General features: G+C 35.7%; 7 protein-coding genes and 1 non-coding gene across 14 annotated transcripts; 3 read left to right on the top strand and 5 right to left on the bottom strand.

Moving 5' to 3' along the window:
* Positions 1 to 3224: 3224 nt before the first annotated feature.
* On the top strand, positions 3225 to 4779 carry LOC145042571 (large ribosomal subunit protein uL22y-like). Its single transcript, XM_078991021.1, has 7 exons — positions 3225 to 3355; positions 3483 to 3519; positions 3673 to 3713; positions 3871 to 4101; positions 4200 to 4302; positions 4425 to 4492; positions 4594 to 4779. The coding sequence occupies exons 1-7, from the start codon at positions 3353 to 3355 to the stop codon at positions 4636 to 4638; spliced, it is 528 nt and encodes a 175-aa protein (XP_078847147.1). The 5' UTR covers positions 3225 to 3352; the 3' UTR covers positions 4639 to 4779.
* A 5516-nt stretch (positions 4780 to 10295) lies between these two features.
* Positions 10296 to 12130, bottom strand: LOC145042570 (UPF0235 protein At5g63440). 3 transcript variants are annotated; one of them, XM_078991018.1, is made up of 7 exons: positions 11912 to 12130; positions 11449 to 11563; positions 11212 to 11365; positions 10976 to 11072; positions 10791 to 10879; positions 10610 to 10678; positions 10296 to 10481 (listed from the first exon to the last, which is right to left on the bottom strand). In XM_078991018.1, the coding sequence occupies exons 1-7, from the start codon at positions 12024 to 12026 to the stop codon at positions 10422 to 10424; spliced, it is 699 nt and encodes a 232-aa protein (XP_078847144.1). In that variant the 5' UTR covers positions 12027 to 12130; the 3' UTR covers positions 10296 to 10421. The 3 variants fall into 3 exon arrangements, with proteins under 3 accessions (XP_078847144.1, XP_078847145.1, XP_078847146.1); XM_078991019.1 differs by having other exon boundaries at positions 11449 to 11549; XM_078991020.1 differs by having other exon boundaries at positions 11449 to 11643; positions 11912 to 12024.
* Positions 12131 to 15512: 3382 nt separating this feature from the next.
* Positions 15513 to 17546, bottom strand: LOC145042569 (elongation factor 1-delta-like). Its single transcript, XM_078991016.1, has 8 exons — positions 17408 to 17546; positions 16800 to 16906; positions 16600 to 16716; positions 16430 to 16523; positions 16227 to 16347; positions 16016 to 16129; positions 15760 to 15921; positions 15513 to 15666 (listed from the first exon to the last, which is right to left on the bottom strand). Coding segments are annotated over exons 2-8 (693 nt in total). The 5' UTR covers positions 16883 to 16906; positions 17408 to 17546; the 3' UTR covers positions 15513 to 15664.
* A 2449-nt stretch (positions 17547 to 19995) lies between these two features.
* On the bottom strand, positions 19996 to 23009 carry LOC145042567 (Cysteine proteinases superfamily protein). 5 transcript variants are annotated; one of them, XM_078991015.1, is made up of 7 exons: positions 22657 to 22890; positions 22236 to 22415; positions 21846 to 22013; positions 21612 to 21746; positions 21376 to 21457; positions 21175 to 21288; positions 19996 to 20134 (listed from the first exon to the last, which is right to left on the bottom strand). In XM_078991015.1, the coding sequence occupies exons 2-7, from the start codon at positions 22400 to 22402 to the stop codon at positions 20063 to 20065; spliced, it is 738 nt and encodes a 245-aa protein (XP_078847141.1). In that variant the 5' UTR covers positions 22403 to 22415; positions 22657 to 22890; the 3' UTR covers positions 19996 to 20062. The 5 variants fall into 5 exon arrangements, with proteins under 5 accessions (XP_078847141.1, XP_078847138.1, XP_078847139.1 ...); XM_078991012.1 differs by lacking the exon at positions 19996 to 20134 and adding an exon at positions 22902 to 22978 and having other exon boundaries at positions 21020 to 21288; positions 22657 to 22691; XM_078991013.1 differs by lacking the exons at positions 19996 to 20134; positions 22657 to 22890 and adding an exon at positions 22902 to 23009 and having other exon boundaries at positions 21020 to 21288.
* A 13973-nt stretch (positions 23010 to 36982) lies between these two features.
* LOC145040007 (uncharacterized) lies at positions 36983 to 37579 on the bottom strand. Its single transcript, XM_078988001.1, has one exon. The coding sequence runs from the start codon at positions 37577 to 37579 to the stop codon at positions 36983 to 36985; it is 597 nt and encodes a 198-aa protein (XP_078844127.1).
* Positions 37580 to 38516: 937 nt separating this feature from the next.
* LOC145044502 (small nucleolar RNA R71) lies at positions 38517 to 38623 on the top strand. Its single transcript, XR_013681450.1, has one exon. It is a non-coding gene; the product is annotated as a small nucleolar RNA R71 (small nucleolar RNA).
* A 7290-nt stretch (positions 38624 to 45913) lies between these two features.
* Positions 45914 to 49635, top strand: LOC145042566 (oligomeric golgi complex subunit-like protein). The gene is made up of 11 exons (XM_078991010.1): positions 45914 to 46515; positions 46727 to 46933; positions 47033 to 47369; positions 47467 to 47628; positions 47715 to 47814; positions 48011 to 48238; positions 48333 to 48429; positions 48520 to 48720; positions 48786 to 48890; positions 48960 to 49220; positions 49342 to 49635. Exons 1-11 carry the CDS (start codon positions 46027 to 46029, stop codon positions 49453 to 49455), a joined length of 2301 nt encoding a protein of 766 aa, XP_078847136.1. The 5' UTR covers positions 45914 to 46026; the 3' UTR covers positions 49456 to 49635.
* Positions 49636 to 49972: 337 nt separating this feature from the next.
* CPI1 (cyclopropyl isomerase) lies at positions 49973 to 52307 on the bottom strand. The gene is made up of 8 exons (XM_078991009.1): positions 52163 to 52307; positions 51905 to 52056; positions 51352 to 51435; positions 51164 to 51205; positions 50965 to 51075; positions 50646 to 50837; positions 50484 to 50581; positions 49973 to 50372 (listed from the first exon to the last, which is right to left on the bottom strand). Exons 1-8 carry the CDS (start codon positions 52206 to 52208, stop codon positions 50183 to 50185), a joined length of 915 nt encoding a protein of 304 aa, XP_078847135.1. The 5' UTR covers positions 52209 to 52307; the 3' UTR covers positions 49973 to 50182.
* Between the last annotated feature and the right edge of the window lie 18269 nt (positions 52308 to 70576).

The following is a 70576-nucleotide window of genomic DNA, read 5'->3' as shown; positions in this document are numbered from 1 at the left end:
CATTGTTGCGATACGGATTTTTCTTTAAAATAGCATGAAACTTGTCGAGCACCGTCCCCCAATAAGCTCATTTTTTCATTCCATTTCCGCGAAGATCGTTTTTTAAAGTAGTACATCAAGCCGCCGTCAAAGTGTATTCCTCCTCCGGTATCCACCATTGTGAAAAGTCTGCATTTTCTTTTTCTACCGCTATCGATTTCCCTTTCGATTTTACTTTCCCTTTCCCTCTCCTACCACCTCTCGCTTCCACTTCAACCGATTGTTGTGTCGTAGGTGATGGTTGGTTGCTTGTTTGTTGCATCGAAGCAAAAGTAGGGAAAAGATTTTGCTGTAAATTTGGGTTTTGACCAAGTTGATTTTGTTGAAGGTAAGGTGAGTTAGAAAACTGTAGTGGCGGTGCAGCGAGATTGAAAGCGGCGCCTTGGTATGGGATTTGCGATGAGCCTTGAGACGATAAAAGGTTGAAATAACCTTCATAATCCGCAAATCTGAGAGGCGAGATTGTGTTTGGGTTTGATGACGGGGGGAGGGGGTTTGCTCCATTTTTTGAGTAAGAAAGTTTATAAAAATATAGAGAGAATGTTAAAAAATGAGTATGTGTGTGTGTGTGTGTGTATATATAGGTAAAAAGGTAATTTTTTTTGTTTGAATGCAGAACGTTTGCAAATGGTCATAATTCACAACGGTAAGTTTTTATGCGTTTCATTTCGTTTCGGTGGCCACGAGAACCAAAGGACGAGATGCAACGAGTTGGGGGGAGGGGCGGTATTCCCTCCGTTGTAACACCGTAAAAATTTGAACAATTTTTCACTTTTGAAAAACCATGAAATATAGTTTGCATTCATAAATAAAAACATTGTATCAATACAAAACCCCAAGATCAAAATATTTAAACTCCAGTGTGCGTGTGTACGAGTCATGTTGGCGCCTTCCCGCGATCATCGCTAGTACCTGAAACACATAACACATAACACTATAAGCATAAATGCTTAGTGAGTTCCCCAAAATACCACATATATCACATACGCCTTTCTAGGCCATAGGACCTTCCGATCCAAGTGTCTCAGGGGATTTCCATCCCAAACTCAGTTGACCTTCCGGTCCGTATCATTTTGACCTTCCGGCCCACATCATGCTTACATCACATAACATATCACATATAACTTACATTGCATATACATCATACACATAAGACCCTTCGGTCACATACAATTACCCCATCGGGTAAGGCATAGTGAGAATACTCACCTCAGACGTCTCGTAAATCTCTAACTCGGTGGAAGTATTGCCTAGCCTCCGTCTAGTCATACAAAGTAAATACCCTCATAAACATAACACTCGAGGCTAGACTCGACTCTCTATTGTCATCCTCAGAAGGGTAAAAGACTATTTTACCCCCCTCTTGACTCAAGGACCTTATTGTTGACCAAACCCTAATAGTCAACAAAAGTCAATGGTCAACTTTGACCCAACTCGCCGAGTGCACTCCGATGACTCGGTGAGTACACACATGTCCACTAACTCTCTGTCCCGCTTGGTACGTCGAGTCCTATCCTATGCTCGGTGAGTCACACCTGTCATGAATCGCGGGGCTACCCCGACTCAACTCACCGAGTCTCAAGAACAGCTCGGCGAGTACCGCCTTGAACTCTAGTCTTTTAACCCCCTTCTGACTCACTGAGTTATCCCTAACTCGGCAAGTCTATTCACTGAGTGATCTGCGTGGACCTTAACCCTACTCGTCGAGTCCCAAGAACAACTCGGCGAGTTCATGCCATGCACAAACTCTATTAATCTCCTGTGGTTAGATCTGTGCCCCTAATCCATAGATCTGGCCTTCCCAAGCATAAATGTCACGTAAAGTCTGAATCTTGATGCTTATAACTCAACCAATAAGCATCAACTGATGATTTTGTCCCAAATACCTTAACCCAAGGTCATGACTTCCATTGTTCTGCATAAAGCTTGAAGAATAAGGCTCTTTGGACCTCTATGGGTCCAGGTACAAATCCTCATCTCCAGAAGGGACTATTTGGACCCCAAATCAACTTAGTCAAGGGTACAAGAAACCCTAAAACCACATATCCTTCCCAAAACAGAAGAAGAGTCGAAATAATACCTCAAATGAATGATCTTAGCTTTTAGTCCTTAGAATATCAACCTCCTTTGCTTTCCCTTGGCTAGAACCTCCTTCTTCTTGCTAAATGACACCACAAAGATCAACAATGGTCACTCCTTGCTTCTCAAACGATCTGAGACTCTCTCTATGGGGGTAGTAGCCACAATGGATGGCCATAAGGGCCTTTAAATAGGTCCCAAGCCCTGGAAATTAGGGCTTCACTAAACAGCGTGGACTCACCGAGTCCACGAATGGACTCGCCGAGTCCGGTCATGAAATAGAATGAATATTCGCGTCCCTACTCGGCGAGTCTTGGCTCCAACTCGCCGAGTTCCTCCACAAACTCCAAAAATTAAATGAATAATAATATATCTGGGAATCCGGATGTTACAATTCTCTCCCACTAGAATCAGATTTCGCCCTCAAAGTCTCACTCTGAAAACAACTCCGGATGCTGCTCATGCATCTCACGCTCCGGTTCCCAAGTAAGCTCCGACCCTTTCCAAGTAAGCTCCGACCCTTGATCTTTAATTAGTTTTTAATTAGTTTGTGAATTGGTTTTCTATGTTTTTAATGTTTTTGTTAATTAATTTTGAATAATTTTAATCAGTGTGTATTTATTTTAAAATTAAAAATTGAGTGAGTTTAATGGGTTGGAAGAATGAGTTTCCATATGTTTTGTGTTTTAGGTTAGGAAATATGAAAGAGAGATAAAGAGAAAAAAAATTGATATGGCATTGATGTGCCTAAGGGAAGGACTCCCTTCACCCTAAGCCTTGGTGGTGCGTTGTGGTCTCCTCTTACATGCTTTTTCATCACCCCATCCACATATAAAATATGTATAATCTCTTGATACTTGGAACCTAATATCATCTCGAGATACTCAGGTGTAATATACTTGTACGCTGCTCGTATTTTCGAGATATTCAAATGAGATAACTCCTTATTAATAAAACATTAACTTTACATTATAAATTAATAGCTTTAGTTACAATAAGTTTAGCCATAAATTCTAAATGTTACAATTTTTATCACCAAAAAATAGTGCTATGTGAATGGTTAAAAAGTCGAATAGAAAAACTAATTGGGCCAGGATGTATACAGCCCAACCCAAATCAGGAGGACATAGAACGCGTTATAGTTAGAAACCCTAGACCCTCCATTAGATTCTTTCTCGGGGTGGCCTTCGCAGAACACACTAAATTTTTATCGGCGACGCCAGCAGCCGCAGCAATGGTAAGTTTTCGCCGCCTGTTTTACTGAAACCATGCGTTCACAGGCACCGGCGCACCTATACACATCTCTTACGATCGAGTTTTTCTATATCGATGTGCTAATTTCTTATTGTCGGCTATGATCTCAGGTGAAGTACTCGAAGGAACCAGAAAACCCCACCAAATGTAAGTCTTTGAGTTATGTTTTGATTCTGGAAAATAAAACCTATCCACTACTTTAGATTCGTAGTTTCAATAGATTTTAAGAACTCAAATTTTGATTTTAGGTGTCTATACATACACTAATTAGATTGTGGTTTTGTTGATTATATTCATCAGCTTGCAAGGCCAGGGGATCTGATCTCAGGTGCCATTTCAAGGTAACATTTCCTTCATTTCCTCAACACAACGTGATTTGATCAACTTTAACCAATGAAATTTTACTGTAATCGTATACTTATTAGGATTGTTAACCTAATTAGCTTTTTTTTTCATCATCTTATTCACTGATACACATGTTGTAATGTAATGTTTCAGAACACTCGTGAAACAGCACATGCTATCCGAAAGCTGCCTTTGTTGAAGGCGAAGAGATACTTGGAGGATGTTTTGGTCCATAAACAAGCGATTCCATTCACTCGTTTTTGCCGTGGAGTTGGACGAACTGCACAAGCCAAGAATCGTCATTCCAATGGACAAGGACGTTGGCCTGCTAAATCTGCAAAGTTCATTCTCGATCTTCTAAAGAACGCCGAGAGTAATGCAGAGGTAAACAATCTCTAACAGTTCATCAACATCCATCTTTACATAATCTTTTCTTAAATTCTAACCTATAAACTTTTATTCTGTTTACAAACTGGTTTTAGGTGAAAGGATTGGATGTCGATGCTCTTCACATCTCCCATATCCAGGTCAACCAAGCCCAAAAACAGAGGCGTCGGACATACCGTGCTCATGGAAGAATCAACCGTAAGTCACCCACCTTCGCCTTCGCCTTCACCTTTTTTCTTTTTTTTGCGTTTATTAGAGTATTTTGGGGTTATATATATTGCGTGAATGAATGATAATGGAAACGTGTGTTTCCTTTTCAGCTTACATGTCTTCTCCTTGCCATATTGAATTGACCTTGTCTGAGAAAGAGGAGCCTGTTAAAAAGGAGGTGGGCTGTCTGGTCTTTTTACTCACTATTTTTGATGTGGATGGTTTTTTCTTGTTCGGTTTTTCTTTTGGCTAATTATGAATAATTTGTGGATGTTGCAGCCTGAGACTCAGTTGGCACCTAGAACCAAGAAGAACCAAGCTTAAGTGAAGTTGAGTAGAAAGGATTCAGTTTTTGTTTTGGTTATTATCTGAAAACTCTGTTTCTGTTTTTAAAGATTTTGTCTTGTGTTCTATTATTATGAGGTGATATGATGATGCTTTATGAAATTAAAACCTTTTGGTTGAGTGCTTTTGATCTTTTTGTGGCTTTTTTGTACACAATGTTGCAAACCCCCTCAAGAATCTTCCATTTACTAAACAGTATATTATTGCTGAATATGACATTTCCCAAAACCTTACTGCAGCTTTGTAATGTAAGAATAACTATTGTCATGTGCCTTTTTTCTGTTTTGTGAAGAAGTTGGAAAGAAGTGCAAAAACATCCAGTCGTTGAACTAGTGAATTTTATATGAATTTAGACAAATTTCATCACGCTATAGTATATCAGTTCTCTAAATCAAGTGTATTATTTAGGAGTACCTTTGTGTACATAAATACACTGAACGCCACCTTGGTTGTATTGTTTTCAAACAAATCCAATGTTGGGCCAAGCGTATGCATTCACCGGTGAAATCATCAATAGAAAAAGAATAGCAAAAACATCTAGTCGTTTGATTTCTTTTTGTATATGATATCAGAGCAAAAACATCTAGTCGTTGGATTTCTTTTTGTATATGGTATCAGAGTGTAATTGAGTACTCATCCTTGAGTACTCATCCTCCACCGACTCAATGGCCAACAATAGTTCACTCCTTGGTCTTGCTACCAGCTCAACGCCCCTCAATTTCCAGATTCCCTCAATAAGTATCAAGCTTGATCGACAAAACTATCCTCTATGGCGATCGACCATAATCTCTACCCTAGAAACCTTCGACCTAGATGAGTTTGTGCTTTCCCCGAATCCACCAGTCGAAGTCATCTCAAAAACAGATGATAAAGGTGTTGTCACCACCACCCCAAACCCAGAATTTCAATTGTGGAAAAAGCGTGATCGCTTTGTCCTTCTATGGTTACGATCAATGCTCTTTGAAATATCTCTTGCAATTGTAGCCCGAACCTCCTCTTCTCAACAGACCTTGTCTGCTATTGACAACATTCCACGCCCAAACTAAGGCTTGACGTATGTTAATGAAGACTGATCTCCAAACGATTGTCAAAGGGTCCATGACCATGCTTGAGTATGTGGAGAAGAAAAGGGCAATTGTTGGCTCCCTTGTTGAGAACTCGTATCTTGTCTCCAATGAAGACCTAATAGGCCTTATTCTTCGTGATCTTGATGTCTCATATGGCCCATTCACCACTGTTGACATGATTCGTTATGAACAAGACTCAGTCGATGATCTTGTAGGACTGCTACTACAGGAAGAATAATCTCGCTTGGAGCAAGAACTCCTCCGTCAAGCCGCTCAAAACCCAACTCGGCCTCCCACTACGAACACCACCCTGGCTCTCAATCTCAATCGTTCCTCACCACGATCCAACTCCAATCTTGGGTCTTTATCAGGATCTTGCTCTAATGACGATCGTCATCGGCCTCGTCCCCAACGTTAGATATGCCAAAAGCCCGGTTATAAGGCCATCGACTGCTGGCAGCGCAGTAATCAAACGGACTATCCGTCCAAAAAGCCCAACCCAAGAGCATCTCAACCTCAGGCTCATTTAGTCCACCTTCACAGTCCATCTACTGTGGATCCCTCGTGGTAATTTGACACTAGAGCTACAGACCATGTTACACTAGACCTTCATAAACTGCATCTCACTGATGAATACAATGGTACGGACAAACTACAAGTCGGGAATGGTAACCATCTTCCTATTATTCATATTGGTTCTTCATCCTTGCATTCACTAAAATTGCTTTAATGTGTATATGGAATTTTGGCCCACTCATTGTAATGTTAAGTCTTTGTAGGGAAAAACTCTACTCAACGAGGACTGCTAAAACCATGGCTCTCACTGGGGTCACAACCACTCTACATGGCTGGCACCAAAGGCCCGCTCATCCACACGCTCTTCTCCTTCGGCGCCTCCTCTCGCACTTCAAGCCTCTTGACTTCTTCAAACATATTTCCCACTGTCTATGAATCATGCCAATTAGGCAAAAGTCACCGCCTCCCTTTTACTCACACTCATGTTTCATCTTCAAAGCCTTTTGACTTGATTTATTCAGATGTGTGGGGTCTTGCACCCTCTTTTTCTATGAATAGAAAATAAATACTTTGTGTTGTTTGTGGATGATTGCACTAAATATGTTTGGATATACTTTCTATCTCACAAATCTCAGGTTTTTGGTATCTTTGTTCAATTTCGCAATATGATTCACACTCAATTCAATTGTACTATTAGAATCCTTTAAAATGACTGGGGTAGGGAATACCGTAATGTTTCGACATATCTACATAATCATGGTATCTCCCATCAAATATCGTAATGTTTCGACATATCTACATAATCATAATCATAGGCTATAGTCCCACACACAAAGGTTATCTATGCTACCATATACCTTCAAGACAGATTTATATACCTCGTCATGTCATCTTTAATGAAGACGTCTTCCCTTTCTCTCAATCATTTCCTCTAGTGTCTACAAATCTACCTTCAGCCCAATCTGATCAGGTGGACACCAACCCAACTCTCTCGGCCCATGTTGCTACAAACCCTTCTGTCTCGCTGCCTCCTACACATGAGTCCACCTCTTCCCCTCTTCCCGAAACTTTCACTGTTCCTACTCCACCAACTTCCCCTCTGCCTTCCATCCCTCATTATCGCAACTCTACTATCATATCTAGAGCCTGTCACTCTCCCACAATCCCTTCTCACTTTCTTAAGGCTGATAGAAGCCATCACTCCATGGTCACTCGTGCTCAAACTAACTCCTTAAAACCCAAAGCATTCTCCTTTATGTTAGTCAATGAGCCTCGTCATCTCACTCAAGCACTTAAACATAAGTGTTGGCAAGATGTTATGCAAGATGAATACGATGCCCTTATGAAAAATAAGACGTGGTCCCTTGTCCCTTGTCCTCCTAATACTAATCTGGTAGGTTGTAAGTGGCTTTACAGGATCAAAAGACAATTGGATGGTACTATTCATCGATACAAAGCACGCATAGTCGCACAAGGGTTCAGTTAGGAGGAAGGTGTGGACTATTTTGACACAGTTAGTCCAAGCATCAAACCTACGACCATCCGCTTGGTCCTCTCACTTTCAATGTCAAACGGTTGGTGCATTCGCCAACTAGACATCAATAACGCCTTTCTAAATGGTGATCTACACTAACACGTTTACATGCGGCAACCTTGTGGTTTTCAAGATGCTACATATCCAACACATGTTTTTTTGACTCCACAATGCTATCTATGGCCTAAAACAAGCTCCAAGAGCTTCGTTTACCAAGCTCAAATCATATCTAGTCACACAAGGCTTTCGTGCATGTCACTCTGATACATCTCTGTTTGGTTACATGTCCAATTTAGAGGTTATTTATGTTCTGGTATATGTGGATGATCCCATCATTACAGGCACAAATGAGTCCCACATCCAAAGGTTTATTTAACAATTGGACCACGTGTTTGCACTCAAAGATTTGGGATCTCTACACTATTTTCTGAGTATCAACATCACACGTTCTCCAACTGCTCTCATTCTCAATCAAGAAAATTACATCAGAGACATCCTTCATAGCACACATATGAGCTCTACCACCACCATCTCTACTCCTGTTGATGCTACATCTCGTCTCACGCTTCATGGAGAACCATTCTGTGATCCCAAGCTCTATAGACAATTAGTTGGCTCATTACAATATGCAACAATTACCCGTCCTGACATCTCATTTGTTGTCAAGCGTGTATGTCAATACATGCATGCTCCCACCACTCTTCATTGGCAAGTTGTCAAACGCATCTTACGATATCTACATGGCACTATCACCCATGTGTTGGGTTTTAGTTCAAAAATAATTTCATAAACTTGAAAAATATGGCAACAGAAGACTTTAATTTTTGAAATAACATAAATCTTCTTGCAAGTTATAGAAAGATTAAAACATCACCACAAAAGAGGTGAAGAAATAACAACATTTGTAATTCTTTGGGTCCTCTTGGGAGGCTTGGAAGTTAATGAAGAATATGGAACCTTTGAGACACCAACAATGACTCAACTTGATGTAGATGCCAGTCCAAAACTCTTAAACCCTTAAGCTTTAAGTTCATAATCAATATGAACTTAAAGACGGCTTGAAGATGCAAGTGTTCTTAAAGAAAAGAAGAACAAAAGGAAGAGAGTAACTTGCACCATGCAAGTTACGGTTTTGAGATGGAGAAAAATGGTGCAAGCCTCTTATTTATATGCATAAAGCGAATGTATTAACCATTAGGTCTTAACACTTTAAGCACATATGTTTCCATATGTCATAAACATGTCTCCCATGTTTGATTTCTTTTCCTTTTAATAATAAAAAACACATCACTAGCATGCAAGTAAGCTGCTCATTGTAAAAGACAACAAGTCATTTTGGTCCAAAATGTTATACATGACTTAATAAATCATATCATATGATATATTATGTTACTTGCTAATTAAAATTATCATCTCCATGAAATAAATAATTTCCAATTTAATTATAAGTGTTTTATTGAATATTTATTAAAATTAATTTCTAATAAATAATCAATTATATCAAGTTGTTGTTAGTGTAACCCTTATGATCATTTGTTAATTAGCAATATCACTTTAATATGATTCTTGACCATACTAGATCCTTCACCATGCTGTACACTTCTCCCCAACTAAAAAACTTCTCTTATTGCCTACTCGGATGCAAGATGCGTTTCAGATAGAGATGACAGTCGCTTTCAATATGGTTTTGCCATTTATCATGGTCCCAACCTCATTTGTTGGACATCTAGAAAACAAAAAGTTGTAACTCGCTCAAGTACAGAATTTGAATACTGAGTCTTAGCTTTCGCTCCAAAGATATTGCTTTAGACTTTCACTTTGTTATAGAACAAGTTAAATCCAAAGCGCTTCACATCAGCTATGTCTCATCTGTTGATCAAACACCGAACATCTTTACAAAACCCTTACATAAAGATGGCTTTCGTCAGATATGTCATAAGCTTCAAGTTCCTCCCGCACATGTGCTTGCCGGGGGGAGAATAACGATTCTCTAAATCAAGTGTATTATTCAGCATGTGCCAATAGACAAAGTCTGATCAAATAGAGAAGTAGTGAAACCTTGTATATAGGAGTACCATTGTATCTTATGTATATATACCTTGTACATTCACCGGTGAAATCATCAATAGAAAAAGAAGTGGAAAAACATTCAGTCGTTAGATTTCGTTTTGTATAATAGGAGAGCTCACCATTATAAGACTGAATTGTAGCATTTTTGTATGATGGAACTAAATCACATATAAAATGATCAAAACAACGAAATAAAATACCTAAATGAGTTGTTATATTTTATTTTCTTGTTTGGTTTATTCAACAAAGTAGAATAAAACTATCTCAAGATCAAGACAGATGTCAAAATCTAAAGAAAATATTAAGAAAGTGAACTAATTGATTATATTTATTTATAAAAATATTATTTTGATGTCTCCTTAAAAAGTTACTCTAAACATATTTTATGTCCCTTTAGGAAGTTACTCTGTTTTTATCACTTTCCCATTCTATGAAATGAAGCACACCCATGAAAAAGCATCGAAATTGATACCAATAAGTAATCAAAGTACAAAATGTGTATAATTGTAAATCAACAAGTCTTTTGGGAAAAAAAATGTCTCACACATTTGACATGAAGCAATTACACATAAAGATCAAGGCTGCACAGCTTCAAGCAGTTTCTCATATACCTGTCTTCCTGTCAAATCTTCCACCTGTTCCACAATATATCCATCAAATTCCGATTCTTATATCCATCTTTTTTATACTACAAAATACTACAACATAAAATTCATAATAAACAAACAGAATTTACAAAAAAAAAAAGTTTGTTTCAACTCACCACAAGAAGCTTAGACTTGCTATTCCACCCTCTCTGAAGTGTCATCTGACTTAGTCTCAAACCCAACACCTAATCCAACACAACAAAATCACATCACATATATCATATTCTTCACCTAACACAGCTCAAAAAACTCAAATATTAAACAATAAAATACAAAAATATAAAAAAGGAAACAAACCTTCCCCATAAATTCTAAAAGCTCATTGTTAGCTTCCCCACGTGCTGCAGGTGCAGCCACAGTAACTCTAACATCATCAGCATTCACTCCTACCAAAAAATTAAAAACAAAAATATGCTCAAAAAAAAACATGTATTATTATAAATTTATAACACAAACCAATTTTGTTAAAAATATAGATTTACTTGTGATTGCTGAGCGTTGTGCTCTGTCCTCCACTTCAATTGCCACCTGGACAAGTCCTCCTTCTAACTGAGAAATGCAAGGTGGCACAGGTGCATCCTGTAACATAAAACAATATAAAAACCCTAAATTGAACATTTAAACAAGATTTCCAATAAGGTCCAATTTCCTAAACCTTATCATTTATACTCTTCTGAGTTGTATTGCAAGAGCCATGGAAATTACAATTACAGTTTACCTGGGGATTAGTTTCTGCAGCAACTGTACTAAGTGCACCATCAACAACGTAAATGAAAGAGGCAGATTCCAAGTCTTCTTCAGAGCGATAGCAAACAAAGAGTCCACAACCTATACAGTTCATACGAAATTGCTTTTCTAATTTCCCTTCACCTCTATAAGAAATTCAGTATTAGTTGTTAATAAATTAAGATATGTTTACGTTTTCACAGGTGCCAAAGGAGTGTAAAAAGCTTACCTCTTTAGGAGAATTTTTCCGGCTTCATTTATGTTCAATCTTGTAAGATGCTTTTTCTTGTCCAAAGCATATGCTTTGTCGGTTTTTCGTTTGGGCATCTTCTGCAATTGCGTATCTACAATCTTACTTTAGTATATGGGAAAATTGTAGAGCCAAATGGTGAAGTAATGCGGAAGATCATATTCAGAACTAGGTCTAAAACAGAGAAAAAAAAGGAGTTGGAATGTAATTTGAAGTAAGCTAAGAGAAGAAAGCCTATGATTTTCGAATTTTCCAGTATAACTTTCGCCGAAAAGCAACAGTTTTTGGTTCGTTTCAAGTTAATTAGGGTTTCCTTTTCGAATTGTGTTGTTTCGATCAAATTGACAATATACACAAAGGAATTTGCATAGAACAATATACTAAAAATAGAATTACGAACTAAGATACATAAATTTTACATAAGAGAAAGAGAGAGGTTCACCAGTAATGAGGACGTGAGAACTACAATGCTTGCAGTAATAGACGAAGAGATCGGAATCTGGTCCATCTGGCGCTGCATCCTCGCTCGAGTATGTGTGAGTCGTCCTCTTCGGCATATTGTTGCTTCCTTGTCGATCTCACACAACGGCTCCGGTGAAGTTCAGAAATCTAGCCGGAGAAAGCAGATATCACCAGGAGAGTGGAGACGTACTCAAGAGAAGGATTCAGCAGCAACTTATAAAAACAATCCTCATTTTATTCTATATAATTACATTTTTCACCCCTCAAGTAACATTATTTTGCAACTTTGATCACTTAAATTATTTAGCATCGTTTCATGTACATAATCATATTTGTAGGGCATCTTTGGATTAGAGGCTTATATTTGTGGTTTCATTTAGTTCGGCTTCATGGTTCGATTTGCAGGATTCAGGATCGAAAGATTGGACTTGAGGAAAAATGGATAAAAAGCTTGGATTATTGAAAAAATAAATAAAAAGGAAGATGCTTTAAAGAAGATAAAAAGACATGAGAAAGAAACTCAACATGCATGGTCATGCACAATACAAAGTGTCATCTATTTTGGATTGTATAACCATGCAAAAATTTGCACCGAGTATGCAGGGTCATACAGAGTTTTGAAAATTTGAAGTCATTTAAATACTTTTAATCGGGAAATTAGGTTTTAATCGATTCCTAAGTCCTAACTTATCTTGTGAGAACTCTCTCTTGGACGAATTTTGGGCTAGAAGACATCATATTTGATATTTTTGAGTAAATTGTGCTACGATTTACTCACTTTTACATTATTGTATAGGAGTAAATTATACGAATGGTCCTTATGATTTGGGGTAATTTTCATGTTTGGTTCTTAATTTATTTTTTTTATTCGGAAGGTCCATATTGTTTGTTTTTGTTACACATTTGGTTTCTATCTTATCTAAAAAGACTATTTTGCCATTGATTTTTTAATTTATTTAAATAAACAAACTCTCAACCCCACTTTCATCTCACTTTAACTTACCTTACCTACACCACGTTATTTAAATAAATTAAAAAATCAAGGGAAAACTAGTATTTTTAAGTAAGATAGGGACCAAACGTACAATAAAAAGAAACTGTAGAGATCTTTCGAGTTAAAAAATAAGTTAGGGATTAAACATGTAAATTAACCCAAACCATAAGGACCATTCATGTAATTTACTCTTGTAGTAGTGATTCACCCGGCCAAATCTCAAAATACTTACTTACTTAGTGATCATTAATCTTTGTTGTTTTGAATTTCTATATTTTTGTGTATATATTATTTTGGAAATTAAATAAGCTAACTATTATTATAAATGAGTTTTTTTTATTTAAATATCTTTTTTTTTTCAGTTTTTTAAAAATAATCATTTTCTCTGGAATGTTTTCATTCCGATCATAGTATTGTTTATATTCCCAAAAAAAATTTCAAAGAAATATTTTTATACTTTTTGGGATTTCGAATGCTACATTTCAAAGTGTTTAATGTCATCATTTTTCAATAAAGTGTTTAATGTCATCATTTTTCGATTGCTACATTTCGAAGTGTTTAATGTCATCATTTTCCAAAATTTTAGTCTGAAATCTGAAAGATTGGTTCGGAATTCAGTCTGAATTACATTTTTTTTGTCATAAAAAATATTTTTTCTTGGTCTAAAATGGATGGTGGTTGTTTTCTTCAAATACATATTTGAATGTGGTTAGATTACTTATATTCTCTATTATTTTTCCATAGAAATCCTGTTGTATAATCTCTAGATTCATGATCATATTGTTAAGGTTTCAATTAAAATGGCCATTTATTTGGATATTTTAGTTAGAAAAAAATTCGTGTATATCCTTGTTAAACAACAAAATATCGTATTTGTCTAACTTAAAACATAAATATTATATTTGTCCTTCTTAACCTTTAAAATATCATATTTATCCAAAATCTTATTTTTAAATATTTTTTAATCAAATGGACGTTTGAAGCCTGCGTAAATTTCTTAAGCACGTCAATCGAGTGGATCAATTTCTTGATCATTTACTTTCATAGATGTAATTTTAAGCCCTAGTTTGGCAAATTTCGTTTTGGTTTGTAATAAGTTATGTGCTTCTTCATCTTGTCTGCATATGATGTTTGGGTTCCTTTTCAGTTCTTATCATGCTTGGTTATGGTTCATATGGTAGTATGGTACCTAATTCTAGAAATAATTATGTTTTTGGTTCAAGATGCAAGTATAATCTAGTAGGTGAACTAATTAACTTATTTCAAGAACAAATGATTGTAGTAATTTGTCTGGAAATTAAGAAGATGGATCATTGTAGCCAAATGATTGGATCAATTATCAAAACTGACAATATCAGTCAATGTTTCACGTTCAATTACTTGATCCAGCTTTAATTCCCTTCCCGCTTCTTTGCTGTACAAATGCTGTTGAAGGCGACGTTGAATGAAGCTTTTTTTTTCCAGCATGTGTCGTGTGTAATTGAAAGGGCAAGTTGGTCAATTAGCCTTTCATTTTAAGTTAAATTGATTATAAATACTAAAAGCGATTAAAAAAATAAATTTAAACAAACATGATATTTTAAAAATACAAATACAATTTTTTGTTCCCATTCAAACCTAGTATTCGTAATTTTTTAAATGTTTATACGGTACAAGTAATTGATATGCATTTTTGTAGAAAAAAAAAGATCTTTTTAATATTAAGAGTAAATTACACGAATGGTCCCTATGCTTTGGGGTAATTTGCACGCTTGGTCCTTAATTTATTTTTTTAACTCGTAAGATCCCTATTGTTTGTTTTTGTTACACGTTTGGTCCCTATCTTACATAAAAATATTATTATTTAAATAAGAAAAATGATAGGGTATCTAAGGTAAGGTGAAGGGTGAGGTTAGGGTGTGTTTATTTAAATAAATTTTAAAAAATCAATGGAAAAATAATCTTTTTAGGTAAGACAGAGACCAAACGCGTAACAAAAACAAACATTAAGGACCTTCCGAGTTAAAAAAATAAATTAAGGACCAAATACGCAAATTACCCTAATCCATAGGGACCATTCGTGTAATTTACTCTAATATTAATGTAACTCAGTCTTGGTTTATTTATGACAGAACTAAAAGTCTGAGTTTTGAGTTAGAATCAATTTCATAACTTTAAAAAATAATCTCGTAACATTTGAAAATCTAATCAACATTGCCTCTGTTTAACTAACAACCAGCCACGATATCAAATCTCATTTATAACTATTTCTATGGATTCAAGAAAACTTCTTGAATAAATTTATAGTTTTCACAAACCTAACATCATACAACATTGGCTTAAATCGGTGCTATTATTCACACCTTTGATTGGATAAAAAAAAAAAAAAAAATCAAATCAAGAGATACACAATAAGAAATTAGAGGGTGCATGTTTAGTAAAATAAATATTAAAAAAAATTAAAATGGAGTTGGAACATTTAGTAGTGGGTTGTAATTGTATCAATAGAATCATCCATTTAAATATGTTCACAATACCTTTTTGAGATTTGATAAAACTTAGATTTTCTTATCGCATTAGCATCAAATATAATTCAACCATAAAGACAAATCCAACAAAAACTTCATTTCTTTCTCAGAATCAACGAGTCTTCCAACAAAAAACCATAGTCACTAAACAAAATCAAAATTGGAAAGATAAAACCGATAGATGGTTTTCCATTTGATAGATCAAAGAAAATCATAAACCATGACCTCACATCTCTGCAATCACAAAAACCAGTCACATTAGCAAATTAATCAATCATCATATAACTTCAAACAATATTTGATATCTAATTAAAACAATAAACTTACAGATCTTGTTGAAGGCAACAATATCACAGCTCTGAACATACTCATTAATGGGCTCCTCACAAAGCCTTTCTTCAATAAGTGTATCAACAGACACCAAATCATCAACAATAGTCATCATGATCTGAAGCTTCTTGATTCCATACCCAACTGGAACAAGCTTTGCTGCAATCATAACAAAAAATATTCCCAAAATCATATCATTAATCATCTATCATTTTCCCATTTTACTAAAAAAAAGAAAAGATGAATAACATACATGCACCCCAAAGCAAGCCATCCAAATGAACACTTCTCACAGCCTCTTCAAGCTTCTTCATGTCAGTTTCATCATCCCATGGTTTCACATCCATCAAAACTGAAGACTTTCCAGCTGATAATCATATAATATAAACAGAAACAAAGTCAGTCAAACTATTAAATGGTAAAATTAAAGATTAAAATGAGAGCACAAAGTATCTTGAACTCACATTCTTTCTTCTTTCCAGATGCTTTTGCTTTTGCTGCACGTTCTTCAGCAGCTTTCTTTTCCTCTTCGGTTTCCTCACCAAAAAGATCCACATCACTGTCATCATCTTCATCAACTGCAGCCTAATAAATGTAATACAAAAGATGAATAAATCAACAAAACCAAATGTATAATCATTAAGCAATTTATGTGAAACTTACTTACCTTTGTTCCATTAACAGGAGGGGTTGCAATGGCTTCTTCAGGGAAAGAAGCAGATCCCTCAACAGTAACGCCACTTCCTTCAGCAGAAACACCACTGGAAAGAAGTGTGATGTGTAAAGATTCTGAATGAAGTGTGAAAGAAAATGAGGATTAAGATGTTAGGAACTTACGAGATTCTTAGAAGTGCATCAATGTGGTTGAACCAACGAGATACATTGACATATTGGGATGATGGTTGTTTTGTGAAAGCAGCATGAACAGTGAGATCATCCTTTGAAGCTAGGTACCTGTGATAACAATGGTGAGAAGTAATCTTCATTGAGAAATGAAGAATCAATCAGATGTTTTTCAGATGGTAATTTTGACTCACCCAGTGATGTAACTACGGGTTAAAAGGTACTCATCGAGCTTCTTGAGACCAGCTTCTGAACCAACATAGAATGTAGGTGCCATTTCTGGATGATTGAGTATTCTCTTCTGCAAGTAATAATTCGTATGGTAAATATATGCAATCTAATAAAAAATGTGAACAAAATTTCATATCGATGTATTTGTATCAAATCCTAGTTCATATTTGCAATTGGATGCCAACAATCATGTCTCTAAACAAGTTTCTCTAATGTTTTAATATATTGACGACATTATCAGCCCTGTTAAATTCGTAACCTAAATGAACTCGGATCTTAACAATAAGATCAAAAATCAAAACTGTCGAATCATGACACAAGAGCAACACAAAATTACTTGGTGAATTGCAACTTCCATTCAATTACGCAACTACTTTTCGAAACCCTAATCACCGTTAGAACTCAATATGACTATACACACTATCTAGAATTAAAAATCATGACGAGCGTACAGATCCGTCAAGTATGTAAACAGTTTGCGCTGGTTTTGAAAGTCTACAGATGCTGATTTCATATGATTAGAAATCAATTAAACAGAAGGAATTACAGAACACTAATTCATCAGTCATACCTTCTTCTGAGAGATCCGATGGCAGCCTCGTTCGTAAGTTCGGCAGTCGGCTGAGACGAAGACTTGAAGTGAAACCCTACTCTAATTTATAGCAAAGATAAATAGGAGCAAAAATGTCGAGGCCTTGGAAAACGAAAATTACAACAAACCCCTACTGTTTGGGGAGTTTAAACTTTTATGACTATCTTCATAATTAATTAATAACAAATCTTCAAAAACGATTCCTATGGTTTTTCAAACAATCAACTTGAGTTTCTTTTTTTTTTCTTTTTTGTCTTATGGAGGGTAAACATTGTTTATAAACCCAAATTAGATTGAGTGTTCAATGACTTGGGTGCTTGATGAAGTTAGCTTGAATAAGTCAACAAGACAGACAAACCTTCTTTCGATCTTTGTTCTTGATTATATTAAATGCGTATTGTTTTGATTGATTTTACCATCAAATAATTGTAAGTTTGGTGAAGATTTGGTGATTTAGGTTTATATATGTTATGTGCCTATTGTTTTCACTATTATGTGCATCCGATACTTTTTAATCACAATGTTTTTCTTGCAAAGTTTCAGTTCGCACTTGTTCAAAACAAATTTATGCTAATTTTGGTTCAAAATGGCAAGAACAAAGCTTCAAGACTATCATTTTTTTTTATCTTTGTTGCTCAAAGCCTCGAACCAAGAGTTTTTAAGTAAATACGTTATTGATTCCGTCTCTTGTGATGGTTAGGATAATTTTCTTAGTTTCTGGTCATGATGTTCATCAATTCGAGCCACCGATAGAAACTAGACCCCAAGAATCGAAGGTATGATCTGGTGCTTTTATTTAGTGTGATTTTTAGACCTTGGTGGGGCTTGGGGGTTTGATTCATTAAAGATCCATCCTTTTCTTGTGCTTCTGGATCTTTGGAGGTCATAAAGTTCTTTGTTTTATTCAAATACATGCTTAGGTCTAGACTTTGGTTTTGTATCGGCCACGTTTGGTCCTTTTTATACTTGATGTTTTTTTTTTAGTTTGAGCAACTCCAGAATCGTGGAATGGATATAAGTTATTTTGAGGTCATTTGAGAATAGGAAAGTGTCTACAAATGGATTCCACTTGAGCCATGTACACTTTTAAGTTAGGGTTATATATTAGGATTATTTGAGCCATTTATATGGATAAAGTTCGAAACTTTATCCATTAAGACACTTAATTACTCATGATACTATGTAGGATACTAGGTTTCATGGTATGCTATATTATCTTTATGAATTTGCATGAAAGATTATGGCGGTACCATATAATTGTATGAAAAACTATGGTTGTACCATAACAGTTGCATGAGCAGGAAAGACTGTGGTGGTAATGTAGCAACAGAAGCAGCGTACGACTATGATGACATCATAACATTCACATGAGTACGTGGTATTTTGGAGAGCCCATTAAGCTTTATGTTTACTTGTTAAAGTTTAAATGTTACAAGTTGCTCTAGTAGCAATGGGTAGTACGTGGTTTGATTGCATAACATCTTTGGATATTTTTTGAGAAATCTATACATTTAATTTCACTATATTTTATTACTCTGATTTTGATTATGGTTGTCAAACTGGAACAAATGATTATTTGTTTATCTTTTGGGAATGGAACTAGGATGAATGCTTTTAATTAAAAATAAAATTTTTGGTTTGAAATTTAGGATGTTACACTTTATTGGATTTACTGTTTCAAAACTATACACATTGTATGTGATTCAAACACACAAGAATATTGTGTATGAAAGTGTAGATAATGGAAATATGAGGATGTTGTTCTCATAAGAAAATAGTTGCAAGATCAGTAGTTACAACCTTTTGGAATCTGCTCGATCAAAACATACATTTTTCAGGCAATTTTGTTGAATCGTCTTATTGTTGCAAAATGTTATTATACCATGTGATGGTGGTGTTTATGTGCAATGTTTATGTGTGGTGATCTTTAGACGCTACAACAACGACTGTCATGGAAACACATGAAATTGTTGGATGATCCAATCATATGTCGTTATAAAATCAGAGGTCAAAATTAATTGTAGACAAATCTTCATAAATGATCCATTTGGTTTGTCAAAAATGATTTTGCCCTCACATGTCTAACATGTGTTGTGAGTTAACAAATCAAAACTAAACGAGCTAGCCAAAATGACTATCTATAAAAAGTTTTTAAACCACATAGACAATTCATTAGACCAAAAAAATTAAGGACTTAACATGATATTCTAGAAAACCACATGGACTATTTATGAAGATTTGTCTTAATTAATTAGTGTTTTGTTTCTAATTTTTTATGTATTTTTAGAGAAAAAAAATGGCAAGTCAACTTTAATCTTTGATCTTGCATGTCGATATGGTTACATTATAAAATTATTTTACCTTGTTTTATGTCAAAACCACTGCATTTTTGTATGTTAAACATCAAATACTGAGGTTACTTGTTAAATCAATACTTTTTGCATATTAGGGGTTTAGTTTTTCATTTTCAAACACTGAAATTTCCTTCAATCAAGGGAAATCAAATACTGAATTTGTTCTTCATTCCTTCACCAATGAAGACAAACATGCTCAATTTTGATATAGGCTTTGCTGGTTCATCTCTTTTTTTCATAGAAAAGTAAAAAAAAAAATGTCTATACAGAACTAGTCCAACTATTTGTGAGAAGAATCAAGAGTTTTGCAAAACTCATCAAAACCTTCGAAACTAAACCAGTCTTTCTTCATCTACAAACACATAAACATACAAAACGAAACAAAATCTAAAATCAAAATCAAACACTCAAAAGATTATTAGTTGGTTCATTCAAATGTATATTAGAACTTTTGTTTTTTACAACTTAGTTTTTTTTTAATAAATTCGGTCGTACAGAAATTGTTTTTTTTTTTTTATAAAAATACTTTTTACAACTTTTTGCCTTAATTTTTTCTACAACTTCAGTTTTTTTACAAATATATAAAAACAAAACGATTTTTTACAGCCTTACATATATGAAAATGGATATGCAAGAAAGTTAGAAAATGAATTTGTAAAAAATTAAAAATTAAAAAAAAAAAAACTAATTTATTGAAAAAGAAAAAATCATACAAAACATGCATAAAAACGAATATGTAAAAAAGAAACTTTTACATGTTTTTCACAACCTTACATGCAGAAAAACAAATATGTAAAACAAAAGTTGTAATACAAGTCCTTTTGTGAAAACTAATTTGTAAAAAAGAAAGTTATAAAAGAGGTTGTATAAATAGTTATTTTGTAAAAAGAACTTAGTTTTAAAAACATGTAAAAACAAACTTGTAGAAAAAGTTAGCAAATTTGTAAAAAAAAAAATGTTTGGACCAAAAATTCATAACAAAATTTAAAAACTCGAGTCAAAATTGTAGAAAAGAAAATTTTATAACCTATAAAATTTCTTGATATAATTAAGTGTGTAAAACGGTGTTTTAGAGACATTTGGAATATGGTGTAAAAGTTATTTTTTAGTTTTTATTATTTTTATAGCTTATTTGGGGTTGAATAACCTTCCATTACATTTTTTTGTAAATAAAATATTCTTAACTACAATTAAAACAACGTAGAAAATAAAGTTAAAAATTACACATTGTATTGTCTATAGAAATTTCATTCCGTTCTACAAGCCAACCAAACATGATCATAGAATGGAATGTCTCATTCCATTCCTTTGTGATTCCATTCCATCATATATACCAAACATACCCTTATGTATTTTCAAGCAAAAAAAAAAAAAGTGGCAAAAGGAACTTACAAAATAAGGGTACCCATTGGATATGCAAAAACTTTCAGGAGCATTCTCAACAAAAAGCTTTATATAATAAAGAGCAAAAAAACCACATTCCTGATTATCTCTCTGTTGTGGAACCTGATAATTCAAAACTCTTTTTTTTTTTTAATATTATCATTCAATAAATCAAATTTTTTAAAAAATCAAGAAATTCTATCAAGTCACCTTAGGAACTAAAAATGGCATTTTAAGCAACAATTTTTTATCCTCTGTCCTCTCTAAATTCCTGTAGATATCAGAAACAAATCTGACATGGCCAAAGTCAGCAATCTGTCATGAGTTTTGTTGGTAGGAATGGAATGGAATCTCGAATTCCAATTCCACCATAACTAATGAACCAAACAAACCCTAGAAACATTAAAAAAAAAAGATGAGTATAAAATTACAAAATCAAACATTACTTTCTTATTACAGGTTCCAGTTGCTTGGAATGATCAGCTTTTGCTAGTGAATCCAGCAATAAAATGCATGGAGTTTTGAATTTTGAGCCTAAGCTTTCACCAAAGTGACAAAATATCAACACACTCCAATGACCCCTGACAAAATCACATTCTGTTTATATCATCCACTTTCCAATAAAAAACATAAGAGAATATGCTAAAATTGATGTGTTTTAATTTTGAAGGATTACTCACCACTGAACAATGGGAAAAACCACATATTTTCTAGAAAATATGTCTTTTTTCTTGATCCAATTCAACACCTTTTCTTTGTTGGAGTCACTAGAGTACAAAGTATACCACAATGGATCAAGATGTGTGAATGAACTCTTTTTATCCTCTGGAATGCTGAGCCATAAATTCCTACATGATATACAAAAACACGTAAAATTAAGGATTTGTTTAGTATGATGGAATGGAATCATAAAGGAATGGAATGGACCATTATCATGTTTGGTTGTCTTGAGGGAATGGAATGAGCCATTCTAATGATTGTTGTTTGTTATGATTAATTAAAAAAGTTAATGGAAGTAAATACTATTGGTTATTGAAAAATACATAAATAAAAATAAGAGTTTAGCTTACTCTAGGTAACTATGAACTTTATCAGAGTTCAACTTCTTAGCTTGATTTACCATATTGCCACGGTTCCCTCTTCTTTGACGAGTAATGGTGGTTGGATGATGGTCATCCTGAGAGTCGCTAAGCTCTTCAATTGCTCTTTTTTTACTTGTTTCTGGAGATGGATGCATCAAGTAATCGATTCTGCGAGTAATTTGTAAGGTAAATATATGCAATCTACCCCTTACCCCATTCTCATGGGTGACGTTACATTGATTTTGCAAAAGGAATTTTCTCAGAAATAGTCGAAATTCGTTGGAATGATCATAAAGTAATTTCGCAAAACTAAAGGGATTTTTGCAAAATGTGTGGTTATTTATGAAATTGGTGGTTATTGTTCCCTCTGTATCAAATCAGGATAGAATCGGAAATTGCACAGCATTACCTGAATCTGAACGTTTACCGATTATGCAACTATTTCTGGAAAGAAGAAAGCACGCATAAAATTAATGACGAGATCAACTACGTTTTGGAAATAACCATATCAGAATTCAGAAGTAGTGATTAGAGAATTGCCCTCGTTATGAAAAGTATAGAAACATATGTTTGACGTGAATTATAGATTCATCGACCGAATGACTTATAAACTGAAATGAAGAACCCTAATTTTGCGATTTAAGAATGGCATACCTGAATGAATCTCGTCTCACTTGTGCGCAACGTGGAGCGATCGGATGGGTCGAAGCAAAAAAATAGAAAGAAAAAAGTATACTGATTTATGTAACAAAAACCATGAACACTCTATTAATATAATTATATAATAATAATAATCAAATCAAATCAAATATTTTAACTCATTTATGGATTTATGGATATTAAATGCGTAAGTTTATGGTTAAAAAGTTTAACTCAAGCTTTTCTTATTTTAATATCTAATTTTTTTATGAATTCTTTAGATAGACTCAAAACCAAATAATAATAATAATAATAATAATAATAATAATAATAATAATAATAATAATCAAATCAAATATTTTAACCCATTTATGGATTTATGAATATTAAATACGTAAGTTTATGGTTAAAAAGTTTAACTCAAGCTTTTATTTTTTTAAATATCTAATCTTTTTGTGAATTCTTTAGATATTCTTAGAAGACACTAAAACGAAATAATAATAATAATAATCAAATCAAATCAAATATTTTAACCCATTATAAATATTAAATGCTTAAGTTTATGGTTAAAAAGTTTAACTCAAGTTTTTATTTTTTTGAATATCTAATCTTTTTGTGAATTCTTTGGATAGTCCTAAAAGACTCAAAACCAAATAATAATAATAATAATAATAATAATAATAATAATAATAATAATAATAATCAAATCAAATATATTTTTTTTCCAAAAAAAAATGCATAAGTTTACGGTTAAAAAGTTTAACTCAAGTTTCTTTTTTTTTTTTTTTTTTTTTAATATCTAATCTTTTTGTGAATTCTTTAGATAGTCTTAGAAGATTCAAAACCAAAACTATATGTAAATAAATAAATAAAATTATGGGTTTAGTTATTTTATAATAGGAAATTGTTAGAAAAATCTCAATGTTTTCAGAAAAATTACACTTTCATTTCAAGATTTTTTTAACATAAAAATCTCCGATTATTTGTACAAACACGATAATATGTCATTTCATGCTAAAAGAAAAAGTGATTTTTTTTTTATAAATTTGAACTAAAATGAAATAATCAGGACTTTTATGTTTAAAAAAATATTGGGACTAACTGTAACTTTCCTGAAAATATTGAAACTTTCTAATAATTTCTCTTTACAATTCGGAAACAGGTTACTCATCTAGGTTAATATTTTATTTTTTGTTTTCTCACAAACTATACAGTCTCTCGACACTACCTACTCCCCATGAACTCGCCCTTCTTCCTCCTTAACTTCTACTATTTCAATTTTGTCCTCTAATCTTTACAATGAATGTGGTAATTTGTCTCCTAACTATTATTTTTCCAATTTTTACATTTTCCTTTTGGTCTATACATTCCTACTATGTTTAGTGTTTCAACATCATATGACAACACAATTTTCAAGGTCCATCCAAACCTAAAACCCGACAATACTCGACGGTAAAATAAAATTGGTGACATGACATGACATAACACGATAATTAAAGGGGTCAGGTCAGAGTCAAGTTCTCAACCCGTTTATTGTTTCGACACGACACATATTTTAAGTTTAATACAAGGTGTTTAATATTTGCCAAAACTAGCGAAAAATTAAGCAAGAATGCAATGATTCTTTCCACACGTTGTAAAATCCCAAAATATGGTCCCAATTTCTTTTTTTCTAATAATAGATAAAATAGTATTTTCAAAATCATCCAAACATTTCAAATAAAAACCAATGTATCAATTGTCATAAAATCAGAGTAAAACATCATAAGCGGAATCCCAATCATGTGTACGATGTAGTCAACCCGAGCTCTTCCCCTTGCAACCGGAAGTACCTGAAACATAACTGAAAACTAGGGGTGAGCAACCAAGAAACTGAGAAACCGACTAAAACCGATGAAACCGAAACCGAAGCAAAACCAACGGTTAGGGTTTGAATTTTTAAAAAACCGAAAAATCGGGTTTGGTTTCGGTTTTTACCCAGAAATCGACCCATCCAACCCGATAAACCAACCTATTCTTAAAACTGACAAACTGCCCCAAGAAACCGAGCCATCCAACCTGAGAAACCGTCCCATTATTGATTGTTTTTTGGTTGTAATAAACTATTTCGGGTTTTGGTTGTAACCTGTAATAGACTATTTGTTGTAAGACTCATGCTTTTTGAAGTATTTAACTTAAATTTTGTGTTTTTTGAAGTATTTAACTTGTTGCTTCATTTATGGAAAATGGGTTAAAACCCAGAACCCATGAATGTATGGGTTGAACCCAAGAAACCGAAAAACCACCCAAACCGACCTCAAAACCCAAGAAACCGAACCGACCAGAAACCGATCCTATTGGGTTCGGAAAATTAGAAACCGACCATTTATGGGTTGGGCTGGGTTTGGGTCCAAAACCGACCCAAACCTACCCATGCACAACCCTACTAAAAACAGCAAGCACAAAGCTTAGTGAGTTCCCAAGCTACCCCATACCATACATAGATAATCACATATTGGGCCTCCTCCCGACCTCGGACCTCGCCTGACATCGAGTCTCACTCGATATACAGATCTGTTATTCTAATGGCTCGTCTATCATTGGCCCTCACCCACTATACACATACAATCAATATCATATAATCTTGGTAACACATATATAAATCATAAACAACAACATATATTCCAACCCTCGGGCCTCGTCTAGCATCGAGCCCCGCTCGGTACGCATAGTAGTACATAACACATGCAAGGATCACGTAGACTCCTAGCATCCTAACATATCAACAAGGGCCGACATTGGTACCTTAACCCGCTAAACCCATGGAGGAAAACTCACCTCGAAAGTTGAATCTCACATCAGAAAACCCTAGTTGCTGCCCTGACGACTCCCCAAGCTATCAGAGAAAATAACACCCAATCAAAACGTGGGTTCCAAACCATACCAATAATCCATACTTTAGGTAAAATGACTATTTTACCCCTAGCCTATCTTGATCCATAACTAAGGTCCAAAACCACAAACCACTAAGGCCCAAAGCTAAATAATATTTCAAAGCTTAATAGTGGCCCACTTATGGCCTAATTTTCCAAATTGGGCCAAAATCATTTTAATCGGCCTTACCTTAAAGCCCAAACATCTCCTTGGCCTAAAACCATGATTGCAGATGGCCCACTATGGCCCAAATCAACAAGCTTCAAGAATATGGCCCAACCCAAGGCCCAAACAACGCCAAGACCAAATTATCAGAGTATGTGGGGCATACCCGACTGTACGCTAAACCATGATTTCTGAGTAAGATTTCAGATGGCCCACTATAGACTCGACGATTGTTTGAAAACTCGGCGAGTCAACTAGGGTTTTCACGATTTCTCGAGTTTTGGAAGGACTCAACGAGTTAGTGAGCTACACTCAACGAGTTGGGTCAACATGGACTGTTGATCTTGATCGTTGACTTTAACTTTGACCAAGGGTTGACCATTTTGACTTTTGGGGGTATTTTTAGTAATTTGAGAATTTTTGGAAGTGGATCATTAGTAGATGTAGGTGTTTGAGTTGGAGTTGTATTTGGAGGAGTTTGACATTATCATCTAAAGCTACTTGTGAGGTGAGTTTTCCTCATTATGTTGGAATAGTGTCCAAGGTCATTAACTATTGGTAATATTTCTAATAATAGCAGGGTCCTTTTTGGTTGCCCTCAAGACCTAATTTGAGTAGAATAAATAAAGGAGAAATTGGTTTATTAATTATTATGGTTAATAATTAATTAGTCTATGGTATTATAATTGAAATAGTTTATACTATGATTCATGAGATAGTTCTGACTTATTTAAATGTGGATCATTCTGACATGTTAAAAGAAAGTCATGAAATCTATGAGTCTAGTCTAGTAGCAATAGTTCAAAATTGATTCGAACATTTGAATAAGGTGTATTATTGTGAATATCTATTGATGTTAGTTCAACTAATGGATCGTTCAGGTTGATCATAATAAGTACTTATTCAAATACATCCAAATGTTTGGGTGAAATGTATTTGTGGAATCATAGTATTGGATACATAAATGAGAAATGCATTACCAAGTATCCAGTTGGATCAGATTTTGGATATCATTTGACCTCGAGTCTTATGATAAATGCAAATCTTGTTTATCAAGATAGATGATGAATGTGTCACTGGGTGATGTGAGTATCTATTGGAATTAGTTCACACTAATGGACCGTTCAGATTAACCATGATACATAGTGAGACCAACTTCGTATGAATGTGAGTCTGGAACCTTTGAGGTGTTCAGAGCTCTCATATAGCGAAGTTAAGAATAAATTGGGCAATAGGATGAGACACTCATAGTGAGAATCTTAGTCTAAACTTTATCGATCATCTAAATGATTGTGAAAGAGTTTCATGATCTATTTTGGCAGGTGTAAAAGCTTGGCTTGGTATGAGAACTGTTTCGCTATGATATACATGGGAGATGCAAGACACATGCATAGTAAGGATCTATGGAGATAGATCAAAGTGATTCATTGGATTAAGCCAAAGTACATGGAATGTTGAGGAAACTCGAAAAGGAGTTTAGGCTTATTACAATATAGCATGACATTGAGCAATGTTAATGTCCTGGTTCTAATATTGAGCTAAAGAAAATGATTTGTGTCCCACATGCTTCTGCTATGGGATCGATCATATATGTCATAACGTGTACCAATTAGTTCAATTTTGGCAAGAATCAATGAATCAAGATCAAGAACATTCTTAAGTGTCCTTGGAGGACAGAAGATATGATCTTGATAGTATAGAAGAGATCACTGTAAGAGTTACATTGATGATAAGTTCCATACTAATAAAGACGTTTCCGTTTGCAGTCGAATTTCATGCTTCTCTGAATGGTAAAGTTTTAGGTTGGAAGAGTACCAAGTATTACACCATAATGGATTTTGCAAACTTAGAGTATGTTGCGGTTGGTTAAATTGCAAAGAAGACAATGTAGCTGAAAGAGATTCATTAGTGACATCTTTGTTGAAATTAAATCATTGATCGTCCTTATGAAGTTTCTTGTGACTTTGGGTGAACTTACCTCGAGTACGGATCCCAAGTCATACAAGCTCACATACTCGGTAAGTACCAACACTTTTGATAGTGAGTCAAATATGAAGACGTCATAGTTAATATGGCATATCGAAAGATAATCCTATCGATCCATTCCTAAGCCGATGTCATTTACCAAGTCTGGTAGTCAAACAAAGTCAAGAGGCATTAGATTTGCAAGTGAATTGGCTTAAAAACTCTTAGTTTGGTTTGTTTTAAAACCCGAGAACTTTAAGCAGTATAAGTTTTAATTTTATTTGGCGATTATTAAGTGGTGATCTTTATATATGATGGATTTCAGTCATTTCAATTAACCTATCACTGTGTTCTCACTTTTTCATGTTTGGAACCCACTTCCCGAGTATTGATTTACTCAAATGTCCACAGTCGATCATACTTTTGGAAGTAGGTAGTGATTCAAGATTGTCATGAGTATTAGTGGATTGTCCATATTGATTGGACATAACATAGAGATTGCGCTAACACTCATGAGTACTTAATAGAGATTTAAGTATTGGACCAAACCACACTTAGATATTACTTCATGGATTTAGTCACGAGTAATTCTAAGACAATAATATCTTCTATTCTTCAAACCTAGGTACATGTGGGGTTTTGCTTTATGATTCCGTTATGCATTGGACTACTACAACACTAATCGTAACTGGTAGTTATAAAGGGTATGTCCATGTATGACATGATGAAATAGACAGAAACTATGTAGTAGAAGTTTATTCGTTCCTTCTACCTTAATAGGAGAAGCGATATCTATGGGCCCCTCGATGATTTGGTGCTGACATCTAAAGTGCTTAGCCGAGCCATGACTGGAATTGATGTGTTCAACTTAGTAGTCAGATGCAGTCATCACAAATCTATATCGAGAAACATAATCTTGAATTCTTGATATTGACCATTATCCATATCTCGAATTCATACATATATCATAGAATGAAGGGATAGTTGATCATTTGTCTAAGGGCTGAATCTTGATTAGATCAAGAGTTCGGTAGTTGCATTGGATGGCTAACTCTCTATTGATTATTGGAGACTTGTCCAAGTGGGAGACTATTGGAATAGTGTCCAATGTTATTAACTATTGGTAATATTTCTAATAATAGCAGGGTCCTTTTAGGTTAAAATTGATGTGTGTTTAACCAACTAGTTTTATTCCTACTTTTAAATTATAAATTAATCACACAAAAGGCAGTGGACCTGTCAATTGGTGGTATAGATCTAGCAAGCAGGGTATCGAAATCAGGGAACGACAATTAAACTAATTACTAAAATTATCTAAAAACAAAATAACAAATAATAAAAGAGGGGTTTTCTCTAGTTTTACAATAATAGAAACTTACTAACAGTTAAACTAAATAACTAACTAACAACTAAGCAAGCAAAGACCAACTAAATTCAATATCTAAAGGGGATTCTGTTCAAGTGATTAGATTCACATTCACTATGCTAATCCTTAGAAAATAAACTAATTCAAGCAGTGACCAAATGTCTAAATTAATTAATTCTATGGGTTATTTATTCGGGTTAAATAAGACTTGTAATGGTTAATCAAATTATCAATTCAATTAGCCTCTTGTTGTTGGTTTATCAAACAAGTTCACGCATTAACTTACCCATTCTCTAATTAATCCTAGCTTCACATTCACCAATCCTAGACACATAATAAAGTGTTCACATAAATCACATGAGGTAAACAATTAAGAGATGTTCATGCAATCTAACTGCTTTTCTATTAACATAAAATAGTTATTGTTAATGCATAAGGATCTTTAACAAGCTTAATCTAACAAAATCACCAATTAAAAGTTAATTCTACCATTAATCAAACCATAGTCTCAAAATTATCTTACCCAAACATAAGCTAGCAAGTTTAGCTCATGATTAAATCAGTAGAAAACTCAAAAATGAATTTCAATAACATAAACATGGTTTAAGTACTAGATCTAGTTAAGAGAAATCAAAGTATGCCTTAGTTGTCCTTCAAAACTTGAATTGGGTTGAATCTTCACTCTTCCAGGTGCCTTTATTCGTTATGAATCGCAACTCGTCCTCTTAGGGTTCTCAGAAGTCTCGTCTATCGATCTGGAGGGTTTCTTTTATAGATTCTACTCCACTCGTCGAGTCCAAGACCGACTCGTCGAGTCCCTCATTAAATTCCAGTGCACGACAAGTCAATGACTCTTTTGCTTCGCGAATCTTCGTGGGAACTCATCGAGTAGACATCCCTACTCGCCGAGCCCTTTGTGTTTTTTGATCCTTTCTTCTTTTGTTCACTCCAAAGCTTCCCGATAGCCGCTCCTGCTTCCTTTTGCTTCCGAGCACTTCTTTTGGACTGAAATTATAATTCAAACATAATTAAGTACCTTTTATCCATAATATGCAATTAATTAGCTAATAAATGATAAAAATATATACTAAATATAGAGCTAAACATGCACAAATCAAAATACCCCACACTTGACTTTTGCTTTCCCCAAGCAAAACTGGATTTTAAACATACTAGCATCACATAAGACAATCCCAATCGAACCCAACCATTATGCCAAGACCGCAACGCATGCATTTGTGTCTAAATTTTTCCTAAGGATCCCCTCAATTCTAAATACTTACAATCTTCATAAACACTCGTCCACTTCTTCCGAACAATGTTCATTTTATGCATCCCTTCGAATCCATCCCCCAAAAAATTTCTTAACCTCAAGGTATTTTTGGTCAAACAACCCAAGAATACATAATCTAGAAAAATACAACTTTTTGATACCACTATGGAGCTCTTTGTAATTCTTCACTTCTTTGATAATTTTGACTTTAATTTCCTCGAATTCACCATCTTTTGATTTTTTTTTGGTATCTTCAACTTTTGAACTTTTGGGATTTTGATCTTCGATCTTCACACTTTATTCTTGATAGCTCCAAAAATTCTAACAACTTTTTATTGTAATTCTTTTTTTTTTCACATGTAACTCACTTTTTTTTCACTCAATTCCTACATGCTTAACCAGGGGCGCTCAACTTCCACCCTTATTGGTTAAAGATAATAATTTTCTTGGATATATTTCAAGTACACGATGCTAAACATATTGCATCCCTCAAACTAAGCGAGATTGTGTTTTTTTCCCATGATTTCACTAGAATAAAGGAGGCCACAAATGCATTATAACGTATAGGCTCAACTAAACATTTGAGTTCTCATAGAATCATTAAACACAATACTTAGCATGAAATCCTAATTGTTTACCAAAATTTTCTAATTTAATCCTAACATTTCTAATGCAAAAATTTCAAAATTTTCACATTTTAACTAATGTAATAAACCAACCCCCTAGGGTTGGCAAAACAGCCCGAACCCGACGGGGAAACCCGAAACCCGATCATTTTGGGTCGGGTAATGAGTTTTTATCGGGTTCGGGGCAGGGAGTGGGTTACCCTCGCCCCGCCCGATTATATATATATATATATATATATATATATATATATATATATATATATATATATATATATATATATATGTTCGAAACCTTATAATGTTAATTGCATGCATTTAAAGATAAAATACTTATTATGAAATATCGTTTTAGTTATTAACGATCTAGTGTTAATGATCATTTTTTTATGTTTTGACGTATTATACTAAACTTAAACCAAATACTCTTTAATATAACGTCATGTTTTTTTTATTAAAGTGATGCATCATATTCTTAATTTAAAAGAGATAGTAGAACATGTATTTTTATAAGATATTGGGGTACCTTAAAACGGAATAAATATTTCGTTATGAATTATTGTAAACCCGATAAAATACCCGAAACCCGACGGAAAAACCCGAAACCCAATGGGGCGCCCCGATAAGATACCCGAAAGATATCGTGTCGGGTTTGGAAAACTATGACCTGCCCCGAACCCGCCCCGTTGTCATTCCTACAACCCCCTACCCCACACTTAAATTAAGCAATGTCCTCATTGCATATTATGCATGATAAAGAACAATAAAACAAAGGGGGAATTGGAACAAACTCCTCTGTGATAGTAGTTGTGAGGTTGATCTTATTCATTTAAAGCTCCATCTTCATTTGACTTTCGACATGCGAATAGTTCATCCATGTATTGGGTGTCAAGTCTCGTGTAGCAACAACTCCAAAAATGCTGGAAAAAACTCTTAGAAATCTCCAGAAATAAATCTTCTTGATAAAAACCAATTGTTGTGGGAATATAATCGTCAATCCTGAAGCTAAGAGATGAAATTCATAAACACTCGTCGAGTAAGTAATCAAACTCGCCGAGTTGAGTCGTGAAAGTGCAGAATTTGTGTGTTTACGCTTGGAATCGTCGAGTCAGTAGATGCACTCGGCAAGTGAGTAGCTAGGTGAAAAAAAAACTGTTTTATGCTCCAAGTCTTTTTGATAAATCTCAACCACTTCATAATTATATTAAATCTACTATCTTTCTTAAGTAATTAAACTTATTTGAATGCTCCTCATTATCGGACTCGATACTTGAACTTCACTCTCGCTTCCGCCTAGACTCGAAACTCCTATTACTCTCCAGGCTCTTTGTAGGCAACCCATTTTCAAATTCTGAAAAGACACTAAACAACCCATGAGAAATTAAAATCCTAATTACTAGAAGTTCCAACAAACAACTAAAAAACAAATTGTTCAACACAAAACACAAATAAAAAAACAAATCAGTCTTCATCTTCTTCCTCATCATCATCATGCATTGCCCCGCTCCCACCGGCTCTGCTTTGCCTTGCGTTCATCCTCTCCTCCCAAGTTGATATATAAGGATATTGGCCCCCGTCCACATGTTGGATGTTGAATTGGTTAAACATTTGGATAAAGGACCGATTGGCAAAATCCACGCCCCTTCCCAAATCATCTTGATATTGTCTTCCTTTAACATTAAACCATTTCGGGGGTATTTCATCCTCCACCGGAATCATCGGTGGATCGGGAGGTGCTTGCCCGCGTCTTTGCCTTCCTATCCTACCCGACTCCTCGGGTCCAATCACAGCATCATCATCTGGAATAGCATAGTGTCCCCCTCCATAATCCTCAATAATTATAGCCCTTCGAAAAAGAATAAGATTAAAGGGAGGGGTCAGAACCATTGTCATTAAGTTCCAAGCGCCACGAGTCATAAACCCATAAGAGTAGGCTAAACGTGTCACAAACATGCCACCATTAAATTTTGAAGTTTTGCGGTCCTTGACCGCCCCTTCAGCTAAGTATGAAGCCACGCACCATGGACTGTTGCAAAAGGTGTTGGGTGTAATGATGCTCCAAAGATAAAAAAACATTAAGGTTAGAAACCTTGTCATCATCTTTTCTTTGCTTGATGGTGTTTGAAATAAGGCGGTGAATAAGGTGATGCGTAGGTGATCGTATGCTCCCCTATTGAGCCGATTTGGGAATGTAAACTTTGCTGGCAATAGTGTTCCACCAACTTGTGCTTGTGACACCATCCGGGAATACTTTGTTGCAATGCTCCAAAAAAGTACGAAATGCATCCGTGTAGATCAATTTTAGGTCATAAATTCCCAACCTCCAAGCTAATTCCATCATAGAGCAATGGCGAACCTCGCCCCCAAGACAAAAGTAATATTCTCGGGGTTATAGTAATCGTCCCCACAATAGTGTTCCACCAACTTGTGCTTGTGACACCATCCGGGAATACTTTGTGGCAATGTTCCAAAAAAGTACGAAATACATCAGTGTAGATCAATTGTAGGTCATAAATTCCCAACCTCCAAGCTAATTCCACCATAGAGCAATGGCGATCCTCTCCCCCAAGACAAAAAGTAGTATTCTTGAGGTTATAGTAATCGTCCCCACCCTAGAAATGTATTGTGGAGAAAAATTCCAAGCACAACTCTTGATAGACCGACTCCTGGATACGAAAGATGCGACTCCATCCATCACACATGATAGACACCCCATTATGCACAAACGTCTTGACTAAATAAGGCACCAACTCCTCTTCGTAACAAACTTTCCCCAGCCATTCCCAATTAATCGCATTGGGAACACAAATCTCCTTTTTTTGGATTTCTGCAAGCTTCTTCTTCCACTTTGTCATCGTAGATTTGGACTCGATTTGTGGAAAATTCAACCAAGGGAAATCCCCTTGGCTTCCTCTTGAGCTTTGGCCCCGTGAAAACATGTTCCTTTCTCGCTTGAGAGAGATAGGGAGAAAGAGAGGGAGAGAGAGGGAGGTGCACCTTGAGTGTCGGCTGGCTGAATTAGGAATGGTTACCAATTAGGGTAAAAAACCCTAATTTAACATATATGTAAACATTAAAAAAGTTTCAGTAAAAACAAACCGACTCTTCGAGTCAGGGTCCGAATCGGCGAGTTTGGTCGCGATTTTGCGATTCCGGCTTTCGAGTTAACTCGTCGAGTAAGTCACCCAACTCGCCGAGTCACTCATTAGTTTTGAAAAATTGATATATATTTTTATAAATTTGATATAATTTTTTTATTCCTTTAGAAATATATCCAACCCACCCCACACTTAGACCATGATTGCCCTCAAGTAGTCATTTTGGACAATTAATAAGATGAAAATAGATAATTCCTAAAAACGAAAATAATTAAAACTAAAGAAAAGGGTAAAAGAAAGCAAACTCTAGTGACGGGTTGCCTCCCATTAAGCGCTTCTTTTTGAGGAGTCGTTAGCTGGACTCCTTCCCGCTCTACGTTTCTTCGTTCTCCTCCATCGGTAATTCACGCTTAATCTTTTGTTGTTTAAACTTTGTCTTGTAAGCATGTATCATTATTTTATATGCCCGTCTTAAGTCTTCTTTCCTTTTCCTTGTACTATCTTCTTCTATTGCATAACTGATCCATTTCACAACCTTCTTATTCTTCACGCCATTCTTTGGACCCATCTTTTGTACTCCTTCTTTGTCAATCTCGATTTCCCGTATAGTTGCCACTTCATCATCACTTGATATTAAGGAGTCCTCCTTACATTCGTCACCTTCTAAAGAATCCGGTGGTTCAAATGCAAATACTTCATAATTAGTAGAAACTCGGGCTCGAGGTTTGGTTCTTTTGATTGTATTTGACTCGATCTCTCGATTGGCCATGAGTGACTCAATGGATGAGTTATTCACATCATCATCCCAAGCCCTTGAATTCTCCTTTTCTCCCAAACTTACCCTCTTGTCAAGTTGAATTGCTTCTTCTTTTATCATCGTGTCAAGGTAAGCCAATTGTGCGTATTGGAAGTTCAAATTTTCAACAATTTCAGTATCTTCTATTGGACTGTCCAGAGGATCAGGAGAAGTGTGCATGTTAAGGCCAGAAAGGGAAATTGTAAGTAGCAAGACAAGATCTTCACGATTTTTGAGGTTCTCGATTGGACTCGTCGAGTCAGTCGATGCTACTCGGCGAGTTGGTGAGGTTTCCATAATTTTTATTGTTTCTTTTGAGCCAGCTTCCTCTAGCAACCTTTCTATCTCCTTTAAATATTCTCTAGTATCGAAATTCCCTCCGAAAGGTAACATAAATTTGTTTGGATTTTCTTCTTGTAAAAGCGCAAACACTCTTTCTAACACTTCATCATCCAAATCTACTAAGGAAACTTCTTCGTTTTTCATCCCTTCATCCTTTTCTCCTTTTCTGCTTTAAACACCACTGAATTGTTCCCTACCCTTAGTGTTAGTGCAGATTCACACACATCTGCTATTGCACAAGCAGTATTCAAAAATGGCCTCCCAAGAATGATTGGAACTTTAGGGGGTGTTTGGTAGAGATAATTTGGAGGAGAGAAATGGAATCAATTCCATTTCTCTTGTTTGGTTTGTATTAAATATGGATAGAAATAGAAGAGAATCAATTCCATTTCCATCAAAATAATTCTCTATAAATAATAGAGAAAAGGTGAGAAAAAGAAAAGCCAACTGTCTGAGAAATAGAAAAAAAGGCGGAGAAGTAAGAAGCCCCGACTTCGAGCCCTACCAACTGCATCCCAAGTTCTAATCAAGCTTCTAATAATCGTTATTTGGGTATCTCATGTGATCGTTTATGAATCGGCCTAGTTCTTCTCTTCCGTCTTCGGTTCCCACCTTACATACAGGTATCATACACTTTTCCCTGCCAAAATCTCGTTTTTTGTTTCTTCTTTTTGGTTGATTTTCAACAAATGTCCAATTTGATCTATTAATCACTTTATTGAATCTCAATTTAAGTTTAATTCATGTTGTGCTTGCAATTATTGATTTGCGTAATTGAATCAAGTATCTTTGCTTACGTTCATATTAATTCGATTTTAGCTTGCTGTGCGAAACTGGAGCCGGTTTTTTTTGGAAACTTCACATTAATTTGACTTTTCGTTTGGTCTTCATCCTATCAACGAACAAAGTTAACAAAGAACTATTCCACTGTAAGTAATTAACTAAACTAAAATTGTTATCCATCCCTCAAAAAGTCAAAGTTAAAGAAAACAAACATGGCGGCTTAAGTTTTTCAAGATATGACCTTTTTACCCTTGGGTCTACATACTACCTGTTGAGATTTTGCTTCAAAGGGATATTGCTTTTTGGGTGTTGTTTAATTCAGCTTTCACGCCATTCTTTGTACACCCTGGTAGTTTTTTATGTTTCTCATATTTTATACATTTTCGCACCTGGTGTTGGTTTGAAGATCCTGGTAGTTTGGTGTGTTGCTGGTGTTTGTTTCAGCAAAGTGTTCAAGACTTCCATACTTGTATCATCTATGTAATCCCTTTTCATTAGTTTTGCATTCTTTTCATTAGATACATTTAACAAGGGCATAAAAATCAATTTGGCTCGGACATGTATCATCTATGTAATCCCTTGTTCTTGTTTTGTAAGCTTACTATTATTATGTTGATTGATTAATTATAAAAAATGTTGTTTAAAAATAAACATGGTAAAAATTTAATTTCCATTTCATTGTTTATTACAACCAAACAAGAGAATTGATTCTCAAGTATATTTCTCTGATGAATTTTCTGTTGTACCAAACATTGGAATCAATTCGTTTTCCTCAACTTAATTCCATTTCTCTGCATTTCCATTCTCTGCTACAATTCCATTTCTTTGTACCAAACGCACCATTAGGGTCTTCTTCCATGTCAATCACTACAAAGTCCACGGGAAACACAAATTTACCGACTTTGATGAGAAGATCTTCGCACACTCCTTTTGGATATATTATTGTCTTATCGGCTAGATGGATCTTCATACGAATCGGCTTTGGCTCCGGTAAAATTAGCTTCTTGAATAAAGAATATGGCATTAGATTAATACTTGCACCCGAATCGGTTAACGCATGAGTAGAAATTATGTTCCCGAATTGACAAGGAATGGAAATGCTTCCCGGATCACCCCTCTTTTCTGGCAGTTCATTCAGCAATACTTCAGCAACTTCTTCCATATTTTGTCTAGTAATGAAGAGGTTTTTATGCAAAGTTTCATACTTAGGCGTTTGAAGTATCGTTTCAACAAATGGAATGTTCACTTGGAGGGTCCTCACTTGCTCCATAAATCTTCTATACCGCTGAATCTGCTCATCTGGTATGGCTCGAATTGGAAATGGCAAAGGGTGCTTGTAAGGTTTCAAAAGAGAACAATTTTTTATCATCAGACCTCGGACTTGTCGAGTCCGTGATGCCGACTCGGCGAGTCGAGTCGGGTTTGCTCGATTTCTATTCATCTGTCTCTTCTGTTTGCTCCTTATTGGGTTTCTTCTGAATAGAGGTCAGAGGAGTGAAAATTTTGTTAGAATTAGTAGTTATCACATTTAGATGCGCAAATTTTGAATTTTTTCGGTATTGTTGGGAAGTTCACCGAGTGTTCTTTGATTGATTTGTTGTGCAAGCTGAACTATCTGTTTTTCAATGTTATGAATGGAGGCTTGCTGATTCCTAAGCAAATTTTGTTGATCTTTCATCATAGCTTGATGATCTTTAAGCATTACTCGTTGCTCCTTCAATTCAATTTCGGTATCATTGTGCCTCTTCTCAGATGCAACTATAAACCTTGTGAACATCTCCTCTAAATCAGCTCTCTTTTCCATAACCGTTTCCTCCTTTTGATAGAAACCCCGTTCTTTTTGCTTGTATTTCTCATCCTTTGCCTTTTTGTACTCATCATACGAGAGCCATTACTTCTTGGGTTTCCACCAATTATCATCAAATCTATCGCCACTTGAATAGAATACTTGAGCTTTCTTGTTTCCATTCTCATCCAAATCACAATCTTTAGTAAGATGAGGTCTGTTACAATTTTCACATCCAACCCGAATAACATGGATTGTTTGATCCATCTTAGTCATCCTCCGATCTAAACTATCTAGTTTAGCCATCATTGCCGCCATGCTATCGCTAACAGTGTTCACCACCCCCCGAATTACTTCATTCCTTGGGTTATGATATTCTCTAGAGTGTTTAGAGAATTCCTCAATTAATTCCTTGATCACCGGGGGTGGATTCTTTGTGAGCGGTCCTTGCGAGTCAAGAAGCTACCTTGCAGTCACATTTACTCCATCATAAAAGATAGATAGTTCTTGTTGGCTATTAAGATCGTGATGTGGGAAATTCCTTAGTAAGCCCTTGTATCTTTCCCATACCTCGTATAAGGATTCTCCAGCTTGTTGTTCAAAATTGGCAATGGCTTTCTTCAATTTGGCTATCTTTGAGGGGGACAAACTTGATCAATGAACTCTTCCTTCATTTTAGCCCATATAATGATAGATCTTGGAGGTAATGATTTGAGCCAATCCTTTGCAGCACCTTTGAATGTAACTGGAAGCATACGAAGCAATTGGGTCTCGCGAGGCACATTTGAAACATTAAAATAATCAGCTACATCGTTGACCTTATCCAAGTGTTTATAGGAATCTTCGTGATCTTTTCCGTAGAAGGGAATCTCCTTTAGTTGAGCAAGTATGTGACCTTTAAGCTCAAAGGTGGCAGTTGCGGGAATTGTGAGTTGCACAAGTCCCGAGACGATATCGTTATGTATTCTCTTCTTCCATTCTCCCATGGGAACTTCATCAATGTTAGCCATGGGGTTAATTGGTTCATCTTCAGAGTTGCTCTCTTCCTCGGTTTCGGATTCGGAGTTGTAGTTGAATTCGGCCTCTTTTGGATTATCTTCAATATTCTATAACTTGCTCTTTTGATTGTTAGTCTCTCCTACCTTCTTGTTCTTTTTCTTCCCAAAAACCGTTTTCAAGCTCTTAAATGGTGATTTCGTCAGTGTATAGAGCCTTCTACCTCCTTGCCTTTATTTTTCCTTAAAGCGGATTTTGGGTCTTCAAATGGAGGAACCAGGGTGTGTTGGATCCTCTGGTCATGTAATGCTTGCAAACAAAACAAGAAAAACGCGTAAAAGGAACAAAAATAAAAATTAGAAACGAAAATAGTTGTTCAGCGATGGACTCGTCGAGTCTGGTTGTAGGGACACGGCGAGTTCAATGCAAAAACAACAAAAATTTTAAACAAACTTCCTAAAAGCTAAAAACTGAAATTAAATTATAATCCTAAATCTACTAAAAGCAGTAACTTTGTGCAAGAGAAATCTCACACAAAGGATCGATAACAATAGTAATCAATTTAAATTTAGAACCGTTCCCCGACAACGACGTCAAAAACTTGATGTGTATTTAACCAACTAGTTTTATTCCTACTTCTAAATTATAAATTAATCACACAAAAGGCAGTGGACCCGTCAATCGGTGGTATAGATCTAGTAAGCAGGGTATCAAACTCAGGGAACGACAATTAAACTAATTACTAAAAGTATCTAAAAACAAAATAACAAATAACAAAAGAGGGTTTTTCTCTAGTTTTACAATACTAGAAACTTACTAACAGTTAAACTAAATAACTAACTAACAACTAAGCAAGCAAAGACCAACTAAATTCAATATCTAAAGGGGCTTATGTTCAGGTTCGACTCAATTGATCCCATGATTGATTTAATGGCAATAGTGCAATGGATTAATCTTTTATTGGCTACCAATTCAGGTGATTAGATTCACATTCGCTACGCTAATCCTTAGAAAATAAAATCATTCAAGCAGTGGTCAGTTGTCTAAATTAATTAATTCTCTAGGTTATTTATTCGGGTTAAATAAGACTTGTAATGGTTAATCAAATTATCAATTCAATTAGCCTCTTGTTGTTGATTTATCAAACAAGTTCACACATTAACTTAGGGATGTTATTCGGGTCGGAACCGAATCGAACCGACCCGAACCCAAATAAACCGAAAACCGAATAAGGATAACTGTATGAACCGAAAACCGAACCAAATAAGCAATACGAGTTCGATTCGGTTTGGGTATTATTCGATTTGGTTCGGTTCCGACCCGAATAACCCAAATAACTTGTACAAGATGATTAAGGAGCCAAATAACCCAAATAATCCAAATAACATTTACAATGTGATTATAAATATTGTATTTTGTATGAATTTTGTAGTTTATGATAAACACGAATTAACTATTATTGATATATAAAATGTAAAATCCAACCACCGCAATCTTAAGATATAGTTACTAAGCAACATATTAAACACTAAACATTAAACATCCAAATATTCCAGGTTATCGCAAGGGCCGTTTTTTTCTTCAGACACAAGGGTCGATTTTTTTTCTTATCGTGAATGGACTTTGAACTTTGAACCAATGATGATCGATCAAAGATTCCAGGTTATCGCAACTCGCAAGGGCAGCAAACGCAACTTGCAAGGATGAGAAAAACCTCAATAGTTCAAAGAGCAATGTCATCGATTTGGTGTAATACGCTACTGTTGATTTGGTGTAATACGTTACTGGATGATCGAATATATATTTCATTGATTTTTTTGGTGTATTCCGTGGGTATTTTGGGTAACGATCGATAGAACACAATACCGAATAAGCAATCGTGCAAGGGAAAAAAATGTGACTTTTCATATTCGGTTTGGTCCTTTTGGATCGAATAAGCCCTTATTCGGGTAACCCGGACCGAATAACCCGAAAACCAAAAAATCCTTATATAGATACCCGAAAATCGAATCGAATTGCTTATTCAGGTCTAATTTGGTTCGGTTCGGTTCGGTTCGGGTTTTCGGTCCAAATTCTCATCCCTACGTTAACTTACCCATTCTCTAATTAATCATAGTTTCACATTCACTAATCTTAGGCACATAATAAAGTGTTCACATAAATCACATGAGGTAAACAATTAAGAGATGTTCATGCAGCCTAACTGCCTTCCTATTAACAGAAAATAGTTATAGTTAATGCATAAGGATCTTTAACAAGCTTAATTTAACAAAATTACCAATTAAAAGTTAATTCTACCATCAATCAAACCATAGTCTCAAAATTGTCCTACCCAAACAGAAGCTAGCAAGTTTAGCTCATGATTAGGGCAATAGAAAACTCAAAAACAAATTTAATAACATAAACATGGCTTAAGTACTAGATTTGGTTAAGATAAATCAAAGTATGCCTTAGTTGTCCTTTAAAACTTGAATTGGGTTGAATCTTCACTCTTCCAGGTGCCTTTCTTCGTTTTGAATCGCAGCTTCTCCTCCCAGGGTTCTCAGAAGTCTCGTCTATCGATATGGAGGGTTTCTTTTATAGATTCGACTCGACTCGTCGAGTCCCTCATTAAATGCCCGTGTACGACAAGTCAAGGACTCTTCTGCTCCGCGAATCTTCGTGGGAACTCGTCAAGTAGACGTCCCTACTCGCCGAATCCTTTGTGTTTTTTGATCATTTCTTCTTTTGTTCACTCTAAAGCTTCCTGATAGCCGCTCTTGCTTCCTTTTGCTTCCGAACACTTCTTTTGGACTGAAATTATAATTCAAACATAATTAAGTACCTTTTGTCCATAGTATTCAATTAATTAGCTAATAAATGATAAAAATCTATACTAAATATAGGGCTAAACATGCACAAATCAGCCCCTAAGACCTAAATTGAGTAGAATAAATAAAGGAGAAATTGATTTATTAATTATTATGGATAATAATTAATTAGAAACTAATTGGAAATATATTTTGGGAATTAATTAACAGATTAATTATTTAAAGGGTTGAATGTTCATTAATCGATAGTTGGTTAATTAGGAATGTTCCAGAACCTTATGGAATTATGGTTGGATGAAAATCACTCCATCCCACATGGGAAAGGAGTGAAATTTCGTGGTTATGCCTCCATCCCACATGGGAAGGAGTACAAAAACCCAGGAGGCATCCAAGGCTATAAATATGGCCTTAGGGATTTCATTCCTCCTTGCACCTTGGCTTGAAGTATTCGCCAACCCTTCTTCCTCCCCCTCTTAGGGACGATTTCTAACCCTTTTAGGTTTGTGAAATTGACCCTTCTCCTAGTTATTTTTATCCCACTCTTTGGTGTCATTGGGTGTAATACCATTAGAGGGATTCTGGTTTGGATCCTTTCATCCAAGCAACTTCATGGAGGTTCAAGATCTCAAGCATGGAGATCAAGGGCTACATAAGAGGTATGTTTTCTTTTTTGTTTTTATGTTTTCTAGGGTTGATGTAATTAGCATGAAGCCATAGATCCATAGGATGTATGTACACTTAGGAACATTGTTGTTTTGATTTTCGCTACCTAGTTTTAGAGTGTATTTGATGCGTAGAAAACCCAACACATTATACTCAAGGGTTGAAGGCACCAAGGCTGACATTTTTTGGATTGTTATCCTGATATGTTATATGCTCGAGTATCGTATGAACCGTTAGATCAATATCTTGGTAGATAGGATGTTATTATGTTGTTATGATTTGTTAGATCAGTCTCCTGGTAGATAGGATGATATTATGCTATTATGATATGCTAGATCGGTATCCTAGTAAATAGGATGTTATTATGCTATTATGATCTGTTAGATCGGTTTGTCTGTCTATATACTTTTATGTGATTATATGATATATGTGCACATGTTTGATTAGTGGTTGAGGCTTATCTGCTTTGTGCAAGAGCCAACAAACAGCATTCCAACCCGATGGATGTAGGTCGTAGGTATTCCATCCCGAGGATGATTGGACTCGTAGTATGTGGGCATTCCAACCCGATGGTTGTGGGCCGGGAGTATAACATCCCGAGGATGACTAGACCGATAGTATGTTGGCATTCCGACCGATGGTTGAGGGTCTGGGGCATTCCAACCCGATGGTTAACTGGGCCCATTGTATGCTGTTATTATATGTGTTACTTGTTGTGCGCGTATATTAGGGGAAACTCACTAAGCTTCGGACTTATAGTTTTGGATTTTGTTTCAGGTACCTCAGATGATCGCGAAAAGGCGAAGAAGTGATCGTGCACCTCCTCTCATTTTTATGATATTGATTTCTGGGATACTCTAATGTCTAAACCATTTTGAAAACATTTTGTAATAACTTAATGGTTTTGAATGATTGAAAATGTTTTAAATTAGCTTGATTTTTATTGATGTTACACTCTACCTAGTTGAAATCATCAAGCTACGACGTTAAGTCCCAAACACATATCACAACACTTCCACACCCCTTAATATAAATAAATAATCTATATATATTTCATTGCATGACTTTTATTTCCGATTTAAGATAAAGCAAGCTCAAAGATTTTTTTAAGATATTTGATTATATTTCCAAAATTATTGTATATATAGTTGAAAATTTGACGTTTCACAAATGGCTTGCTAAACCTAAAATTGACATTTGTTGGTGTTGTTAGGAAAAGAAATTTGCAAAATTGACAGTGTTTTTTGAAAGGATAGTGAAACCTTATTGTGTTGTTATGCAATTCATACCTCCATTCAAAAAATATGATTCATATCGCAAAGTAAGTGCTTTCGCAATGTACCAAACATTACGCCAAATATGTATTCATATCTTCCACCATCTTTGTCGTACACATGCATTTTGAGTTTATTATGAATTAATCTTGCTTATATCCTTTCATTACATTTGATTATCTTCATCTCTTATTTTGAACGATGCACCAGAGCTTTAGACTTCTAAACACTAAACAAAATCATTGGTTGTGAATGTAAAACTTAGAAATGGCATGTAAAATCATTGGTTCTCAATATAAAACTTATAAACACAACATAAAATGTAAAATACTAGTTATTCGTGTATGAAAATAAAAATATAACACATAGCCAAACAAAGTATAACTTCGAAAAAAAATAAAAAAAAAAATGTTTTACAAAATTCTTATAATGATTATGTCTTAATACAATAACCCAATTTAGTGAGAGTTGTGAAAAACAATATAATAATTAATATTTATTCCAAAACTCGGCAATTCTATTTAACGACATTCGACTACAAATAAGTTTAAATGTTTTTATTTTAAACAATATAATTGCTCTTTATGTAATCAAGTTACTATAATTTCGCTAAAGTAAAAAAATAAGTGAAAATTTGTCAGTAAAATCTAATTCCCGTTAAACAATAAAATTCCAATCAAAATTCTCATAAAGTACCACTTAGCAACATAAGTAAGAAGAGTAAACAATAAAATTCCAATCAAAATTCTCATAAAATATCACTTAGCAACATAAGTAAGAGGGAAAATAATCTAAAAGGGTAATATAGTTCTTATTTTATACACGTTTAGTCATTCTTATTTATTTGTTATAAAATAAACCCTATAACTTATTGAATATGTACGCATTTAACCTTTATGACTGACTACTTCAGTTTAAGTTATTTGTTTGTACACATTTAGTCATCATTATTATTATTATTTTTGCAAAATAAGTCATTATTGTTTTTATACATATTCAGTCATTATGACGAGTTTCTTCAGGTTTTTCTCATGTGACATTCTACCTGAGATAATCATTAATGATGTATTCTTATACGTGGCTCGTATGTGCAATGGAATCATGTGTTACTTTGTCTTGGTTTTGATAATAACATTGTCTTTTTGATATTCGTAACTATTATAATACAATACTAACCATATTTAATACCAATACAAACTTCATTTAATAGCAACACAACAACATTACATAAGATGAATAAAATAAATTAGCGATAGTGATTTCAATTGTAGGAAATAGTGTTTATATTTATAATAGTTCGTAATATTATTGTTAATAACAAAGTCATTTTGGGTTACACATAATAACAAATTTAAGCAATTATTGTCATGAGATTTTTATTAGGGATCCAATTTGTTTAATTTATTAGTGATTAATTAATCAATAGAAGTTCACGACGCGTCTCCTATGTCCTCACGACTGAACCCTAATTGTTATAGGGCTTTAGTATTCTACGATTCAATGTGGTTGAGGCATAAAATCTCATATTTAACAGCTGCAAGCTCATCTTCAAAATTCGGTTCAACTTGAAAAGAACATAAAACCAGTATGTTGAAAATAGTCAAAATCGACATACTAAGAAATTAGGAAAACTCTAAACTCTTTTAAGGTGTTATTTTGCCTTGGAAGTGCAAATTCGAGTTCGGAGAAAGCAACCACAAAGAATCTCGTTGTATGACACAAACATTATTTGACAGATTCGTGAATTCTATTAATAATATAAGTGATGGACGAACCACTTATATGAACATCTCATTAATGATTGTCCCATATAAAATATCACACGAGCAAAACCTAGATAAAACTTATCATAAAGAAAACTAAATGGTTACAAACCGATAACTTAATCTGGAGTAGCCAGTAACAATCATTTGATATGTATAAAACAATAAATTAAAATGCTTATTTTACAAGAAAAAAAATCAATAATAACTAAATACATACAAAATAAATACTGTATTATTCTTTTAGCTAATTCCTAAGTAATACTTCACAATGATCGAATGGTTATAGATGGAAACTAATATGGTTATTTTGTTACAATTTTTTTTTTTTTTTTTCATTCATATTTTTGTGATTACCACCCTTAGATAAACAAACTTTAACTCGATGATCAAAGATTAATATAAATAAAATTTTGTATGAGGGTAGGAGTAAGGCTCACCCATTGGATCTGTTCTTCTCCCCTTTGCGGTTTTACTTCACAATCTGCACAAAGGGTACAGACAGCTAAATCTCTCCCTCTCCGATGGGGATCCAGCAAGAACAGCCACCGGTAACGTCACATCAACTATCTACTCAACCGCGTACCGCCACCGCTGACCTCTTCGGCGATCCAATCGACTCCCATCCCTTATGGTTTAAACAATCCTCATTCCTCAGCCCTGATTTCGACTCGGAATCATACATCTCCGATCTACGAACCTTTGTGCCCTTTGAAACCCTAAGATCGGAGCTGCAATCTCATCTTTCATCCCTTAAACATGAACTAGTAGAGCTAATTAACCGAGATTATGCTGACTTCGTGAATCTCAGCACCAAACTTGTAGATGTCGATGCCGCTGTTTTGCGTATGAGGGCACCACTCATTGAGATCCGTGAGAAAATATTGGGGTTCCGAGGGGCGGTTGAAGGGTCGCTTGTATCATTACAGGGTGGACTTAGACAAAGAGCGGAGGCTTCTGCTGCTAGAGAGATCTTGGAACTTTTGATTGATACTTCTCATGTCGTCTCCAAGGTAATGTGAACCTCTTGGAGCTTAATCAACTTCACAAATTTCGATTCATTAGTCTATTTCACGCGGATTTAGTTGATCTTTGAGCAATAGTGCTTAACTTAACTGCTCTCCCATGGTTTACATCGAGTAAAACATCTGGATCCCCAAGCTACACTTTTAGAAGCTGCATCTTAATTTAGGGATTTACGAAGTTTTGTTATTGCGATTGCAGGTTGAGAAACTAATAAAGGAGCTACATAATGTACCTGCTGATGGATCAAATGGAGATCTACACACTACAGAAAAGGGTCATTTAAGCAACGGTGTCTCTGTACAGCATGCTGAAATTGGAATCAATCTCAGGGAAACTCAAAGCATGCTTTTGGAAAGAATTGCTAGTGAAATGAACAGGCTAAAGTTCTACTTTGCTCATGCCAAGGTCTTTCCACTTTAATATACACAAAAATTTACTCCTCTTTCTTGATCAATCCTGTCTTAGTAACTTACACACATTCTTTCTGTCTTAACGGCAGTACAGAACCTGCCTTTTATTGAGAACATGGAAAAGAGGATACAAAATGCCAGCTTATTGCTGGACACAAGTTTGGGACACTGTTTTGTAGATGGATTGATACACAAAGATGAAAATGCAGTATACAATTGCTTACGTGCTTATGCTTCTGTTGACAACACCCATAATGCAGAAGAGATATTCAGATCAACAGTGGTTGCACCATTAGTTCAGAAAGTGATTCCCTACACTTCATCTGGAATGGTTGGTGGGTCCACTGGTGATGAGCTTGAAGAAGACTTTAAACAAATCAAGAATCTCATTGCTCAAGATTGTACATTTTTGTTGGAGATTTCTTCTACAGGTATAAATATGCTCAATTCTTTATTCCTATACCATTAACAATATAAAGAGCTTTTTGGTGGAGACCTTTACTATATAATTGTGCCTTACTATTGCAGAAAATTCGGGTTTGCATGTTTTTAGTTTTCTTGCGAATTCAATTCTTAAGGAGGTTCTTTGGGCAATTCAGCAGGGAAAGCCAGGGGCTTTTTCTCCTGGAAGACCTACAGAGTTCTTGAAAAATTACAAGTCAAGTCTTGGTTTTTTGGCTGATTTAGAAGGTAATAGAATAAATTCTTATTTCCTTTATCTGGATTTGTATTTGAGTTGCTTATTGTTTGGATTTAACTTTGTATTGTTATTTAAGGATACTGTCCTTCAAGATCTGCTGTTGCCAACTTTCGAGCTGAAGCTGTATATGTAGATTTCCTTAAACAATGGAACATTGGGGTGTATTTCTCATTGAGGTACTTCCAATTCCCTAAATTGGAAAGTAATTAATATAATTAAAATATTCTAGTGAGTAGAGTTAAATGTATTGGATTTACAATTTTACATATAAATCATGGAATGTAATAACCCATTCCATTCTTTTGTGATTCAATTCCATGATCCATCCAAATCCAACCAAACACACCTAATTCACATGCATCTTACTTGTAGGTTTCAGGAAATAGCAGGTTCATTAGATTCTGCATTTGTTGGTTCAAGTCTAACTCCAATTCCGAAGTCAGATTCCGATTCCGATTCCGACCAGGGAAGTTCTCAGCACGTGACTTTAAAGCAAAGTCTTACTCTTTTAGAATGCCTCAATTCCTGTTGGCGAGAAGACGTTCTTGTCCTTTCTATCTCTGATAAATTTCTTCGCTTAACTCTGCAACTGATATCTAGGTTGATTTTCCAATCAAATTTTAACCAATTTATAGTTGTTTTTTTTTTTAAATTAATAATAATATTGCTGACGTGGCAAAAAATTGATGCACAGATATGCAAATTGGTTGTCAGCTGGACTCTCTGCTCGTAGTACCCGTAACTCAGGCTTTGAATGGGCACTTGCTGCTGCCCCAGATGATTTTGTTTATGTATGTTTTTTCCCTTTCTTCTTCATTTTTTTTTTAAAATAAGTTTTATATTCTGTTTTTTCCCCAGATTAATTTTGTTTTGTTTTGCAGATAATTCATGATTTAGATCATCTAGCCACAGAGATTTGTGGGAAGTACATTGAACACGTGTTAAAGATTCTAAATTCCTGCTCTACCCAAGTTGTTGACACTGTTAAAAACAGCATTCTACAAGGGGGTCAATCTCTTAAAGATCTTGTCCCTTCTGTCATTGATTCAATCATTGAAACATTAGTTGAAAAGTCAAACGAGGTACATATTTTAATTTTTTTTTTTTTGTAACATCATCCATTGCTAATAAAAAAATATAATTACAGGAACTGAAACAACTACACGGGATAGTTGCTGCTTACAGAATGACCAAAAAACCACCTCCTGTGAGACATTCCCATTATGTGTCAGGGGTGTTGCGCCCCTTGAAGGTATGTATCTTTTTTTTTTATTGAAAAATTGAGGGTGTATACTATAGGGATTAATAAGAAAGTGGACAGGTTTTTGTGGAGGGTGAAAGAGCTATGACATATTTAAGAGAGGATAGAAGAGGTAAACTGATAGAAGGAGCTGCAGTGAAGATTACTGGGCGTTATAATGACCTGGCTGCTGATATTGTCAACACAGCAAGAAAAACAGAGACTTCACTTCAGAGAATACGTTTAGGTGCCCAGAGACGAGCTGGCGCCACATCAGATGTCTCTGATCATAATGTTTCTGAAACCGATAGAATTTGCATGCAGTTATTTCTCGACATTCAGGTATTTTCATTTTCATTTTCATTTTCATTTTCATCCCAAACCAAAAATATCAACAGGGACTAAAAATGTTACATAAACCTCAAGTAAGGACCTAAAATGAAAGTATGGTGTTAATGTACAGGAATATGGGCGCAACCTTGCGGGTCTTGGGGTGGAAGCAGCTAAAATTCCAGCGTATGGCTCTTTGTGGCAGTTGGTTGCTCCTCAAGATAGACAAGGTGAAATAAGGTTTTAGTTTTCAGAGTTTTTGACACAGGTTTTTGAGGCATTTCTCTCGCTGTTTTTTTAGCTTTTCTTGTTATATTTTTTTTATCGACATATATAGGTTTTTGTTGATCATTTTTACTAATAATGTATCCAAGACGATTTTGTAACTAGTGTTGTGATTTATATCAATGACAATTTTATATGTGTATTTCTGGTATACCTTAAGTGGGCTTTGAGACGATATAGAGAAAATATGAACAAAATAAATGCTATGAACCAGAAGAGGAACTTAATAAGAAACGATCCATGATCATTAATGTCATTATTGATGTTCACATAAAATGCTTTACTTGACTCAAAATCCAAAAAAATAAATATAGAGAACTGCAAATTTGGTCTCTGTTGTTGCTAATTCCTTTGGTTAGGATCTGGTGACTTTCGAATTTGTGATGGTTCTTTAACCTTATCCAATTTTTGGATACACAAGTAAATATATACTCATTCACCTATTTGGAACTTTGATAAAATCTAAAAATCCATATCAGTTCTCACGAATTATCCCATTATAAGGGAGAAATAAATATCAAAATGGAAAGTGACCATACACAATCCAGGAAATATCCAAATTTGATCACCAAACCCCGGTTTTCATCCCCAAATTTCTAACAATGACAACTTTAAAACAACAGTTAAACATTGTTCCGAACTGCATTAAAAAGCATCTAAATTACCAAAAAAAAAAAAAAATCATCAAATTAGAGTTCAGTGTGTCCAGGGAACCAAGGCAAGCCAGGCTGAGCACATTGTTTGGCATCCAAAATAGGAACAATCGGCCCCAAAAAAAGTCGCCACAAGTCAAGTATTATCGTAACAAGCATAGCCGCCCCTAAAGCATCAACAGCCACCCGCGGTAGGTCCCATGGATCTCCCACTTTCTCATCAATCCTATAAACATCAATAACACAATCAAACAATGTAAGTGACATAGTGGCCTTTCTACCATAATCCACTGAGATTCATCACTGCGTTACTCACATTCAAATATCAACTTCTTACCTTAGAAACATTGGAAAGCTTACGAGAAAGTAGATCGCATAAAACAATGAACCAACTTTGTACATTAATGTTCGGTCCACAAATGTATAATAAGGGAACTGCACAAAAAAAATCATTATTTCAATAAATATAACAAAAACATAGATTTCAAAATTTACTTACATTTGAAATAGCCACAGTCTCTAGGTATGCAATAAAGTAAGAAAGAGCTAGAATCCATGCAGATTTAATAATCCACTGTGTTTTCATTGGCAAGTGAGCAATAGCATGTTGTAGTCTACGGAGTGTTAAATTTGATGTCACATGGTAAAATAAAAAACAAACATTTGTTAAGAGAAAGGTCGTGTGGGGTACCTGAAAAAAATAATTTAATAATCATTTTTCTTTTTCTTTATAATCACATAGCAAACAGAAAAGGCAAATAGCAATGTAGTATAAGTATGTTGCTAATTCCTGAAATTTGTGCATAATAATGGCTTACATTGTTCATCTTCCATGATGGAAAGGTGTAGGAGGCACCCAGGACTGTGAAAAAATAATGGGTCCAAAAGTAATTCCCAACATAGCTAAATATAATTATCCATAAACTTGCCTGAATCAATATTATAAATTATATGTTAAGTAGGAAAACTTGTGTAAATTATATATAATATTAATAATAATTAAAAACGATTACTTGCCTTCACCCAATACCTATCTTTCCAGTTGAGACTACGATCTGCCTGGAAAAGAAAACATGAAGTAAAAGGACTGTAAATAATAAATATGTCTGATTCTTCATGTTACAGATTCCATTGTTGAGATATTCATATACTCTTTTGGTGATATGAAATCACTGATGAGGATTGAAGTAAACAAACGCACTCACCTTTCCAACCACAAATATTGGTATAAGAAAAGCAGGAAGCACAGAAATGAGCCCTAGAAGCAAATACTCCAACTCCTTGAAATCCTGTTAATGGAATCATACAAAGTAGAATGAGATATTTATTAGCTCAAAATCAATGGTGGTTTTGACCTTTTCAACAACATTTGATGACCACAACAAAGTTCTATAAGAATCATTCGAATCTAAAAATGTTGGTGGAAAAGTGACATCAATATTCCATAATCATAAGATATACCAAAAGGTAGGTTTAAATTTGAGTTATGAACTGTAGAAGTCAACTTCCATGTCCCCCCATCATTCAAATCAAACGAACTAGTTTAATTTCGGATTATAATCATTTCGGCGAATACGTGTTTCCAATTTTCAAGTTCTTCACATTTTGCATAATGTTATAATCCATGAATCTATCAAAGACCAATTCGAAATCTGAAACAATAATTCAGATATTCTACTGATCCAGCTTCATAACAGCGGATTCGATTGATGAACACAAGTGCGAAGATACGAAAATCATGAAGTTAAAAAGGGTTACCTCGTAGAGCTTGTAAGGAACGACAATACCGAGACAAAGCGTGAGCCAAAAGGGTGTGTAAAGAAGGAAGAACAGTTCTCCCCATCTCTTGCTTGGATTTGTTGCTAGCCATAAACTCGAACTAAATTCTCCTGCTACTGCTTTTTCACTCCCTACATCGCCAAATTCATCCAAACAATGAAGAAGATTTGGGATAATTCATTATAGTTTTGTAAATTGACATCTGAAGACTACTGTGGGAGATTGAATTGAACTTACCGCCCATATTTGCAGTCGGATCGTAAAGGTATGTTTGATTCTCCATTGGTGTGGTATCAGTTGGAGCTTGATAGTGGAGTAAACTTCAAATTATGTCCCTGAACTATGTACAACCTTACATGTTTAGTCCATAAAGATTTGTTTTTCCATTTGGTATTCAAAATTGCCTCTTATGTCTCATTTCGGGTCCGAAAAGGCTACAAGTGTTAGCATAAGTTCGTTAAAATAATCACATTTATGGGTAAAGACTAAAGAGGTAATGTTTTCGTATATCATTTTCATTTTCTATCCATCTTAATCTCGATATTTTATGTTAATGTCATTAATTATTAATGAATTAACTTTTTTACAAATACAATTACCTTTATACAAAAGATGCTATAACCATGTTAAAAAAGTTTGTTATTTTACCGTAAGATATCATTGGTTTATTATAAAGAAAAAAAGTTAGTTTGTTACACATTTATAACATTAACTAACATTTACTTGTTTTTCTATAAAGTGAGGAACGAAGAACACAAAATATTTTTAGCCAGAAGAAGAGAAAGCAGTTTGTTTAGATTTAGTTTAGGATTCGAGCTTTTGATTTATGATGTGCTTTATGTATTTGATAATATGAATATAATATCGATCCAAATTAATGATTACATTGTATGTTTTAAACCTTCATATAAAATTTAACAAAAAAAAAAAAAAAAAACGTAGTCAAAATGGATGAAGTTGAAAAAATTAATGTAGATCGACAAAAGTGACTTTAAAGGTCTATGCCTTGTGTACATGGATTACGACATAGTTATGTTTAGCACTCCTAGTGAGATGAAATCGATTATTTTGAACAAAAGGTGTAAAAGAAATCTTTATTGACTTAATATGTATCATGAAGTATAGTTTAGGGACTAAAGTTGTAACTACGTTTGTTTAGATCTTGTTTTATTATTATATAATAATTTAAAATTATTGTACTCAATAAAATGACAAATTATCCAATACAAGGAAATCTACAACACTTTTGTTGGTATTTTCTATTAAATTACAAATTTATAATCTTCTTTTAGTTTTATAAAATTACAATTTGTTTCGTTATTTTATCAGTGTCATGTGATCTACGACACTTTTGTTGGTATTTTCTACTATAATATAAATTTATAATCTTCTTTTAGTTTTACAAAATTACATTTTGATTCGTTATTCTATCAATGACATCGATGACTTTAATATTGTTATTCATATGTATTCTATCGACTATCATCCCATCTTTGCACATCATCCTTGCCACTAACCAACCATCTTTCAATTCTTATTTTTAATTTGTATGCGTTCACAAAACCCAATGTCCGAAAAAACTTCGTGTGACATGATCTATTAGTAATTTAGTAAGTGAGTTCAGTTATAGTCGGGCTCATAACTTAGAGTCAGGCCCATTCGTTAGTTATAGTCATACTCATTACGTAGATACATGCCCATTACTTATGCTTAATGTTTCCATGCATTGTTTTTGTGTTTGTATATATACATGTTCATTGTATCAAGGAAATATACTTACTATTATAAGATCACATCCTTCAAATCTCTCCATGTGATATACTGATATCTCTATTTTCCCCTTCTTTCTCTTTCTCCTTCTAGGTCGGTTAACTATAGGGGTAAGCAAAAAATACACAACAACTAAAATTAACCGTAAAAATCACAACCGATAAACCGCAATCGCAATAAAAACCAATGGTGAGGTTTTCTGTTTTTTAAAAACCGCAAATTTGCGGTGCGGTTATTAGTTTTTAAAAACCGCAAAAAAACCGCACCGAACCGCATATATTATAATTTTTTCTTATTAATTATTAATATATTAAATATTAAAAATAAGATAAGTTTCATGGATGAACGAACGATAAAATTCTAGGAGACAAAGTGTTGATTTTTTGTTATGTTTAACTTTAGAAAGTAGGGATGAGCAAAGGAACCGGGGAACCGGCTAGAACTGATACCAGAACCCGATGTAACCGGTCAGGCCGGGATCGATACTATAATATTGTCAAGTTTTGGAACCAGGAACCGATCATTGGAACCGGCCCAAAATCGGGAACTGAACCACACAATCTTTTTCCTATATGTAGTTTAAGTTTTGTAGATAAGTTTAGACTTTAAAAACGTTTGATTTGGTTAAAAACTGAATGGGTTACAAGCCCCGCAAGGAAGCGTGTCAAATCAGAATTATTATTATTATTATTATTTTTTAATGTTTCAGCATTTAAACGTAATATGACTTTGTTGTTCAAATGTGCATAACTCACTCAATTTAAGTTGTATTCACCTGAATCTTTTTCCAACATGTAGTTTAGGTTTTGTAGATAAGTTTAGACTCTAAAAACACTTCATTTGGTTAAAAATTGAATGAGTTACAAGCCCAAAAAGTAGGAATGACAACGGGGCGGGGTGACATATCCCATACCCGAACCCGATATTTATATTTGTTCCCGAACCCGACCCAAAACCCGACGAGTTTCTTATTGGGGCGCCCCGTCAAGGCTAAAAATATCCCTGAACCCGACCCAAAACCTGAAAATGGTGGCATAAAAAATTAGGAAAATTACAATGAAACAATTGAAAAATTAAAACCTTACAAAGGCTTAAAATACAAATAAGTTCTTAACATAAGTGAACCAAATAGAAATTACTAAAGTCTAATATCGTAACTAAATTCATCACAATAGTGGGAAATTGGGAATACGGGATGGGATTTAAGGTGAGACCCGAACACGAACTAAAAACCCGATAATGACCCGATACCCGATAAGAGTGATCCGACTCGCCCCAAAATCTTCGGGGTTCGTTTTTTTTTTTTTTTTTTTTTTTTTTTTTTTTTTTTGCAATCTCTACCCAAAAGGAAGCGTGTCAAATTAAAGTTTTTTTTATTTTATCTTATTTTATTTTATTTTATTTATTTTATTATTATTTTTTTATTTTTTATGTTTCAACAATTAAATGTAATATGACTTTGTTGTTCAAATGTGCATAACTCACTCAATTTAAGTAGTTTTGACCTGAGTCGATTTCCTACATGTACTTTAGGTTCTGTAGATAAATTTAGACTCTAAAAAGACAAAACTGCACAAATGGTCCCTGTGGTTTGTCAAAAATTACCACTTTGGTCCAAAAAAGTTTGGGCTAGTACCAGAGGTCCAAAGTTTTCATTTTGTTGTTTGTTTGGTCCAATCTATTATGATTTTTTTTCAAAATGATAGATTTGCCCTTGTGAATATGATTTTTTGTTTTTTTCTTAATTGTTTTTCTGATTTTCAGATTTTTTAAAAAAATTAAAATTAAATCTCTCTCTCTCTCTCTCTCTCTCTTCTCTATTCTCTCTCTCTCTTTCTCTCTCTCTCTCTCTCTCTCATCTATCTCTTTCTTTCTTTCTTTCTTTCTTTCTTTCTCTCTCTCTCTCTCTCTCTCTCAATTTTATACAATCAAAATCAATTTTACCATGAATTAATACTGAATCTTCATTTAGAACAAATAGGGAAAACCATACAAAGAAAAAACCCAGAAGAAACTCTTAGCTCTCACCACCATCGTCTCCATCGTGGTCCTCCTTCTCTGCCACCCCTTTTCTCGTTGAAACCCACCTCCAACGCCAATATCATTTTAGCAGCGACATCAATCTTCATCGCCCTCTCCCTCGTTCTTCAACTTAGCTTCTCACCGGTGCTTGTTAGCAAGAAGCGTGCTCCAATCTAAATGTATTGACTGGATTGTGTTTGTAATTAACAGGGAAGCAAAGTAAGAAAGGTGATAGATCTGGTCGACTTCAAGTAGCAAGGGCTCAATAACATTGTGTCAAATTATCTCAAATCTTGGGTTCTAAAGCACCTAACTATCGACGGAGGCAGAGATGGGTGGTGGTGTTGGTTGGAATATGAAGAGAGGAAGAAGATGATGATGTTCATGAGGAAGAAGACGGGTGCACTCCGGGTGCTCGACCTTATGTCTAGCTTAGTCTTCGGTCCAATTCCTCCATTAATTGGCTCTCTAAATCAACTCAATCTTCTATAGCAGTACATAGTCGGAGTATACAGTTAGTTGTAGATAGTTGGTAAACCTAGTACCCAACATAGTAGGTGAAGATCCGTTCAAGTTGTAGGGTCGGTGCCGAATCACAGCAGCACCTAGCCGGAGAATCATGTGCCGGGGCTCATTAACAGTCTGATTTCCAGACCGCAGGGTTGAACGGAGCCATGGTGTTCGGCCGTCGGTTTGTGAATGATATTGGAATCGGTGGTTCAGTTGGTATTTGGGAGTCGAAGAAAAAAGGAGTGACGAGAAGGAAGATCGAAGAAAGAGATAGAGGAGAGAGGAGAGAGAAAGAAATAGAGAGAAAGAGAGAGAGAGAGAGAGAGAGAGAGGAGAGAGAGAGAGAGAGAGAGAGAGATTTAATTTTATTTTTATTTTTTTTTTAAATCTGAAAATCGGAAAAACAATTAAGAAAAAAAGAAAAAAAAATCATATTAACAGGGGCAAATCCGTCATTTTGAAAAAAAATCATAATAGATTGGACCAAACAAGCAACAAAATGAAAACTTTGGACCTCTGGTGCTAGCCCAAACTTTTTTGGACCAAAGTGGCAATTTTTGACAAACCACAGGGACCATTTGTGCAGTTTTGTCCTCTAAAAACGCTTGATTTGATTAAAAATTGAATGAGTTACAAGCTCCGCAAGGAGGTGTGTTAAATCAGAATTTTTTTTATGTTTCAACAATTAAACGTATTATGACTTTGTTGTTCAAATGTGCATAACTCACCCAATTTAAGTTGTATTGACCTGAATCTTTTTCCTACATGTATTTTAGGCTTTGTAGATAATCTTAAACTATAAAAATAATTCATTTGGTTAAAAAATGAATGAGTTACAAGCCCCGCAAATAAGTGTGTCAAATCATAATTTTTGTATGTTTCGACAATTGAACGTAATATGACTTTGTTGTTCAAATGTGCATTACTCACTCAGGTTAAGTAGTTTTGACTTGAATATTTTTCCTACATGTAGTTTAGGTATTTTAGATAAGTTTAGACTCTAAAAACGCTTCATTTGGTTAAAAATTGAATGTGTTACAACCCCCTCAAGGAAGCTTGTCAAATCAGATTTTTTATTTTTATTTTGAAAGCCGGTTCCAACATCGAAGACCCGACAAAAACCGGAACCGGTAGAATCGACGGTCCAATTCGGTTCTTGATTTTGGTCGCATTCGATTCCCACGTCGGGCCGGTTACGGCCGGTTCCGTGCTTTGCTCATCCTTATTGGAAAGTGATGAAATTTGACAATTTTAAGATGTTTATTGTTAATTACTAGTGATTTGATGTTTTTAAGATATTAGTATTTTATGATTTAATTTAATTGTCTTATACCTTATGGTTTTTTTGTTGGGTTATGAGCAATACATCAATCATATGGTGTACATGCAAACCCTAATATTGGATATAGTTTTCTAGTTGTACGTCCAATAATTATCCAAGGTTTGCAAACCCTAATCTAGCATACAACAAAATTGATTTCTATAACTAAAACCAAGTTAGAAACATACCTTTGATTGTAGCTTGAAGATCTTGAGCTTTTGAGAACCTTAACACCTCAAATGTTGTGCCTCTAATATATCACAAACACCAAAGCAAATTGGAGAATCTTGGAGAGAGAGGGGAAGGTAATTTCGGCTCTTGGAACTCTTCTTAGGGTTGGTGTAGCCGAAAACTTGAAGCCTACGGACCCTTTGTATAGGTGAGGAATTAGGGTTTCAGTCAAAGTCCTTATCTGGTTGCTTAGGCTCTAAACTGTCCACAAGAACCTTCCATAATCAACCTCTTGGATGAAATCTTATGGGATATCCATAATGATTTCATCCACCCTATCTTTAGGGTTCCTCAGCCCATTTTGCAATTATCCAATAATTAAAAGTTTAGTCCCTTTAATTCACTTAACCTCTTCTGACCACAAAATTAATTCTAAATTAATTCTTGAGCAATGTTAATTAAATAACATGATTTCTCCTTTAATATATTATTCAAATAATATATTAATAAACCATAATAACCTCTTTCTCCATTATTCTTCTAGTCAAGTTGTTATGATGAAGGTAATCCAAAATGACCATGCTACAACCAGGTCAAGTACATACCAAATATAGCTATGAGCTTAGACACTAATCCAATATTTTTATTATTACAAGTAATATATTTGAACTCTTAAAACTGTTTGAAGTCTAAACTGCGATTAAAAACCACAAAAAATAACCGCACCAAATCCATGCGGTTATAATTCTTATCAAGTAATATATAACACAAATAAAAATATTTAAGGTTAAAGTTGAAGAAAAAAGACTTCAAAAGTCAAAAGCGGATTACCAATTTGGGACGGAGGGAGTATATTATTATATATTTAGAAAGTACACATCATCCCGATCCCGAAATATAAATTTCGTAGAAACAGAACTTCGTATGAATTAGATATGATTTTTATAATATATAAAAGTCAGATGCGCACAAAGAATATGTGACCTAAAAATCTACGGAGAGAATTGTTAACTTTTAGCTAAAGTAACCAAAAGGAAAATTGTAGTACTCTTTAAGATAGAAATTTTAAGAAAAAAGAATGCCAAAAACGAAGTTCATACGAGAGAGTTATGATTTTAACAAAATCATTTAATCATATAAAAAATAAGGACAAAAAATAAAAGTTAGAATTAGCCGATGGAGTTTAAAGGAAAGTTGTAGATCTCGTCGATAGCTTTCTATGGATGTAAAGAACGTTGAAAACAGAGTTTGAATGCAGAAGTTACGGAATTTACAAAATTTGCATTTTGCGCAGGGAAGTGCTAGGTGTGCGGCACATGTGACATCCCCAAAATCACGGCCAGAAAAGACCGGTTTTGTTTATACTTTATTTCAAAATCAGAGTTATCTTTTAATAAAAGGGTTGCGGAATTTGTCCCAAAACAATAATATGATAAAGATTTATCAAAAGCATTTCCATAGAAATGTATTTCATTAAAAGACTCGGGATGTCATGTTCGTACAGATCAAAAGTATAAACAGTACAATATAAGCCTTACTACATTATTTCATATCTACAGGCCTATATCCGTAATCCCTCGTCCAAAACATCACACCTATGCTCATGCGCCACTACCTGTAATGCATAAAACTGAGTGGGTCAGGCTTGGGAGCCTGGTGAGCACATAGGGTTTTCAACCCACAATAAGTTTATTAATTTCATCAATCAACAATAACCCGATTACCCGTTCCCGTTATCCTCACTTTACGTCCCTAAACACCTATCATAAGGGACCTAGCCTAAGGATCATCATCGGGACGGACACTACTGCTAAGGGGATTCCTCAGCAATAAATGTCCTAATAGGCAACCATGTGGGGGATGGAGTACACCGGTGAACACATCGTTCACAACACCTACAGGTTGCGAACCTGCTAGTGTTCCACTGGACTGTCTAGAAGAGTCCGTGGTCGTCATCTATACTCCGCTAGATGACTGGATCAACAACAACAACATCGAGGCCTCTCATCATTTTATCACACATCACCTATTACATCTACCCATGTTTTACCCCAACATTTTCGTAGATATAAAATACATATACAGTTTAAATCATTGAAAACATGTATAACAACGTTCATCTAGCATAGATAGCAAGTATTCAGATAATATGCACACATAGCACGTAATTTATATAAAATACTTCATATCTATGTGTAAGTTGAAGGTAACTATGCACTCACCGGAAAAGGTGGTGATTCCGAACTCAGACAGCGCTTCGCTTCTTAAAAAGAATTTTTCTTCGACGAAACCTAGTATTATTACCACTAGAGTTTAGTTTATTATTCGTCGAGACTAATTAATAGTCTAGCTATTATTATTATTATTATATAAGCGTCAAAAAAATACTTATATAACCCATAATAATAGCCCAAGTATTTATTATAAGTTCCTAATAACGTTACTATAATTAAATAAAAGTTATATTAAAAATAGCGTAGGCGTAGCTCACTTACAGCGGGTTTTATAGAAAACCGGGCTTTGCTTGGAGCAGCGTTCCCGAGCCGAAAAGCTCTTCTTCTCAGAGCCTTCGAGCACTCCGGGGCTTCCGCCTCGTGCTAGGGAGGTTCCCTAGGCTTTTCGGGGGATTTCGGGGCTAGAGAGAGGTTCTAGAGAGAGAGAGAGTAAAGAGAAGAAAGAATGGGAAAGGTGTGAAGAAAATGAGGGTGGGAGAGGTGGTATTTATAGGGTGAAATGTGGCTGAACTTGGTGCCACATGTCACCATCTGGTGGCAAGCCTTGGGGAGAAAGCAATGGCCAAGATTGTGCCACATCACCCATTTTCGCACAGCACACTTCCGACTTCTAAAATCCGTAACTTTCACATACGACCTCCGTTTTTGACGTTCTTTATATCCACGCGTAGGTAATAATAAGATCTACAACTTTCATTTTGACACTGTCAGCTAATTCTCGACCGATCTTAAATTTAACAGTACAAGGAGATTATACTGTTAAACGTCTGCGTAAAATTAATAACTTCTACATACGGACTCTGTTTTTTTCTGTCTTTTTACCGTTGATTTCCTATTAATGAGATCTTCAACTCTCATTTATGTTGCGTAAGCCAAAAACCGCTCGAACTAAAATTCGAGTTTCAGGCCGTGCACTGCTAAGCCGAATCTTAGAAAAATCACAACTTCTTCATACGAAGTCAGATTTGGGCGTTCTTTTTATCGATGTTCTTAGTTTAACATATTCTACGACTTTTGTTTAGATTGCTAAGGCTAAAAAGTCTTCTATCGTAAATTCACTATTTACGTTTCCCGGTGTCGTGCCGGTTTTGTCGTAAAACTTCGGCGGGCCATAACTTCTTCTTTATAGCTCGGATTTCGGCATTCTTTATATGCACGGAAACCTTGAGACATATTCTACAACTTTATGTAGAGATATTGGGATTATCTCACACTTTAATTTTGACGCTCATTTTTATTCTTTATTAATTATACAATAATAAACACATAAACACACATAATTCACATAATACTCAAATATTTCTTATTTATTACTTCAAAAAGAGTTACAATAGTTGACCTAGACTATTACATTGACAAAAATGCTTAGCCCTGAAAACCCGGGCGTTACAATTCTCACCCCCTTAGGATGATTCCGTCCCGGAATCATGCATCAGCAAACAGATGTGGATAGCGACTCATCATTTCATCCTCTGTTTCCCAAGTGAGATTCGGCCCATTCGAATGTTTCCATCGGACTAGCACCAAGTCGACCATCTTGCGTCGTAACTTCTTAGTCTTACGGTCAATAATTGCCTCAGGCTCTTCGATCAGCCTTTTATTCTCATCCATCCTTAATTCCAAGATTGGAATTATGTCGGGAACATCTCCCATGAATTTCCTCAAATAACACACATGGAAGGTGTTATGAATACCATTGAGTTCTTCGGGCAATTCCAGCTTGTAAGCTTGGTTCCCAATCCTCTGAAGAACTTTGAATGGTCCAATAAACCTTGGACTCAACTTTCCTCGTTTCCCAAATCGTATAAGTCCCTTCCACGGTGAGACTTTAAGTAAAACGGAATCCCCAACTTCGAAGGTTATCGGTCGTCTTTTCTTGTCGGCATAGCTCTTCTGACGATCCTGAGCTGCTAACATTCTTTCCCTAATCACCTTCAATTTCTCAGCAGTCTCATGGACTATCTCGGGGCCCATAAACTGCTTCTCTCCGGCTTCAAGCCAACAAGACGGCGTACGACACTTCTGCCCATACAAGGCTTGATAAGGAGCCATCTTGATGCTCGAGTGAAAACTATTGTTGTAGGAAAATTCTACCAGAGGTAAGTTCTCGTCCCAATTCCCTTGGAATTCGAGGGTACATGCTCTCAGCATATCTTCCAACGTCTGAATCGTTCTTTCACTCTGACCATCAGTTTGCGGATGGTAAGCAGTACTCAAACACAACTTTGTACCCAACTCCTCTTGTAGACTCCTCCAAAACCTCGATGTGAAACGACTATCACGATCTGACACAATAGTAAGAGGGACACCGTGAAGTCTTACAATTTCCTTCACGTAAGCATTTGCGAGCTTATCCATAGACCACTTCTCGTTGGCTGCTATGAAGTGTGCACTCTTGGTGAAACGATCCACGACTACCCAAATCATGTCGTGACCATTCTTCGTTCTGGGCAGTTTAGTCACAAAATCCATGGTGATGTCTTCCCATTTACCCATGGGTACAGGTAAGGGTTCTAAACTCCCATACGGTTTTTGATGTTGTGCCTTAACCCTCGCACATGTTACGCACTCAGCCACATACTTCGCAACATCGAGCTTCATCGTCGGCCACCAGTAGTAGGGTTTTAGGTCCCTATACATTTTAGTGCTACTGGGATGAATCGAGTACATGGTCTTGTGTGCTTCTTCCATTAGAAGATCTCTTATTCCTCCCGTCTTAGGTACCCAAATTCGATGTTGGAATACCTTCAGTCCTCGACTGTTCGTACCGAACACTAACGTTTTTCCCAAACGTTCTTCCTTTCGGTCATTCTTTTCTAAGGCTTCTTCTTGAGCTTTCCTGATACTTTCCACAATCGTCGAGACGACTTCAATTCTTAACGCTCTCGGCCTTCTTCTTTCAAGATTGACTTTCCGACTGAGAGCATCAGCAACAATATTTGCTTTACCTGGGTGGTAAAGTATCTCACAGTCGTAGTCCTTGAGAAGTTCTAGCCAGCGTCGTTGCCTCATGTTCAACTCCTTCTGATTAAAGAGATACTGGAGACTCTTATGATTAGTGAAGAGCTTGCACTTCGTGCCGTAGAGGTAATGCCTCCATATCTTTAAGGCGAATACTACCGCTGCCAACTCCAGATCATGAGTGGGGTAGTTCTTTTCGTGCTCTTTCAATTGTCGAGATGCGTATGCTATCACCTTTTCTCTTTGGGTCAGAACACAACCTAACCCGACTCCAGATGCATCACTATAAACTGCGAAATCTTCGACTCCATCGGGTAGAGAAAGTATCGGCGCTTCACATAACTTCTTCTTTAGCTTCTCGAACGCCTCATCATGTTTCTCACTCCATGTATACGTAGCTCCTTTATGGGTCAAAGCTGTTAATGGAGCAGCTATCGAAGAAAAGCCTTGGATAAATCGTCGGTAATATCCGGCTAATCCTAGAAAGCTTCGAATCTCCGTGGGATTCTTCGGACGTTCCCACTTCATTACAGCCTCGATCTTGGCGGGATCAACCATTATTCCCTCTTGGTTAACAACATGACCCAAGAATTGGACTTCCCGTATCCAAAAGTCGCATTTGGAGAACTTTGCAAAAAGCTTCTCCTTCTTTAACACCTCCAACACTTCTCGTAGATGCTTGTCGTGCTCCTCCTGGCTTTTCGAGTATATGAGAATGTCATCGATGAACACTATCACGGATTTATCGAGGAATGGTTTACAAACCCTGTTCATCAAATCCATGAATGCTGTGGGAGCATTGGTTAGTCCGAATGACATAACCAAGAACTCGTAGTGTCCATATCTTGTTCTGAATGCAGTCTTCTCAATATCCTGCTCTCTCACTTTCAGCTGATGATATCCTGACCTAAGATCGATCTTTGAGAAGTAGCTCGAACCTTGCAGCTGATCGAATAGGTCATCAATCCTCGGCAATGGATACTTGTTCTTCACCGTTGCCTTATTCAGCTCTCGGTAGTCTATGCACATCCTCATGCTTCCATCCTTCTTCTTCACGAATAACACCGGAGCTCCCCAGGGTGATGAACTAGGTCGAATGAAACCGCTGTCCAACAGCTCCTGAAGTTGCGTCATGAGCTCCTTCATCTCCGTTGGTGCTAATCGGTAAGGTGCCTTTGCTATCGGTGTTGTTCCTGGTAATAAGTCTATACGAAACTCTACTTGCCTATCAGGTGGTAATCCGGGAAGATCTTCGGGAAAGACTTCTGGATAATCGCACACAACCGGTATATTCTGCACCTCTTTCTTTTCCTTCTTAGCATCAATTACGAATGCCAAGTATGATGCACATCCTTTGGCTTTCATCAGGGAGATGATTCCAGAATTTACTCTGCGTTTGTCCCCGTACACCATAAATGATTCCTTTCCGGGTGGGTTTATCCTAACTATCTTCTTTCGGCATAATATCTCGGCATCGTTGGCGCTAAGCCAATCCATACCCAAAACGATGTCGAAACCGTTTAACTCTATGGGTAATAGTTCCTCATGGAATTCGTTTCCGTTTAGGTTAATGACGATGTTCCTAATACGATTACTAACAGGTACGAATTTGCCACTGGCAACTTCTACAATCAGGGCATTATCTAGTTTTTCTACAGGCAATGCTAATCTTCCACCAAATTTATGCGATACAAAGGAGTAATTGGCTCCGGAATCAAATAGTATATTTGCAGGTAAACCATTTACAAGAAAGGTACCTGAAGCGACGTCTGCTGCCTCCTTCGCAGCCTCGAGCGTCATCTGGAAGGCTCTCGCCTTCGGCTTTGGTGGTATGTTGGGTCTTCCTGCCTCCTTCTTCTTTGGGCAGTCCTTCAAAATGTGCCCTTCTTCATTACATCCATAACAGGCCTTCTGGTTGAGGGTGCATTCGTTGGCATAGTGCCCAGGCTTTCCGCATTTATAACAAGTGACTCCTCCATCACACTTCCCAAAGTGCTTCTTCTTGCACTTGTCACACCACTTTGCTTCTGATCCTCCTCCTCTCGAACCAGACTTCGAGAATCTTCCTTTCTTACCGGACCTCGAGGATCCGTCAAATTTCCGTTTCTCTCCCACTTCCGCTCTCTCCAGACCCTTTTCTCGTATCTGGGTCTCCACATTCTTAGCAGCCCAGATGGCAGCTTTCAGAGTGGTAGTTTGCTTGACCATTGGACCGAAGTCCGCTGGTAATCCGAGGGCAAATTTGTTAACCTTAGAGAGTTCAGTTGGGACGAGGTGAGGAACAAGCTTCATTTTCTCAGTAAAGCTTGCAGCGTATTCAGTAACGCTCATTCTTCCCTTCTTCAGATTCTAGAATTCGTTGTTGATCTCCAGAAGATCCTGCTCAGAGCAGTATTGCATCTTCAACTGTACCAGAAAATCCTCCCACGACATTTTGCTTGCTTCACCTTTGGGCATTGAATCAGCTAATAGCTTCCACCAGCTTAGTACTCCAGATTTCAATAGAGGAACTGCAAGAGCAGTCTTCTGCCTATTGCTACACTCGCAACTCTCAAACATTGTCTCCATCTCAGAGATCCAGTTCATGACTTCCACCGGCGTCGGGCTTCCGGATAGACTCGGTGGCTTGGATGCCATGAAATCCTTGTATTTGCATCCACGTCCATCATTTCCTCCATCCTGGTGGTTTTGCCTAACTATCGGTGGGTTGGCTTGACCAATAGTCCCACTGTAGTTTCCTTCTTCAGTCTGCCCTTCGTTCAACTCGGGCTGTTCGAGCTGAATAGTCGCTTCCTCTCGATTTTGCTGGAGCAAACGCCTGGTTTCCTCCATTTGACGATCCAACATTGCCTGGATCATCGCTTGCACTCCGGCCATCGTTATTGGTCCGGCAGCGGCTTCCACAACTGGTATTTGCTCGATCACGGGGGGTTGGTGTCCGTTCCCATTTGCGTTTACGTTTCCGCTACGGGTCCTTACCATCTTGATCCATACACCGAATAAGGTGAATTCAGATCTTTATTTAGGAGAGACGTTTTAAATCGTCCTTATCACTCCGAAATGTTTACATGCTAGTTCTAATAGCGTAGTCGTACGTTTAGAATCCTAAACACATAAGGTTTCCAGATCCGGTCGGCAACAGACCATAGATCCGAACAAAATAACGGCATATCATGCATAAAGCATTTAGCACATAAAAGCATTTTAGGCACAATTCCTAAAATAAGCTAGTACTCACACCTCACAATCATCGCTTAGCATTCTAAGTTTAAGTCTAGAAATCCTACAAATTCCTAGTTCGCTTAAACTAATGCTCTGATACCAACTGTGACATCCCCAAAATCACGGCCAGAAAAGACCGGTTTTGTTTATACTTTATTTCAAAATCAGAGTTATCTTTTAATAAAAGGGTTGCGGAATTTGTCCCAAAACAATAATATGATAAAGATTTATCAAAAGCATTTCCATAGAAATGTATTTCATTAAAAGACTCGGGATGTCATGTTCGTACAGATCAAAAGCATAAACAGTACAATATAAGCCTTACTACATTATTTCATATCTACAGGCCTATATCCGTAATCCCTCGTCCAAAACATCACACCTATGCTCATGCGCCACTACCTGTAATGCATAAAACTGAGTGGGTCAGGCTTGGGAGCCTGGTGAGCACATAGGGTTTTCAACCCACAATAAGTTTATTAATTTCATCAATCAACAATAACCCGATTACCCGTTCCCGTTATCCTCACTTTACGTCCCTAAACACCTATCATAAGGGACCTAGCCTAAGGATCATCATCGGGACGGACACTACTGCTAAGGGGATTCCTCAGCAATAAATGTCCTAATAGGCAACCATGTGGGGGATGGAGTACACCGGTGAACACATCGTTCACAACACCTACAGGTTGCGAACCTGCTAGTGTTCCACTGGACTGTCTAGAAGAGTCCGTGGTCGTCATCTATACTCCGCTAGATGACTGGATCAACAACAACAACATCGAGGCCTCTCATCATTTTATCACACATCACCTATTACATCTACCCATGTTTTACCCCAACATTTTCGTAGATATAAAATACATATACAGTTTAAATCATTGAAAACATGTATAACAACGTTCATCTAGCATAGATAGCAAGTATTCAGATAATATGCACACATAGCACGTAATTTATATAAAATACTTCATATCTATGTGTAAGTTGAAGGTAACTATGCACTCACCGGAAAAGGTGGTGATTCCGAACTCAGACAGCGCTTCGCTTCTTAAAAAGAATTTTTCTTCGACGAAACCTAGTATTATTACCACTAGAGTTTAGTTTATTATTCGTCGAGACTAATTAATAGTCTAGCTATTATTATTATTATTATATAAGCGTCAAAAAAATACTTATATAACCCATAATAATAGCCCAAGTATTTATTATAAGTTCCTAATAACGTTACTATAATTAAATAAAAGTTATATTAAAAATAGCGTAGGCGTAGCTCACTTACAGCGGGTTTTATAGAAAACCGGGCTTTGCTTGGAGCAGCGTTCCCGAGCCGAAAAGCTCTTCTTCTCAGAGCCTTCGAGCACTCCGGGGCTTCCGCCTCGTGCTAGGGAGGTTCCCTAGGCTTTTCGGGGGATTTCGGGGCTAGAGAGAGGTTCTAGAGAGAGAGAGAGAGTAAAGAGAAGAAAGAATGGGAAAGGTGTGAAGAAAATGAGGGTGAGAGAGGTGGTATTTATAGGGTGAAATGTGGCTGAACTTGGTGCCACATGTCACCATCTGGTGGCAAGCCTTGGGGAGAAAGCAATGGCCAAGATTGTGCCACATCACCCATTTTCGCACAGCACACTTCCGACTTCTAAAATTCGTAACTTTCACATACGACCTCCGTTTTTGACGTTCTTTATATCCACGCGTAGGTAATAATAAGATCTACAACTTTCATTTTGACACTGTCAGCTAATTCTCGACCGATCTTAAATTTAACAGTACAAGGGATTATACTTTTAAACGTCTGCGTAAAATTAATAACTTCTACATACGGACTCTGTTTTTGTCTGTCTTTTTACTGTTGATTTCCTATTAATGAGATCTTCAACTCTCATTTATGTTGCGTAAGCCAAAAACCGCTCGAACTAAAATTCGAGTTTCAGGCCGTGCACTGCTAAGCCGAATCTTAGAAAAATCATAACTTCTTCATACGAAGTCAGATTTGGGCGTTCTTTTTATCGATGTTCTTAGTTTAACATATTCTACGACTTTTGTTTAGATTGCTAAGGCTAAAAAGTCTTCTATCGTAAATTCACTATTTACGTTTCCCGGTGTCGTGCCGGTTTTGTCGTAAAACTTCGGCGGGCCATAACTTCTTCTTTATAGCTCGGATTTCGGCATTCTTTATATGCACGGAAACCTTGAGACATATTCTACAACTTTATGTAGAGATATTGGGATTATCTCACACTTTAATTTTGACGCTCATTTTTATTCTTTATTAATTATACAATAATAAACACATAAACACACATAATTCACATAATACTCAAATATTTCTTATTTATTACTTCAAAAAGAGTTACAATAGTTGACCTAGACTATTACATTGACAAAAATGCTTAGCCCTGAAAACCCGGGCGTTACAGCACACGCTTCTAGAAGGTGAAAATGTGGACCACAGGGAGGCTGACAAGTGGCACAAAAAAGGTTGGGGAGATGCTGCCTTAAAATGCATGACGTGCACCCCATTTGCACGTCGTACACCCCAAAAATCCGCCTATAAAAGGGTTTTCAACCCTCGTTTCTCCAACACATTTCTCCTAATCTTTCTCTCTCTCTCTCTCTCTCTCTCAACTTATAAATTCGATTTTCAGTAGTTCCTTCAAGATTTCCAAGTATTTTAGCATTATCGTGGCTCTAGGTATCTAGGCTTGGCCAGCAAAATCCCCCGATATCAACGTTCTGCCAACGCAAATCCCGATTTTCGCTAGAAACTCTTTGTATGCTAAGCTACTTTTACTAGGCTCTTAAGTGTAACTTATATTTCTATTCATAGCTGTTATTATGAGTGTGTAGATACGATTTATCAGTAATCCCTATCATAATACTGATTAATCTACTTATGAGAGAGGTGTCTAGAATAGTCACGTTGGATTGGTTGTTGGATTTTAGAAGGGCTATACACCGAAATGGTCCTACCTCCCAAGAGTCTGTCCCAATTGATCCTTATTTGATTGAGCTATCATTGTTCATTCGGATTAGTGATAGGTCTAGTCAACATCACAGATTCCAATAGGAACTAATAAACTATAGTAATATAGATAGATCCTCCTCGAGAGTATAAATAGCCAAGAATCAAACAATTAATGCCTCAAAACTTTATTGTAGTTGTATCTTAGAAATTGGCAACGATAGTTTCCCAATAAACCTTATTCACATTCCTATGCAAGAGATGAGCATAATAGTAGGCATGGATTGGCTAAACCGGTTTAAGGCTCTAATCGACTGTAGGTAGAAGATAGTACGATTTTAGATTTTAAGTGATGGAGAACTTACTATCTGAGGTAAGAGTACCGCAAGTAAGTTGACATGTTGTTCTGCTGTGAAGGCCAAAAATACCTACATCATGGATGCGAGAGATTCTTGGCATATATAATCGACACCCGAGAGGAGGAGGATGGAACCTTTGTTGGATTAGGTGTATAAGCTAATAACTGAATTAGTATATATTTGAATTATTAGCAAAATCAATTTGGATTGCCTCAGTCCTAGTAATTGAATATGATGACTTTAAGAGAGAGAGAGAGAGAGAGAGTCTGATTAGAAATAGTATTATTTAATTAACAATTAATCATAAAATAATTGGAATTAAATTTGGAATTAATTAAAAGTGCAAGGGCTGAAGTGTAATTGTTGAATTTTTGAACAAATTAGGGTTCCAAAACCTTCCTTGGAAGGATGGACAAAATTAGGGATATTACAGAGTTTCTGGAATATTCCCTACATATAAATAGGAAGCTGGATAATTACCAATATGAATTAATATTATTTTATTCAAATTAGGATTATCTAGGGTTCCCTAAGTCTATTATATAAAGACCCCTCAACCTATGATTTTCGACCATCTCTTAATTCCTAAGGATAACCGAAATTTCTCCATCCCTTATCCTGTCTCTTTAATCCTCCTTGTTGCTAGGGTTGGGTGTGAACCATCAGAGGCACAAGATTTTTGGTGCTAGCTTCCAAGTAACTTCAGGAAAGATTGTGATTGATTATCTACTAGTATAATCAATAGGTATGTAATTCTAAACCCTTTTGCTATTTTTGAAATACCTAGGGTTCTTATAGGGTTCTTGATATTCAATTGGTTATTGCATTCAATACTGAAAACATAGATCCTTTTAGGTTGCATGCAAACTTAGGGTTTAAGTTTTTCCGCAAAAATATGATTTTTATAACCTATAAATCCCATCATTGGTATCAGAGCCATTGTTTTCAATTGAATATGCATAATAGTTGAATATATAAAGATTAGGATTTATTGAAATTAAACTCTAAGGGATATAAAATTTCGACTTCGGCTAGGGTTCTTGAAACCATAGCCCCCACCCACTAATTTCGAAATTTCTATGGTTTCCTTATTTGATAATTATTACTTTTAAATTGTTTAAA

The sequence above is a fragment of the Lactuca saligna genome, chromosome 4 (assembly GCF_052625555.1).
Source record: "Lactuca saligna cultivar CGN05327 chromosome 4, ASM5262555v1, whole genome shotgun sequence".
Lineage (NCBI taxonomy): Eukaryota > Viridiplantae > Streptophyta > Magnoliopsida > Asterales > Asteraceae > Lactuca > Lactuca saligna.
The sequence above is the reverse complement of the archived record's forward strand: the minus strand, read 5'-3'. Positions and strand labels throughout refer to the sequence as shown.

Coding starts and splice junctions, on each gene's coding strand:
- LOC145042567 (XM_078991013.1), bottom strand. CDS start 22,402: ATGCATCCATCTCCAGAAACAAGTAAAAAAAGAGCAATTGAAGAGCTT. Junction 22,014..22,235: donor AAAGTTCATAGTTACCTAGA/GTAAGCTAAACT, acceptor TATATCATGTAG/GAATTTATGGCTCAGCATTC. Junction 21,289..21,375: donor TGCCATTTTTAGTTCCTAAG/GTGACTTGATAG, acceptor TTGAATTATCAG/GTTCCACAACAGAGAGATAA.
- LOC145042571 (XM_078991021.1), top strand. Junction 3,520..3,672: donor ACCAGAAAACCCCACCAAAT/GTAAGTCTTTGA, acceptor TATATTCATCAG/CTTGCAAGGCCAGGGGATCT. Junction 3,714..3,870: donor ATCTCAGGTGCCATTTCAAG/GTAACATTTCCT, acceptor GTAATGTTTCAG/AACACTCGTGAAACAGCACA.
- CPI1 (XM_078991009.1), bottom strand. CDS start 52,208: ATGGAGAATCAAACATACCTTTACGATCCGACTGCAAATATGGGCG. Junction 51,206..51,351: donor CAATATTTGTGGTTGGAAAG/GTGAGTGCGTTT, acceptor TTTCTTTTCCAG/GCAGATCGTAGTCTCAACTG. Junction 50,838..50,964: donor CATCATGGAAGATGAACAAT/GTAAGCCATTAT, acceptor TATTTTTTTCAG/GTACCCCACACGACCTTTCT.
- LOC145042569 (XM_078991016.1), bottom strand. CDS start 16,882: ATGGCACCTACATTCTATGTTGGTTCAGAAGCTGGTCTCAAGAAGCTC. Junction 16,524..16,599: donor GATGCACTTCTAAGAATCTC/GTAAGTTCCTAA, acceptor ACTTCTTTCCAG/TGGTGTTTCTGCTGAAGGAA. Junction 15,922..16,015: donor TGGCTTGCTTTGGGGTGCAT/GTATGTTATTCA, acceptor TTATGATTGCAG/CAAAGCTTGTTCCAGTTGGG.
- LOC145042566 (XM_078991010.1), top strand. CDS start 46,027: ATGGGGATCCAGCAAGAACAGCCACCGGTAACGTCACATCAACTATCT. Junction 47,370..47,466: donor GTTGGAGATTTCTTCTACAG/GTATAAATATGC, acceptor TTACTATTGCAG/AAAATTCGGGTTTGCATGTT. Junction 48,891..48,959: donor GGGTGTTGCGCCCCTTGAAG/GTATGTATCTTT, acceptor GAAAGTGGACAG/GTTTTTGTGGAGGGTGAAAG.
- LOC145042570 (XM_078991018.1), bottom strand. CDS start 12,026: ATGCCGAAGAGGACGACTCACACATACTCGAGCGAGGATGCAGCGCCA. Junction 11,366..11,448: donor GGAAAAATTCTCCTAAAGAG/GTAAGCTTTTTA, acceptor AATTTCTTATAG/AGGTGAAGGGAAATTAGAAA. Junction 10,679..10,790: donor TTTTAGAATTTATGGGGAAG/GTTTGTTTCCTT, acceptor GTGTTGGATTAG/GTGTTGGGTTTGAGACTAAG.
- LOC145040007 (XM_078988001.1), bottom strand. CDS start 37,579: ATGATAAAAAATTGTTCTCTTTTGAAACCTTACAAGCACCCTTTGCCA.